Source organism: Piliocolobus tephrosceles, chromosome X (assembly GCF_002776525.5).
Source record: "Piliocolobus tephrosceles isolate RC106 chromosome X, ASM277652v3, whole genome shotgun sequence".
Lineage (NCBI taxonomy): Eukaryota > Metazoa > Chordata > Mammalia > Primates > Cercopithecidae > Piliocolobus > Piliocolobus tephrosceles.
The window spans coordinates 8,306,045-8,378,133 of record NC_045455.1 but is presented as its reverse complement, the minus strand read 5'-3'; the positions used below and the strand labels follow the sequence as shown (position 1 = coordinate 8,378,133).

General features: G+C 36.3%; 1 protein-coding gene across 1 annotated transcript; it reads left to right on the top strand.

The window, feature by feature from the left end:
* Nucleotides 1-27,882: 27,882 nt before the first annotated feature.
* Nucleotides 27,883-65,517, top strand: DAOA (D-amino acid oxidase activator; the record flags this gene model as incomplete). Its single annotated transcript, XM_023217737.1, is given in 8 exon segments — nucleotides 27,883-27,917; nucleotides 28,638-28,657; nucleotides 28,660-28,726; nucleotides 33,326-33,469; nucleotides 44,676-44,725; nucleotides 44,728-44,834; nucleotides 53,716-53,838; nucleotides 65,425-65,517. Coding segments are annotated over 8 exon segments (639 nt in total), but the record flags the coding sequence as incomplete, so codon positions are not given.
* Nucleotides 65,518-72,089: the final 6,572 nt, after the last annotated feature.

Sequence of the window (72,089 nt, the reverse complement as noted above, 5' to 3'; positions counted from 1 at the left end):
AGATACCAAAGAGAATGGTATATTCAGAGAACAGACAACATTTCACACACGAATGGCAGTCTACTGTAGAACAAGAGTAACATTAGGTCCCAAAGCTACACACGGTGGTTGGTCCAGGTTGTCATCCCTCTGTTGAATCGTGAGATGGAGATTTTGACTTTATTCTGTTAATTGCAGAGGGTTATACTTCTTTTTAATTAGATCTAGTAAGAATAAAATCAATATCACCTTGGAATTTGTGAAAAATGCAAATTCTTGAGCCCACCCCAGTCTTAATCAGCATGTCTAGGGCTAAAGCCCTGGATACATTTTGAAATAAGACCTCCAGGTGAATCTAATACACAGTGTGCAGGGGTTTATTTATTCAGAAAGCTAAAACCAAAGCAAAATAAGACCATTAAAGACCTTGTCATAAGCTTACATGTGGATTTCCCATTATTTATTTTGAGTAAGTGTAAAGGCATTTGTTTGCATGAAGTATCCATACTTGCATCATTAAATGTGTCTACTTAAATTAAAATTACTCTTTCCTTAAATGTAGATATTATTCCTAGGAGTTAATAATAATTATAATGTTTATGAGATTTTAGCAGGTTTGTCTGAAAAAAAATCTATGGAAACCGTGCGTATGTGTGTGTGTGTGTCTGTGTGTGTGTGTCTGTGTGTATCTCCACATTTATTATTTAATTATTAGAAATAAGAGAAAGATGCCTTTAACGTCTTTGAAAACAAACATTTATATTCATCCTAGCTGGTGATGTCATCACCAAACAGTAGCAAAGTTTCAAAACATAAAGTGGCCGTAGGAAAGGTGTTAATAGATCTGGTGTCAGGGTTTCTCAACAGAGGGGCTATCCACATTTTTTGTAGGTCAAGATCTAATTTTTGTTTTGTGGATTGAAAAAAATGTTACCATAGTTGCCCTTATTCATTAAATTCTAACAGCATCTCAGGCCTCATTACACTCTGCATAGGCATTTCCATCCAGATCCCTCTGGAAGGGTGGGGTGGAAAGGACCCAGCAAAGGGCACCCATGGAAAGAGCGTGGTGGTGGAGGATCCACTGGGATGCTCACTGGAAAATGTGAGCATAATTTTCTGCCTGATGCTCGCGCGCGCGCGCGCGCACACACACACACACACACACACACATATTCCATGGTTTTTCCTGAACCCCAATAAACCTTTGTTGCATCACTTATAAATGTACAGTTTGGATAGGATGACTGCTGTTTGCAGGGCAGACTTAGCACCTTGCTTATATCATGGCACAAAGTAGAGGCTCAGGAAACCTGAATTCAAATGACGTGAACTAATGTGACATTTGCATCTTGACTCACACAATTCTCTTATGGCAAAACCCCACATCTACGAAAACTACAAAAATTTGCTGGGAGTGGACGCATGCACCTGTAGTCGCCAGCTACTTGGGAAGATCGCTTCAACCCGGGAAGTTAAGGCTGTAGTGAGCCATGATTGTGCCATTGCACTCCAGCCTGGGCAATAGAGAGGGACCTTGACTTAAATATGTATATAGTCTGTTGGTTTTAAATCAGATTATTGAAAACTATGTGCCTAAGAGATGACTACTTTTACTTTGGTGTCTTTGAATGAGTTCATTTTTCATGGTTCAAAACTAAACACAAATTAATTTTAAAAATTTAAAAGAAATAATTGAAACATAGAAGATAGGAAACAAAGATATATTTTAAAAGATACAAGATTTGATCAGTTTTGTTTTAACTTATTTGGAAACATGTCAAATATTAGATGGGGCAGATAAAATGAAAGTTTGTATAGAGAAATAGATATTTTAAGCATAAAAAAAAATCACTGGAGTCTCAAAATCAGATTGTTGTATGCTGGATTTCTCCCAAATGTTAAACATTTATCTAATTTACATCTTATATAAGGTGCTCCTGCAAATGAGAAAAGATCAGAAACTTTCACTCTATTTTATCAGGTTGGTATAATGTTGATTTCAAGATCACCTAAGATACATGCAAGAAAAATAAAACATAAGCTCAATATGTATATGAATGAATCTCTATATAAAACATTTTACTTAAAACAGTAACTTAATAACATATATTTTTAAAAAGCTGTTTAGAAATACTGAAAAGCAATAATAATAGTAATTTAGTAGTAGTAGTAGTAGTAGTAGCAGTAGCAGTAGTCTGTTACAACAGCAAGAACAGATACATTGACCAGTGGAATGAAATTAAAAATCCTCAGAGACAGATGTGTATATATATGGAAACTAAATATGTAATGGAGTAAGGCCAGGTTACTTAGTAGAGGGTACATAGAAACCATAAATCACTATATGTGGAGATAAATGAAAATGGACCCCTAACACTGTATAAACATTTGGAATTCAGCAAGGATTAAAGACTAAAATGTGAATGGTTAACTTATAAATTAAGGTCCTACACTGCTATTAATAATACAAATATTAATTCTTATGGTCATAATAATAAGTTTGGAATTATGTTATCTCCAAAAGCATAAAACATAAGGTAGAAATAATTAATGTTACTATGTCATAGTTAAGAGTTTCTGCTCATTGAATCTTTGTCTACACATTTGGACGGTGGCTGTTCCTTCAGCCAGAATTGGAAAGTAGATGAGTTGGGGATCAGGCTGTGAGATTAAGTCCTAAAAATGTTAAAACCCACCTCCAAGTGCACTGAAAGTTTTGTTGATTTTGTAGATTTTCAGAGAGAGTGGAACTCAAAAATAGAATATAGCTCGGCAGCTGGTAACTAAAATAACATGATAATGTCCATTCTAACATTAAAATTTTGTGATTTTTAAGACAAGCACACATCTGTATAAGACAGATATGAAGGTAAATGAGGGTAGTGGAAGGAGTTAGATGTCAAAAGAGTACAGAGATTTCTGCTTTTACAGAACATATTTGACTTTGTAATGAAAGTGAAGTAAAAGTGATTGAGGACTGAGCCATCACTTTTCCCCTCCCTATCTGGGTGACCTGTGGCAGATTACTTTCTCCACATAATTGCTTCATCATCGATGTTCTGTGCATAGTTCTTTTCTATCTTACATGGATCCTCTAAATAACCTGCCTTCCAATATGTATTCGGTGACAGCTCTGAAAGTTACAAATATATTTCTAATTTTATATAATTAATGGTTCCTTTATGTTTATATTTCAACAGGGAATAATTGAAATATGGAAGATTAAAACTTGACGTCTCTTGAGAAGTTTATTTTAGCAACACCCATCATATTCTTGGTCTTTAGCTTTACTCAGTCTTGTACAAAATAAATAAATCAACCCCGATAAGTTATAGATCTTGATCATAAGCATAACAGGAAATAGATTTGAGAATGAATTGTGTTGCAACAAATCTTCAAGTATATGTTTACAAATCTGTGTGCTCATATTTGAAAATTCGTGTGTGTTGTGTGTTTTTGCAGATGTGAGCATATTAAAATCGCAGGCAACCTCTGTGTATGTACATATTGTAAAGCCGAAAAGGAAAGTGAAATGAAAAATACATCTTAGAAAGTATATTTGTTCATAATTCACAACCACAGGAACAATTAGGCCCTGATTTTGACATGTCAGAGGGTAAAACGATGTCAGATTTTGTGAGTTAGAGCTTTAGAATTAAGCTTTCATGCACTGCAGGCTAAGCAATAAACACCCACAGAGGAGAAGTTTCTAATTTTGGTTTTTATATTAGTATCCCAGGCCTCATCAGCCTGTGGGAAAGAGAGATAATAAAAATAATGTGTACTGTTTAAGATTATACATTTTCCAGTTCTCACATATTTATGTCACCCTAATTTTCCATCAACACTCTTGACTACACTTTTATTATAGAAATTCTGTCATAAATGAAACTTACAGATGCATTTAAAAAATACTGCCTCTTCAGCCCATGACACGTTAACACGAAATTAAGGTAGGGCAAATATCTGGATGGAGATTCAAATGCAATTAACATAATTAACAAGAGAAGGGATTTAACAGCGCTAAGAAGTGGAACTTGCCTGGCTGGTTCTTGACTAGAAGGCTTCAGGTCATCTTGACTAGAATGAGGTAAAGAGAAAATATTAAATTAAACAAAAACTAACTTCTGTGTAGACACTTTCTTCTCTTCTCACTGTGTACACATTTTATCCATTCACTGAGCTGCAAGGCCCATTGCCAAGGTGCCCTCCACAATCCTGGTCTCACTAATGTTTTTGAAGGTGGAAGGAACTATTTTTCTTGTTTTACTTAATTCAACACTTTAGTATTTGCTCTCATTTCTCTAAAAATCATTTCCACGTTCTTTGGTGTATCCTCTCACTATTAATCTAACTAACCTCTTGTGGAAAAATATACCTTGTAAAGTTGTTGTATCTACCACAGAAACTACAGAATATCTGATCCACAGTGAATACTCAGAGAATGAATGTTGTGAAGAAATAAAATATCTGTCACACCAGACCACATTCTGTCTATAATTGTTCCAGAAAGTTTTTGTGAATATCACTTTTCCCATACTAAAGTTATGTAGAAGTATGTATCGGGGGAGAACAAAAATCACAAGTCTTACTGGCATTATTTTTCTCACAGGTAGGAGAAAGTAAAATTGTCCCCAGTATTAAACAAACTGAAAATTAAATAGAACATCGAATACTTAGTAACATTCCATAGGTTCAGTAGACTCTACCTTATTCTTTACGTGCTAGTTTTCCACAGATATATGGAAAATACGGTTTTTAACGTCATTACTTAAAAGTAGTTGGAGTTTGAGCTTGGAGTTCAGCAGGCCACATGGTAAAACCTACCAGATAACGAGTCTTCTCCTGCATTTCTCCTCTCTGTAGTACAATAGCATTGGTATTAACTCAAGCTTGATGATCACCAGCACTTGGTACTAATTCAAGGTATTCAGTATGACTCAAGTCTTTTAAGAAAGGTTCCACCCAAACTAATGGAAGTGGGGATTATCTCAGCTTTTCTGTATTATCAGTCATCTAGAACTGAAGAACTATAAATAATTCTGCGAACACACTGCATAAAAACATCACTGTAGTATAAGAGAATAAAATTTCACTTTCTCTATTGATACAGTGTTGATCATTAAGGTCTCCTAAGGATAATTAAGCAACACTAAAATAATTTTTCGGAGAAAACCAAGGAATGTCCTCATTTTTTTCCAATCACCAGATAATAATGATTTAGTTTGGCCAACAGGAGACAGAATCCTGACTTAAAAGATGCACACTATTAAGATTATATTTCACACACATGCTGTTCATGCCTTCTCTTCCTTCCTCTTTTTGTCTTCCTATTGACTTGAAATCTGATGAAAAAATCTGCTGCTTCTCTGGTCTCTTAGTCACAGGATTATCTCTCTTCCAACCTTTATAACAAGGCCCTGCCATTGGGGACATCTACCAAGAGAAGCCCTCCATAAGACAGTGACCCACACTTAAAGGCTGGCAACATTTGAATGCTAGTGATCTTTTAAAAACTGAATATATGGCTCACGCCTGTAATCCCAGCACTTTGGGAGGCTGAGGCAGGTGGATCAACTGAGGTCAGGAGTTCGAGACCAGCCTGGTCAACATGGCGAAACCCCGTCTCTACTAAAAATATAAAAATTAGTCAGGCGTGGTGAGGTGGGCCTGTAGTCCCAGTTACTCGGGAGGCTAAGGTGGGAGGATAACTTCAGCCTGGGAGGCAGAGGTTGCAGTGAACTGAGATTGTGCCACTGCATTCCAGCCTGGGTGACAGAGGGCGACCCTGTCTCAAATAAATAAATAATAAAATAAAAACTGGACATGAATAATTTTAATACGTTAAAGATGCCAATTAGATTGTCGTATTCTAAACATAAAAATTATACTACTGAGAAAAAATTTAAAAATATTATTTGAAACTTAATTCTTAACTATTTGATCAGAAGAATAATAAAGGAAGGAAGTCACCTTAGCCTTCAGATGTAGGGAGTATTTCTTAGTGGCGACAAATTGGCACTGAATGCATTTTCAAAATAGAAATCCCAAAATATTGACCTATGGCAGTAATATGGAAAACAGAATACAACTTCACAATCTGTTTAGATAAGACACACTCTCTTATATATAGTTTAATCTAGTTTGCATGGCTTCTCATAAATGTGTATTTAAAGAATCAATTTAACCATTTTAATATAACCTTTTATTTTAATTTCTCTTTCTCTTTTCCCTCTACATATTTCTTTAAGGCATGTGCTGTAATATATTCTCATATATTAAACAAATGGCAAGTGAAAATAATAATATGCTAAGATATATTTTATGTTGCAATGCAGAGAAGAGAGAGAAAGCTTTAAAAGTATTCAGAAACCAAACCACTGCTGAATATTTCAGTAATGACACACAATATGTTTTTTCAGACATAGTCCTTAAAGCAAATTGATGACAGAGCACAGGCCCATGGAATTCGGAAAGATACACGAACCGTATCAACATCAATCTTCTCCACACCAGACCATCTCTAAAGTTTCTTTACATTTTAACTTTGTGAGTTTCTTGACATTGTAGCAGCCACTATTAAGCTGGTGATGGTGATATTATTAAAGTTATGGCTATGGAATCACCTCTCAACTAAGTTGAGAAACAAAACTGGGGAGTTAAGTGGCTATGAAACTCAAATGTCTATGTTTATTTATTCCCAATGTCATCTTCAGTCGTTATCAAAAAGAAATGAAACAACTGTATGATGACAACCAAGTAAGTCCACTCCTATATCCATCCAGCTCACACTCTACCTCTGTCTCCACTCATCTTGAAGAATGTTTAGATCTAGAAGTGATAGCTGTGGTCTTCCTTTCCAAGTATTATTATTATTATTTATTTATGTATTTATTTTTGAGACAGAGTCTTGCTCTATCGCCCAGGCTGGAGTGCAGTGGCACAATCTCGGCTCACTGCAAGCTCTGCCTCCCGGGTTCACGCTATTTCTCCTGCCTCAGCCTCCCAAGTATCTAGGACTACAGGTGCCCGCCACCATGCCTGGATAATTTTTTTTTTTTTTTTGTATTTTTAGTAGAGACGGGGTTTCACCATGTTAGTCAGGATGGTCTCGATCTCCTGAACCCGTGATCTGCCCGCCTCGGCCTCCCAAAGTTCCAGGGTTACAGGCGTGAGCCACTGTGCCCTGCCCTAAGTATCAATTTTTTTAGGAAAAAACACAACCAAACAAATAAACAATCCCTTCACAGTTTTATAATCCACAACTCTTATGAAAAAGTGGTATTTAAATATAATACTAACAACATATAGACTAGTCAAGATATATAAAGAAGGCATTTGTTCATTTATTCATTGTTAGCTCATACTTAGTCTGGGTAGACAGTGGAGAACGAAGGAGTTATTTCCTCAAACACTTTGCAGTCTGGTGAGGAGTAGATGAAATGATCATTAATACACAGGATAGTAAGTGATGAGACACAGCCCTGAACTGGGTTCTATAGAAAAACAGAGGCGAGGATTTAAATCACCGCATTGACATTTAATATGAAAGGAAACAAAGCCATCTCTTTTCCAATAATGCTCTAGGTCTTCCATAGAAAATATAAGTTCTCCAATACTGCCTCAAGTACAGTGACAGCAGTATCTATAGGTAGACATTGACCCAAACATTCTTGAGTGACAGTTTATACCCTGCTGAAAAACGAGCATTTGATCTGGTAGATGGTGCACTTGATCTAGTGTAGACATGTAACTGAGGGCAAAAAAAAAAAAAAAAAAAAAACACATCAAGCTAAGATACATGGAAGACTCAGAGAGGGTTAAAAATTATTTTGTGAGTGTTTTCTTAATCACAATCAGTCTGTAGGGGTAGCTAGTAGTAAAAGTGTAAGTGGTTAAAATATGCTTCCTACATTGCTGTTTTTTTGCATTTCTCTCCCAGCTTTTGAGGTCCCCTCTCCTCTGCTCCCCACAAGTTCTTCTCTCTGACAACTCATAGCTGTCTGCTCTGGTATTCCACCCAAGCACATTTTCCTTTTATGCCAAAATAACTTCTCTCCATCAATCATTATAAAGACTTCTATTTCCTTAATGGAAATTATATCTGATGTTTGAAGAAAAGTAATCTGATTTTTAAGCCACTTCATGCTAAAATAAAGGTGACTTTTCTGTGAGGCTTAAAATATTCCACAGGGTGGTTGCATTTTAAAGAGGATGCTTGTGGACATGAATACATTTTTAACTGGAAGAATTTCTTCACAGAGGTCAAGAATGACTGCATTGCAGTGGCAACCCCCTGATGTCTGTACACCGGCCTACATTTGGCTCCAGGGAGGGCACGTGTGTGGCCCTGCCAATGTCCTCCAATCCATGGTGAGATAGCACTAGGCGTTCACGCAAAACTTGTCATGTGTTGTTCAAACTAGGGTCGGAGTTTTTTGAAAATTATAAAGCTTTTAGTCTTTGTAAGAAAGTCAGCATTTCTGAATATACTGGGCCTGGCCACATGAATGTCCCTGCTGAACAAACTCTAGATCGTCTTTTTTAGGGGTGGGGGGTCCTAACACAAATATCAGATTCAGTGAAAGCTAAGAGGACTCAAAGAATTTAGAAACACTCATACACTCCTAGTAATGGTTTATTACAGTGAAAGGCTGCAGATTAAAGTTAGCAGTGGAAAAATGTATATAGGGGAGGGTCCAGGAAACAGCAGACACAGGCTTTAGTTCTCTTCTTCCACAACATGTAAGTGAAAAGAAACAAATACAAGTTATAAACTGTCTTTTAAGATGTTTTTCAGATGCCAACTGCTCCCACAAAGTCACCATAGATCAACTGTGCCAGAGTTGATTGTTCTTTGAAATACGGAAGGAAGCTTTCACAGTTTTAAACGTATGGCCTTTTATTATAATTATGTATATTCTTATTTTTTATCCTATGCTGGAGTGAAAGGTCCTGAAGGCATGAAATCCAACTGACCCATCTTAACTTGCTACCATCTCTGCCCTTATTCATGGCAGGGGATCCATCAATATATGTTAATGAATATAAGAATATACTTATCCTAATTTTTTTTTTTTTTTTGAAACGGACACTCACTGTGTCCCCCAGGCTGGAGTGCAGTGGCACAATCCCAGCTCACTGCAACTTCCGCCTTCCGGTTCAAGTGATTCTCCTGTCTCGGCCTCCCGAGTAGCCGGGACTACAGGTGCATACCACCACTGCCAGCTAATTTTTTGTATTTTTCATAGAGACGGGGTTTCACTGTGTTAGCCGGGATGGTCCCAATCTTCTGACCTCGTCATCCGCCTGCCCTGGCCTCCCAAAGTGCTGGGGTTATGGGCATGAGCGGCCTGGTCCCCTAATTTCTTTACACCAATCTGTTAATAGAAGCTCTATTATTTTAGAAAAGTAAACATACAGTGCAAGCTGTTAAAATCTATCTGTGACAAAAATCAAATGGATGATAGAAAAGAAAAAAAAAGGACTAGAAAAATAAATAAATAAATAAAATAGTAAGGAAAAAGGAAAAATGCTAAAATGAATGATGTAGAAAGATACTTTGATTGAGGAAGTCAAGGTCAATCAGGTAGTTGGATTGCAGCAAAACTTCTTTCGATGCATTTCTTCCTCTTCTACTTACCTTACATAAAGAAAAAAAACTTAAAGCATAAGGAAGTCCAAAATGTAGGCTAAGGTCCTCCCTGTGACTATATAAATGCCCTGGGAAGAAGGAATACAGTATTCGTGTCCTTAATAGTACATGGTCAGCTCTTACCAAAAGAAGGTGAGCAAGTTGGAAGTTGAAGACACACAATTTGAAAAGATTTTACCTGTAAACCAGGCTTAGAGAAAAGATGGTGACAAGTAAAAGTTATACATAGTTTAATAGTATACAAGATTTTATTATTTAAACTTCACCTAAGATAAATAATAAACATGTTTGATTACTTCCATCAGTCTAAGAAAAGAAGATTAACACACCTTCAACTTTTTGTATATGTCTTTCAATACGAATGTTTCATGTCCTTCATGAAATACACTAAAAGTAGAAATCTAAATGATAAAATAAATGGGGAATTAACATTAATTAATTATAGTATGTTCTTCAGAAACAACATTATAATAACATCATTCTAACTAAAGGATAAAGCAATAATATCTTCAATGAAGCCAAAGTGAGTGAAATTTGTTTCAACGTTTTAGAAAATTTTGGTTTAATACCCTGAGATACAGCAATTTAAGGATTAGGTTTTCAGTTTAATATATGCCAATATTTGGCTTTAAAGACTGTCAAAATAATAATTAATAGAAGAAGTTAATCAGTAACTACAATTATAAAATCCCTGTGTTGATTTTTCCAATGCACTTAGCAATTTTTCAACCCTGCTTAACAATTTCATTTGTTACTTGGCTATCAACTTTTAATCTTTTTTGATATTAAACTGTTATTCATTTCCACTGATCTTAAGTTGTTATTTTTTTAACAAGAAGCTTCAAAACTCATTAATGTTTTAATTTTTAAGAATTTTAAGCAAGTTTTAAAATATGGACATTTGAGAGTTTTATAAATGACACATGCTATTTTATAGGTCTTGAATTAATAACCATAATATTAATTTGGGGTGATAGGGGGTGCCTGCACATCTGTGTTGCAATATCTCTCCTGGATAGCATATAAATTATAACATAAATGACTTTGGTGTATTGCAATGTCTGCAACTATATCCTAGAAAGTTCATTTAAATTATGATTATTAAAATTAAGAAAAACGTATCTTTACATAATGGTTACATAGTTTTAGGCAGCTATCTAAATACCCTACATTAACCAACTTAGTCCTCATGAGTTCTCTCTGAGGCCAGTCTTATCATTGTTCCTGATTTACAGGTGGAAGAACCACAATTTGAACTCAGAAAATTGGCCCCTCAGTCTTGCTAGCATCAATAGCACCCACTGTCTCTAGTGCCCCAGATGAAGCAGTAACACCTTCAGGGTCGCATTTTGTAGTTACCTCCCCTGCCCACCAGGTACCTTGTGCTATTAAGCAAGTCATTTGTGCCTGGAAACTACTTTCTTTAGCATTTGTTTCCTTTAGTGTTCAACGAGTTAAGGCTGCTGCATTTATTACCAGTCATATCTTGCAAAAAGCCTAAAGTAAAACATTCATTGAATAATTTCGACAAAAATCAAGTGAGTTCCTACTGTGTGGTAGAGGCTGTGTTAGATGCTATCATTTAACTGAACACAAGAGATACAAATCTCCTCTAAGAAAATTATATTCTACTAGATCTGCTTTTAAAAAAATCCACATGTCTAGCAGACATCTCACACTATGTACTTTGTTTTATGATTTTTCCTACAAATCTTCTGCAAGACCTGCTACATACCCGCCAACATAGTTTCTTGGCAACATAATGCATTTAAGTTCGTAGCCATATGCTTATTATGTTCTATTTTAGTCACATTTATAGTGGCAGACAAAAGATAATGTTTCCCCCAAAGTACTCAGTTTTTGAACTTTCTCTATTAAGAAGGATACCCATATCCATCATAAAGTTTAACACAATTTTGTAAAGTCCTCAATTGAACGTAACAAAATTCTAAACATTGTGATAAACTTATCAAGGTTTGCTTTACTCATGATGACTGCTTGATCTTTGCGGTTGTTCCTTCAATCTTTTGGTCACCCCTTTCGGTCCTGTACTCTTTGGAAGGAAGTCACTCTGTGCTGCCCAGGAATGAGAGTTAGGCTCTGCCTCTTTGAAGGCAGGGCATCCACATAAATTATCTGGATTCTTCTGCATGCAAGAATAAACTCTCCCCCATTGACTTATGTATTCTGTCATTCATTTAAATCAAAATGAATTCAGAAACATTTATTTTGTATTTTGGGTTATAATCTAATAGTACTGGTTAATTTTGTTCTGAAAATTTTCCAGTTTTGACTATTAGGAGCTCTTTCAGTTGGCTACTATGCCCTGTGACATACCCCATGTCACAGGGGTGGCAAAAATGGCAAAATATAATAAAATATATTGTTTTACTCTGTTAAGTTGGTAAATATAGTAATAAATACATTTTATGTTAATAATATTAATATTTACAAAATACTCTGCTTTGCATAATCCTACTACAAATCAGAGATGGGGGCAGATATACTATCTACTTTGCAAGTTGATTAAGGAGTTTCTTTAAGAATGTTAAGTGATTCATCTCTAATCATGCAGAAAGACCACAAATCTCAGTGCATCTTTTAATGAGATACCTTTCCCTAATAACTTTAGAATGAACTCCAGAAACAAGAGAAAATCATGCCTGTATTCTCTTGTTATGAGATTCGATAACTCTTTTCTGAATATTTTCAAAGGTAGCTATTTTCAATATTAAATGCATACAAAATAAATTCCTAGCTTACAAAAAGCTATCAAAACAATTGTTAGACATAATTTTCCATGAAAGTTCTAGAGCTAGACAAAAACTCAAGTGTTGCATAATATTTTTAGTTGTATCAAGATTTCAAATCAATAATGGGACGATTATTAGTGCTATACTATATTTTAAACAGAAAGCAGAGACCACTGAACATTTTGATTTTGCTATTATGGAATACATTCCTTCTACAGAAAGGTCTTCTGCATCCAAAATGAGTTCATTTTACCCATTAGTGGAGAAAAACCCATTTTGCCTTTTTTTTGGGGGGGTTCATTTTCATCTCAGAGACATAATACAAATCTTGGCCTGCAACATTTCCTGCGGCTTAACAACCAGCTGGACCTCAAGCCACCACCTCCTCTCAGGCAACCATTAGTTCCCAGGAAACACTCTGCCTTGATCATTATTGCATAATTAAGACCATTTTGTATTCCTTTAATGTAGCATATCAATTATTGAGGAGAAATATAATACAGGGAAAAAAAGTGATGGCATTACTTTATATTTAAAAAGAAGAAAAACGAAAATGAGTAATCCTAGAAGCTTATTTTAATAACTGTCCTTCAAAAGAAAACCAACATCCAAAGTACATTGCTAAAGAGCTTCTTATTTCGATATTTCTACTTGCAGATAATTTGGCAAAATGGATAAATAACAGATAACACAACAAAGGGGACATTTATCCTCAAGGAAATTTTACAGAATGTTGCCAAACCTTGGTGCATGTAAGCTGCAGTGTCGGGAATAATCTCCAAATTCAAGTTAAGTAGGCAAGCTAGCAGCCGATGGAATATTCACATAAAATCCTGAGCCCTTTTAGTTACAAAAATTCAAAGTAGACCTCTTCCCCTTTGATTTCCTCTTCATTATAATCAGTGGCTTTATTTTGCATAGAAAAGGTGACTAGAAAAAAGGAACCCTATTTACCCACACACATCCTGTGCAACAACCACCTCTGATGATTCACCCCCCGCCCCAACCCAGAGGAAGTCAGAGAGCAGGTAGATAAAATATAGGTGGTTAAATTATGCACATACTATTCTTAAGCAACAAGGGATAGATAGGAAAAAGTGTGGATAGTCTGTTTTGTTGTTGCTGTTCTTGTTTGGGTTTTTGTGGATGTGTTTGTTTGTTTGTTTGTTTGTTTGTTTTGAGAAGGAATTTCACTCTTGTCGCCCAGGCTGGAGTGCAATGGCGCAGTCTCGGCTCACTGCAACCTCCGCCTCCTGGGTTCAAGTGATTCTTCTGCCTCAGCCCCCCAAGTAGCTGGGATTACAGATGCTCACCACCACATCTGGCTAATTTTTGTATTTTTAGTAGAGACGGGGTTTCACCATGTTGACCAGGCTGGTCTTGAACTCCTGACCTCAGGTGATCCACACTCCTCCGCCTCCTGAAGTGCAGGGATTATAGGCGTGAGTCACTGCACCAGCCTTAATAGTCTGTTATGGTAACAGGCTCTGTAACTATCTCCTTTCATAGTTCCCTGGAAATCTTTGTCAGATGGCTTCCCTCCCTCCCTCTACCTGAACAGGGAACAGGTTGGGAAATGGGATATCTCCATATGGGCCAGAAAAAGGGGGATTAGTTGTAGACTGAAATAAGAAAGGAAAAATGAAAAAGAAAGAGAGGAAGACAACCAAAATGATTCTTTTATTTACAAAAGCGGGCATAAGCTTCAAATGAACAATCTCATTAAATTATTCTATGAGTCAATTCTGGCGACATATACAGTATACACTGGTCATGTTTATATTAAAAACTCACACTCATAAATGTAAAATTCTGGTATTTTTGCTTTGAGTACTGAAAAAAAAAAAAGGAATTATGGAACAGTGGTTTAGTGTGTTACCAACAAACCATAGTGCTAATGAAAGTTACATAGACTTTTTGCACTGGAATCATCTCAATATTGGCATAGGTAAGGTTAACATCCTGGGGGCCTTGGGCCATTTCCAATTGTGTACTTAATTTTTCTGGCAGCTTAAAATTATAAAAATATCTAGAATTAGCTGCTTCTTCAACAATGTTTTAAGTTTTATCTAAAACAATCAAAAAATGTTTTAAATGGGACTACATTTCGAGTAGGCATCTGTTAGGTGAAACAGAGTTGCAGCCGCCATTCATGCAGGAAGACGGCTCCTTTCTTTCCTGTGCTGCACTCTGTATCCTGTTGTCTCTCTAGCATCTTCTGGAAGGCCACATTTATTCATTTATGTTAGAGCTTGGCCACTGTGCTTTTGTATTTAAAACTGTTGGTATAGTGTTTAAAGCAGTTTTGTTACAAATCCTTGCAGTAATAGCTGTTAAACAATGGATTCTTAGATGGATATTTACTTGTATTATTGCGGCACAACACATTACCTTGTTGACTATTACCAAAGTGTGTTAAATAAAGAGACTGTAATTTCTTAATATTTTTATTGATAGCTCATCTAAAATTGCTTTGGTGTTAATACATGTGCTATGAAAAGTAGTAGATAGTTATGAATATTTTTATTTGTTACTTTCTAAATGCACGTGTATTCCTCAAAACTTGGATGCTCAATGATTCAGCAAAACTGTCCAAGGATTCAGTAAAACCCAGTTCCAGGAATGGTAGCCACACACCCTGCCTGCTGGATCAGATTCCATCAGGTCCAATCCAGCCAGTCATATATGATGATTCAATTTTACCTTTTCCTATCAGTTTCTTTCAAACATGACTGTGAATTCAGCAGGCAATTTACTTTGCCCTCTTAAACTCCAAAATCACAATCTGAATATCCACAGTCTATCTCTTAAGACAGCAGAATAATCTACAGCAATCACATGTCCCTCACAATATCTGATTGGATATTCTTGGATCATCTTGACAGCACTTGCTACTTGATTGAAACTTAAATGCTTACAATCACAGTCTCTTCATACTTTCACATTTAACCAGAATAGATAATTTGAGATGTATCTTCCCAATGGTCAATGCTATATTTTAATCAAATGACATAAACAAATAGATATAAACAGATCCATATGGAGCTATCTGTATTGATAAGAATATAAATTATAGGCTCCGAAATACATTGCCTGATATTAATGCTTTTCTTTTCTTTTCTTTCTTTTTTTTTTTTTTTTTTGACCCATTATTGGAAGCTTACTATATCCTTCATCAGCATCACAACTTATATTGTGGTGTGCAACCTGGCTTGTCCTGTGAATGTTTTTGATACACTGTGTTGTCCACTACTGGTGATTCCACCATGTTAAAGTCCAACTCCTTCCTTGAATCTCAACCAAACCCAACATCTTCCTTAGCTCATACACAAACCTCATTGCAATTTTATAGTCAACTATGTTTAAGAAATAGAAAAATAGAATTAGAAAGATTCACTGTACTCTTCCTAAAGTGGTCAACCTCTGCATACCCAGACAAGCTCAACGTGTCCAAATCATTTAATTATCAGAATAGATGTGTTGTCAAGACCCAACACTTTTTAAGCACCAATAAGGATTAAGAAAATAGTTTCCTTTGCTGTGCAGCTTTGTGGTTTAACAGAGCCCCATTTATCTATTTTTGTTTTTGTCCTCTGTGCTTTTGAGGTCTTCCCCATAAAACGTTTGCTTAGAACAGTGTCCTGAAGTGTCTCCTCTGTTTTCTTCTAGTGGTTTTATAGTTTCAGGTCTTAGATTTAAGTCTGTAGTCCATCTTGAGTTGAATTTTGTGTATGGTGAGACGTAGGGGTCCAGTTTCATTTTTATGCCTATGGAAATCCAATTTTCCTGCACACATTTTTTAAAAAGGATATCCTTTCCCCAATGTATGTTCTTGGCATTTTTGTCAAAAATCAGCTACCTGTAAATATGGAGGTTTATTTCTAGAATCTCTGTTTTGCTCCATTGGTCTCTATGTGTCTTTTTATACCAACACCATACTATTTTTGTTACTATAGCCTTGTATTCTGAAGTTAGGTAGTGTGATGCCTAAAACTTTGTCCTTTTTGCTCAGGATAGTTTTGGCTATTTGGGCTCTTTTTGGGTTCTATGTAAACTTGAGGTTTTTAAATATTTTTTCTGTGAAAAAATAATGTCGCTACTTTGATAGGGATTACATTGAATGTGTGGATTATTTCAGATGATAAGATCATTTTAATAATATTAAGTCTTTTCATGCATGAGCTTGGGATATCTTTCCGCTTGTTTGTGCCCTCTTCAATTTCTTTTGTCAGTGTGTTTTAGTGTACCTTGTAGGTATATTTTACCTGCTTAGTTACATTTATTCCTAGGGTATTTTTTATAGCTATTTTAAAGAGAATCTCCTCCAAACAACCTGTTGAATGGGAGAAAATATTTGCAAACTATTCAACTGACAGGTGACTAATATCCAGAAAATACAAGGAACTCAAATAGCTCAACTGTAAAAAAAAAAAAAAAAAACTCACATAGCTCAACTGTAAAAAAAAAACAAAAACTCACAAATCCCACAAATAATCCTATTAAGAAGTAGGCAAAGGACATGAGTAGACATTTCTCAAAAAAAATGCATACAAATGGCATAACCACTAAGTATATAAACAAGATGCTCAACATCACTAATTATCAGGGAATTGTGAATCAAAGCCACTATGTGATATCACCTTACCCCAGTGGAATGGCTATGACTAAAAAGACAAAAAAATGACAGATACTGGTGAGGGTACAGAGAAAAGGGAACTCTTATACGCTGTCAGTGGAAATGTCAATTAGTACAGCCATTATGAAAAAATACTATGGAGATTTCTGAACAAAATTAAAAATAGCAGTGCCACATGATCCAGAAATTTGACTACTGGGTATTTATCCAAAGGAAAAGAAATCAGTGTTCCAAAGGGAAACCAGCACTGGCTTGTTTACTGCAGCACTATTCACCATTGCAAAGATATAGAATCAGCCTATGTCTCCGTCAATGAACAAATAGATAAGCAAAATGGAATAGTATTTGGGCACAAAATCATTGAAATTGTGTCATTTGCAGCAACATAAATGGAACTGGAGGTCACTATGTTAAGTGAAACAAGCCAGACACAGAAAGACAAACACCACATGTTCTCACTCATATGTGGGAATTAAAAACGAAATGTTGATCTCATGTAGGTAGACAATAGAATGATAGATGCCAAAGACTAGGGAAGTGTGTATGGCTGAGAGTGGGGAATGAAGAAAAGATGGTTAATGGGTGCAAACATAGAGTTAGTTGGAAGTTATAAGTTATTATTATTATTTTTTCTTTGAGACAGAGTTTCACTCTTGTCACCCAGGCTGGAGGGCAAGGGCACCATCTTGGCTCACTGCAACCTCTGCCTCCCAGGTTCAAGCTATTCTCCTGCCTCAGCCTCCTGAGTAGTTAGGGTTACAGGCACCCACCACCACGCCTGGCTAAATTTTGTAGTTTTACAAATACAAACATTTCACCACGTTGGCCAGGCTGGTCTTGAACTCCTGACCTCAGGTGACCCACCCACCTCGGCCTCCCAAAGTGCTGGGACTACAGGTGTGAGCCACCACGCCTGGCTAGAAAGTACTGTAAGTTCTAATGTTCAATAGCAGAATAGAATGACTAGTTAGCAGCAATGTATTGTATATTTCAAAGCAGCGAGAAGAGGGAACATGAAATGCTCTTAAACGTAAAAATGCTAAATACTGAAGGGAATATCCCAAGATCCTGATGATAATTACACCTTCTATGCCTGTAACAAAATATCACATGTACTCCATAAATATGTAAAATATTCTGTATCAATAAAACAATGGAATGATGCAGATAAAAGAAAGAAAATAGTCTGGGCGCGGTGGCTCATGTCCCAGCACTTTGGGAGGCCAAGACAGGCAGATCACGAGGTCAGGAGATCAAGACCATCCTGGCTAACACAGTGAAACCCTATCTCTACTAAAAAAAAAAATACAAAAGAATTAGCCAGGCGTGGTGGCACATGCCTGTAGTCCCAGCTACTCGGGAGGCTGAGGCAGGAGAATCGGTTGAACATGGGAGGCAAAGGTTGCAGTGAGCTGAGCCTGGGTGACACAGACTCCATCTCAAAAAAAAAAAAAAAAAAACAGAAAGAAAGAAAATAAATCTATTAATTTGATGCTCACAAAGTTGTGTAATCTCAGTTAATCTTTTTTCATTTCAAATATTGTATTAAAATATTTTCATATACAAATATATTATTTACCATTTATCTCCTAAATTTGAGATTTTAAACTCTCCAACTGTGGTCTTTTTTTGTTTTTGTTTTTGTTTTTTTAAGGCAAAGTCTCACTCTTGACCCCCAGGCAGGAGTGCAATGGCGCAATCTCAGCTCACTGCAACCTCCGCCTCCCAGGTTCAAGGGATTCTCCTGCCTCAGCCTCCTGAGTAGCTGGGATTACAGGCGCCTGCCACCACGCCTGGCTAATTTTTATATTTTTAGTAGAGATGGGGATTTCACCGTATTGTCCAGGCTGGTCTCGAACTCCTGACCTCAGGTGATCCACCTGCCTTGGCCTCCCAAAGTGCTGAGATTACAGGCATGAGCCACCGCGCTGGCCTCCAATTGTAGTCTTTAAAGACTTACTTGTAATATGCTTCCCAGCTGAATAACAGGGAGAGTTTAAAACAAATTCCTACCAGTAAATATTTTTCTAATCTATAAAACATCATAGCATTTCTTAACTAAAATATAAACGGATCCTATTTGAGCACAGAAGGGGAGAACATATCATTCAGTATATTGATTAGATATTACAGAGATTTTAGTAAAATTGAAGTTTATTAAAAATATATACAAAATATCAACTTGAAATACATTTAAATGAGATGTACTCTCTCTTAGATATAAACGATGTTTCTTGCACCCCAAACAGCATTTCCTCTGTTTTAATGGTTATTAATTTCATCAGTGGTGCTGGTCAGTTACATTACGACTATAGCTGAGTTATGGCAACTCATAAAATAACCATAATTGAGAGACAATGAGCTTTCCAGATATTCAGTGAGAAGTTTCCTCTTGGCAAAACAGACAAAATTTTCCGGGTTTGGCTGCATTGTTCTTTGTGTTTAGGTATTGACGTTCTGATAACCCTAACTTGGCCTTGCTTAGTAACAAGAAAAAATATCATTTGCCATTTTAATGTAATGAGGTTAGGGGGAAGAAGAGAAAACTACGATTAAAAGCAGACTTCATCAAACTACAATAAAATATAAACTACTAAAAGTCTGACTATCTGATAACCAAAGGCGTAAAATAATCTTTTAACATTTTTACTTTGTTTACATAGATGTGAAAGAGTGTTTTAAAACCATACTACCATGCAGAGCTGTTGCTCATGCACGTGCTGGAGTATGTTCTGGTTCGTCAGTCTCCCATGATATTTGCTTGGTATTTATTCCTGTTCCAGGTGTTGAATGTCTGGAATAGCATTCCTGCTTTGAAATATTTTTCAAAGTGTAAGAAACAAAACAACAAGTAGGGTGCGATTACCCCACTTCTTCCCCAGACTCCCCCTTCCTCACACAGTTCATGCCACATGCCACTCTCCTGGACTATTGGAAGTACCTTGGACCTTGCCTCCCCACCCCACTCTGGGCTCATCCCGTCATCTCCCATGCTGCAACCTGACAGAGAGTTGCAAGTTGCAAATCTGATCTTGTCACCACCACTCTCCACACTAAATCCCTCTAATGCCTCCCCCATTCTTTTTGGATAAATTCCTTCTGCTTGCATAGCCACATGCTTGTCTTCTTCAGCTTCACCTCACACTGTGGTCACCTGCCTTCTACTCACTCGGGAACTTCTCTCCATTGAAGAAGTTCTTCTCCCCTGTTCCAGGGCTTTCCCACTGACGGTTGTATCTCCCCCACACCATGCCCAGGTGGCCACCTCATCCCACAGATGTCTTCCAACTCCATCAACAATTATTTGGAAAGGCTTCCTTGATCCCCCAATTTAAGCCAGTTCTCTTGATGTAGGTGTCTTTCCTTCAGGATAATTATTTACATTTGAATCAAGATATATTAATTAATGTAATTATTTCATATTATCATTTTCTACATAGCATTGTAAGCTCTGTGTGAGCAGGGTTCTTGAAACCTGTAAATAGTTTTGATCATTACCGTAAACTCAAAGCCTAGGACAGTGATTGCATGGGATAAATACTTAGTATGTTGTATCAAATAACAAATGTTTGCCCTTATGTAAGGAGAGTAACCTCTGCTTATAAGTTTTGTAACCTCTTAATTAATTATATGTTTCATTATAAGGGCTGACTCTTGTTACAAACACATTTTAAGTTGTGTCACTGTTGGTTAATTTATTCAGTTAAATATATTAATTCTGAAATTTATTTAAAATCAGAAAAATCATGATAATATTTATAAATAACTAATGACTCATAAAAACAAACAGAGTGGTATCAAGGGAATATCTCTTCCTGCAAAAAAACGAGCAAACAAATAAAATCACATTTATCAGCTTTTCTATAAAGAGGTTTGTTTTTAAATCTAATTTTAAATTATGATAATAATGGATTTTGAAGTGTTAAACAGAAATCCAAATATAGGTGGTATTTTCCATGCTCCTCAACTACAAAATTTAATTTTAGAGATGGCTAACCATCTATGAAGTGTTACTGGATTAGCATGGTAACAATATTATGAAATAGAGTTTTTCTCACTTAAAATCCCAAAAGGAGCCCTGAACAAGTCATTTTAAAAAACAAAAAAAAATTACTGTATAATATTTTCACAAGAGTTAAATTAGATATTAAGTATAAATGAAAATCTTCAAACATGTAATATATTAAAGTAACTTTTGTTATTTAAGGATTGCCGATAACATGCCAAAATTTTTCTGACTTTAGATTTTAGAAGAATTAAGTAAAAGAGATCAGCCAGGAGTTCTGTGTAACTTCGTGTAAAGTTAAATTTCATCTGTGGTTTCCACATCCAAAATAGAAATTTGAAAGATCCAACAGACCTGAAGACACACACCTTTAAATGGAAAAATGGTTGCTATTTGTTTAATATTTGGTAAGATTTCAAAGTATTGTTTTTTCTTACATCTAAGTATGAAAGATTCCATCCAAACTTTGAAATGTCCTTTGCCCTTATATATGAAAATGTGCACGCATGTGCATTCATGAAGGGGAGAGAAATGATCGATGCTCTAATGAAAGCTGGCACCAAACCCGGAGTAGGCAGCTGCTGTGAGCTTTGTCATTACAGTTTTGACGTGACATATGATTTGGGAAATGCTGGGAGCATTCGAAGCCTGCCCTGTCTAGGCCCCATCATGCTCAGCTCCAGACATTACCCCTACCAAAAAAGCATCACGCAATGCCACATAAAATTATTCAGATGTGTCCAACCTCTTCCATCACGTGGTTACTCCATACAACCTCAATAGATTCTCCGGCACCTGATCAATTTTGAGGCACTATTTGTCAATCTGAAGTGGTCAAGAACATGATGGCTACAACCCCTTGCTGTTCAGTTACTTGTCTTGTATTCAGATAATTTTTCAAAAGAATGAACTATTTTAAAAGGTTATGTTTTATACAAAGTCACTTGAAAGTGGGATAAGATTTTCTATCTCAAACCATTCCTCTGCAATTATAAGTAGCAAAACCTGAAGAGACACAGGTCTTTATACTGACTTTAGACTCATTCTGTTTAGATAACTGTATCACAGAAGTATTAGATCAACAAAGGTTCAAATCATTTCTTCACGAAGTTTCACCCTCCCATCAAAATCCAATGCTCAGCTCTCAAAGTCAGCAGGAGATTTCAATGTAAGCAGAGCAATGATTTTTGTGCCTACAGATTTTCTTTCCTAAGAGAAGAAAAAAATGGTAACTGCTAATCAATAGAAAATCCACCACCAGTGGAACACACGTGTGCTTGCTAAAGCAGCATTTTCAGAACCCACATTGAATCTTGAGCACAGAAGCAAAGTGCCTGTGCCTAGAGGCTCCTCCAGACCTTGTGCATTCCTAGAATCTTATGGAGCTATAATCTCTTTTCCATAAATCCCAATTCCAGAAGGTCTTTATTCCTGAAATTATGTTACAATCTCTTTAAAACCAGACTTGGAGAGATGGTATGTGGAAATGTTTCAGTGAATCCTTGGCTATCTTTACATTTGTTATGAATGTTCCCTATCTTTGATATTTAACACATAAATGGAATTTATTTCCACACATTTGGCTGGCTTAATTCTGGGCAGAATTATTACAAGTGAGAGCTTAAGGGAACTATTGCGTTAAAAATGTTATTGGTAACATTTTTGTGTAGACTCTCATGAAGAGGATGTGTAGTCTATTTGTGGATGAAGAAGGTGGTGAATATATGCATGAATCAATAAGGAGAGAGATACAAAAATGGTTAGATGCTCACTGAGGCACTGTTCATCTTGGGAGGAAGTAGCAACAAATTAAATTACTAGCCACTTATGAGTGATTAATTTACACACTGAAATATTGCATACCCATTTAAAGAAATGAATGAAACTGTGTACGACGATATGAAACAAATACATATAGGCCCAGAGACAGACCTACTCGTATATTGCATAAGCATAGACAAGCATTTAACACAATACACATCACTACTTAATTTCAGAGAATAAGATAATATTAGAATCTATTAGTAATATTTGAATTTGTTTTTAAGACTATATCATAACCATTTAAAAATAATGAAGGAAAAACGAGGAACACGCTATGTCAAGGACAGTTTGTATATTATACAAGCATGGACCTGGGGAACAGGGTGTCTAAAAAGTTAAGGTAGCAGGTGGGAGGTAGAGCCCTAGACACAAGAAAACAAACTTCTTCCACTGAAGTTTCACTTGATCTGGTCTTGCTGCATTTATAATGTACAATTGCACAACGTAGTTAAAATGTTCCCTTACAATGAGAAGATACAACCTTTATAATAAATAAAAAATCAAGTCTACTACCATGTATTAGCTGACTGGCAAAAAAACACTGCCAAAAGTAAAAATAAAAATAATGGATAATAATAGTAATAATAATGTGGGTTTTTCTTCACTCAAACTAGCTTCCAATCATTGGAAAATAATCTGTTTGTCTTTGGTGTTGGTATCTGAATAAGTATCTTTTTTATAATATTTCTTACATTTTTCTTTACCATTTAATGTTTTTATTCTTTTCTTCAGGGAAAATGCCTGTGGACTTTAAAAGTCAAGAACTTCAGATAAATATCTATTTTTTAAATCTCGGTTTTCATCATATCTTTTCACTGGTTTTTTGACTGCTGGCATTTATATTTGCTTTTTGCCTGGAATAATTGCTTCTTATTTAAAATCCTCTGATTTCTAAATTGAAATATTGGATTACTGCTCACAATGACGGTTTGGAATTTTCTTCAAGATGCACATTTTTCTTTCTTTAACCTTTAAAGAAACGAGTTGAAGCACGTCATGGTATGTATTTCTACAGCAACCACTTTGCTTCTGCAATTTCAGACACTTTACACTGTCTTTCAAGAATAAATATCATTTGAGAAAGAGTGGCGGGGGTAGCACATCTCTCCAGCCTCAAACTATTCCTTCCTCAGGGCAGAATTTCCCCATCTCGCTCTCTTGTCATTCTCACCTTCTTCTTGTCTGAACTCATCAACATTTCAGCCAAATTACTGTGCTGCTAAGTCACTGGGAAGATCGGGACCCCACACCAAGATGATCACCTTAGAAATGCACAAAACCCTAGAATGGGTAAAGAGAGATCACATATTTCAGATAGAAAAGTGGGATGTTTTTGTAGATAGGTAGCCTAAATGTCTGCTCTGATCAGGAAAACTGTCTTAAGCAGAAGTTATAATTTGCCTTAATAATGAATCAAAAAGTGAACGTCAAAGTATCTGCCTTTAGTCAGTTTAAATGTAGCAAATGAAATATGACTTAAAACAGGGTCAATCTTGAATACAAAATATCAACTTTCTGAACACATACAAATGTTTCCATAAATATATAAAATGTATTTGTATTTCATAGACAACTAAGGTACAATTTAAACTACATTTGTTTTTGCAAACACCTAAATTTCATTATCTGCCATTCATTAAGAAAAGGAGTTGAAAGAAAAAAAAACTTTAAACACTAATGTATAATTGCAATTTTGTTTTAGGCAACTGTGGAAATGGCATTTTTTTTGCATATTTGTATAACACAATATATGTGTAGCCCACAGCCAAGGGGATTGCATAAATTTTCCCCTGGCATAGCTACTATTTCCAATCACACCCAAGAGGATATTTTATCTGCTTTGTGTATATATATAAATATATATATATGCACGCACACATCTTCAACATTTGTTAACATTAACATTTATTTTGTTTCCTGTTATGCATGTGTATATGTGCTTTTATTTAATAATGTTAGTTAACGTTTCCTTTTTCTGTAAATAATGATAGTATAATTTGAAAAGTCTGGCTCAATTCCCAGACTTAGGTCAAGCTAATATACTAATATATTTAGACCACTTTACTGTTTTATTGGACTTTGATGTTGAGCTATATTTTTTGAAAGAGTATTTTTATGTTGCAAGTTCCAAAAAAGATCCTAAAAAAGACAAAGCCTTGTTTTCTTTTTATCTTTAACTGTAATAAGAAGTTGGATCTAATTTTGAAACTCCCACAATTTGCAGCACATATATTTTGGATTATGTGGGAGGCTACAATTATATTGGGCATGAGAAATTGTTCCTATCTTATTTTCTGGCATAAAATCTTGTTTTTCTTTACTGTTTTTGTATGTCTCAGAACTTCAGAAAAAGGAAGAGCATGCATCCACAATTAAAGAAAAAGTAATTATAAATTTATAACATCACAAGTGAACCCAACTTACTTCTCCTAATATTTTTGGTTTGGATATATTGCTAAATAGCATCATCGTTCTCTTAGACATGAGGTTGAAAATTTCTGGGTTACTGTTGACTTCTATCTTATTCCTACTTTTTAAAGTCCTTTTGTTTATTTTTATTCTTTCTATTATCACAGATTCTACTCATTTTTGTTCCTCTGTAACTATTACCTAAATACATTTGAGTTTCCTAATTGTCTTTTATAATTTACTTTCTTTCCTCTCCAATCTGTCATTAATTTTGAAGCCAAAACATTCTTGATCATAATATTTACTTCATTTTAATGATTTCTCATTGTCTAGTGTGTTGAGTTTGAGGAAGAATGCCGGTGTCCTCTCTGTTACAGCTATATCTTAAAATTACTTCAGGGATTTTTAAATACAACAATCTCTGGACCATAACCTCGAGACTGATTCATTATGCAAGAGTGGACATGGGTCTTTGAATTTCTAACAAATGTCGTTGTGTTTTAATTGTGCTAATGAAACCCTGCACTGGCAACCTAATAAAGTAGCCTACAAATAACTGGTACTCAATAAATATTTGTGGAACAAATGAATTATTGATTCTTTGTATGAATAGCTCATTCTCAAGTAAACACCTGAACATCAACCTCTCCCACCCCACACCCCTTTTGAATTGTTCTTCATAATACTTCTGTGTGAAAGCATCTTCTGTGTGTGTATTTTTACTGTCTGCATCACCACGTGGAATGTGAGATCCCTGAGAGTGGAAACTAGTTTGTTTTGTTCACCAGTGTCTCAGTGCCTGCAATAGCACCTGGTAAATCATAAGGTCTTCTGAAATAATTTCTGAATGGATATATGAGTGCTAGGAAAAGCCTGAACATGGTAGATAAATGAGAAGTCACCACCAGAACACCAAGTTCCTGACATACAGTTTCAAGGTCCAGCAACATAGTTTCTAAGAACTAGCTGTTCTCTAGATCAACTATACAGATTAGCAAGTCTTTTAACTAAGTGTTGAGCAGAGTACTGCTCTGAGATTTAGCACCTCAGTTTTTCAGGGCCCTAAAGACCGTGGATTGCTTCTAGAGACGGACTGTCAATTAGAAAGACTTTCTGCAGTTATAGAAATGGTCTGTGCTGTCCAACATGGTAGCCAAGTGTGTGTGGTTATTGAGTACTTGGAATATGGCTAGTGGCACTGAGGAACTAAAGTTTTAATTTAAATTCATTTAAATAGCCTTAGGTTGCTAGGGCTTACCGTATTGGACAGTGCAGTTCTACAGTTATTCTTGTCTCCTCATACTCAAAATTATCTTATGATGCTATCATAACCTAAAGATTAGCCAGGGACCCTATCATGGCTATGGTAGTCATGTCCTGTGAAAAATTCCATTAATGGCATCCACGTTTTGTGATGTGTAGAGCAAAATCTCAGTCTCCCTGACTAAGACCCGTTCCATGTGGATACCTGGCTTTCTTCCTTGTCTTGCTCCCTCAGTGGAGAGTCCGTCTGCTGACAGTGCTCTCCTTAGGTGCCTGTCTCTGGCTGTCCTGGGCCATCTGCACAGAGTCGTGCATGAGCTCCACTGTGGGAAGTCTCTAGAGATGAGCTGAGCTTACCCCACACCAACTGAAGGAGTCTATCTTAGTCCTGAAGATCCCAAGTTATCCTCATATCCCCATGAATGTGAATGGAAGCTGGGCCTGCTCAGAGAATCATCAGGGCTCTTCCTTGTGTTCTGGAGCCGACTGCCAAGGAATGCCTAGGAACACACTCAGTGCTGCCCTCAGGCCAGACCAGACTTGAACCCTGCAGAGAAATCCCGTAGGTATGTCTGCAATTGCTCATTTGGGTGCTGTAAACTTAACGTTGTGAAAAATATAAAGACTTACGTTATCCGGTCTCTCCCGGGAAAATATATAGGTTTAATCATTCCTGAATTTTCCTTAGTTCATACAGATTTATATCCTAAAAATTGGCATTGGGTAGGTATGTCAAGTTATCATTTTAAAAACACAGAAGCTTGAACAAGATATATCACTCCAGTCTAGAATGTCTATATGCAGAGTATCCACAAAAGAACCCAACTTCAAAATTCTTTCATGTCTATATGCCTTCAACATTCTTTGTCCTCAACGTTCTTTCATGTCTAGAATGTCTATATGCAGAGGATCCACAAAAGACCCAAACTTCTTTCATTTAAAGAACCAAACTTCTTTAAATAAAAATGACTAGCAGTAATGTAATATTTTACCATTTACGAAGAGTTTAACGATGACAATATTCATCTTGAGTTAATTTCTCATGAATAACATTTTCATTTCTTAAAATTTGCTGAATGGAAAGCCTGAAAGTAGAGTGAAGCAAGTAATGTGTGTGTGAGTAGTCATTGGGTACATGCATAACAGTGAGCAAGTTTATCAGCTCCTGCATGGGGCAGTGTTCTGATTGTTTTTTGCTGCATAAGAACTACACCCCAAATTAGTGGCTTCAAGTAAAAACTACTATTGTATATGATGATTCTGTTGCTCCAGGATTTGGAAAGGGCACGGCAGGAGGTCTCATCTCTGCTTCACAATGCCTATAATTTAGCTGGGAGGACCCAAAAGGCTGGAAAAGCTGATGGGTGCTGATTCTCTCCAGCCTTTCCAGCACTTTGGGAGCTTGGGGTTTCTTACAGCATGGTGGCCTCAGTGCAATCCGACATTTGCATGGCTGCACAGCGCCCCCACAGTGAATGTTCCTAGAAACAGGAAGTGGAACATGTCAGAGTCGGAAGCCTGAGCCCAGTACATGGTTCAGCCTTACTTCTGCCATATTCTGTCAGTCAAAGGAGAACCTAGCCAAGGATCACTCACGTTAATGAGGAGGAGACCTAGACCCTCACCTCTCCCTGGGAGGAGGATCAAAGAGTTTGAATCTTTAATTCCCAGCAGGCAGACAGCTTTCCATTGTTATAAACCACCTCCCCTCACTCCATCTGCCTGTGCTAATTGTTTGCTCACAGGAATTTGTTTTGCACTGTGTAGAACCGGGATAACTTTGTGCTTATTTTGCAGTTAAAAGGGAGAGGCGCTAGTTTGGAAAATTTTAAAAAGCAAAGGTTTGAGAGCCAGTAAGACCTGGAGTGAACTCTCCTGTCAGTTATTTGCCAACTGTATGACAGCCATTTATAAAAAGAAATGCAAACCTCAATATCCTCATCTATAAAAATAAAAAAGGAAGACTTATCTGGCTGAAGAATTGAGATTAAAAATATGACAAGTGCTAAACCCCACACATATTATGTGCTCCGTTGATGTTGCTTATCCTTTCTCCCTTTTGCAGGGTGTAAAGGAATCTGAACACGACTGATTTTTTTTAATTTTTAGATCCAGATATACATTGGGTAAAACATCATAGGTTTTCAAAGGAATAGTCTTCTGAGCAAATCTGAAAACCCTCTAAACTCCATTGCTATGTTAACTCTTTATCTTTATATGAATTTAAATTCCAGGGCAGTGTCCGTTCTCTTGCCTGTCCCAGCTTTCGGAGGCCGCCTGCATGCCTTGGTTCGTGGCCCGTCCTCTGTCTTTAGAGCCAGCAATGTTGCTTCTCTGACCACTCTTCTTCCAGCATGCCCCTCTCTCAGCACAGCGGGGAGTCCTTCACTGATTATAAAGATGCCTGTGATTGCACTGGACACACCAGGGTAACCCAGGTGACTCTCCACCTCCAGGTCCTTAACGTTAGTCACGTCTATGAAGCCCTTTTGTTACATACGATCATATATCCACAGGTTTTCAGGATTAAGAACTGGACATCTTTGTGGGGTGGAGCAAAGAAATTTCTGCCTACCACAGCCCTTGACAGCATAATTAAAATATTGATTTTCATAAGGTTTTCCTAAACTGAGTTTTATTTTGCCTCAAAGGTGCAGATGGTCAGTCTTTGAGTGCCAAGTTTAGATGCTCATCTTATTTTTAATTTCTGACCAAGACTGATGATTACTTGAATATGTTGGCTACCCAAGTAATTTTATTTACTTTTACTAAAGAGGATAATTGTATTTCAATTAACAGATTCTCTGTAACGACAATAAAAAATTACAAATGTTAGCTGAGAGTGACAGATATGAAATAAATTTTAAAAGTCTAATCAATGCCTGGTGGAATAATTTGAGAAACAAAAGAATTAGAAACAATTTTCATTGAAAGGCATGCAGTATGTTAATTTCTTCCACTTAGCCTTCAACAAAGCTAAGGATGTTGGAATGAAAACAAGCTTATTGTCTTCTAATGATGACCATGCCTTGGAACACTCTTCCCTTCAGAGATTTGTCCCTGGTTTGTGGAATCACAATAAAATATTATGAAAATAATTCTGGGTAAACAGGGAGAAGCCAGACATGAAAAGAAGCGAGATCTTGTCCATATATCTATTTGTATGCAAGTCTTGTTAGTTGCAAATAGACATGAACAAGAAATGGGGGAATAGCAGAATAATTTTTCCAAGTGTGTTTTTTTAATCAAATCAATCCATCCTTACTTTAAAAATTAATGTAAAATTAAGAAGGCAGCAGACATCAGTATGTTTCAGCATATATATATAAGCAGAAGTAGGCAAGGCATCTACATTTTCTGCAAGTAGGAGAGTTATCATCTCATTAGATAGTTAAGCACTATACCATAAGATTCAATAATATTAGTGCTAGGCAGAACACTAAATTCAAAGTAGCTGGAGGACAGAATTTTCCTTACGTTCTCTTATCATCATCCACGCTTTCTTAACTGCTTGGGTGTGTACTGTTAGTTCCTGGCTGCATTTTCTTCTCTTCAACGTACAAATTTTTCCTGTACTAAAATTAATTCTGCTCTGTCGTATTTTATTTGGGCCTTATTTTCTAATAGTGACAATGAGTGTAAAAGAAATTCACATTATCCAATCCTATTTTATTTCTTTCAAGTAGTCACCAAATCCACAAAAATGTAAGGCCCAAAAATAAGGTACCAATGGTGAAAATTTTAAACATTTCTGACACATAGATGAGGGGGATATATATATATTTATGAAGTAATGAGCTTATTACAGGGGACCGAGTTTGATACTTTCTCTGCCTTCACATCGTTGTGAGAGTTTACAGATTTTACAAACTCAAAGTTATAAATTACTTTCCAATTATGGTTTCCCTACTCTGAAATAATTAAAGTAGATTCAAATGGTCTTTTTGGTAGCATTCCTTCTTTCTGTCATAGCACTAATAAAAGCCCTAAATTTGTCAAGGAAAAGAAAGTGGAGTATCAAGTTGAATTTTTTGATGTGCAGGGGAACCAACTGAAGAATATTTTTCTAGCAATTGTCTAATTTACTTTCATCATATTTCTAAACATTCCAAAGCAATATTTAATCTTCTGACAGTTGCGTTTTCTCAGTCTCTATTGAATGCAAAGATAATCACTCTATGTCTTTTTCTATTCCATATTGAGGGTTATTTTTAGTTTTTTATTTCTTGGATGATTTCTTAATGGCTTTTACAATAAATTCCAGCTACTGGATTTTTACTTGGTTAATCTTCCTAACCAAAATTTGATCTACTTTTTTTGTCCCCAGGCTGGACATGTTTCTTAACTGGATTAATCATCTTACTCATTGGAATTTTTTTTTTTTTTCAAGAAGACACTAGAGTTATAGTCTTGTTGTATCTCTAATCAGAATAAATTATCAAGATTAAAATAATTGCTTAAGGATTAACAAACAGAGTTTCTAATATACAGCAGGTATCTTTGTTATAGGTTAAGCAGTCTGTCCTCATTGAAAATGCTATTATTTTCCAGTTTTGGGGAAATTGGAATTTCTCTGTGTAGCCATGCTGGCAACTTGTCTTGGTTTCTTTTATTTTTTTTTACCCCCATGACTAATAATTTTAAAGTGCCTTTGACACCATGCCTTTTTTATCATTCTCATTTTTAAGTCAACTCACAAAATACCAAACAACACATTCACTAATATTATCTACTATTTAGTACATATTTATAAATTATAGAAGTTGGACTGGTAAAAGCAAAATTATTTTAGAAATCCTACATATATAAAATAAAACAGCTCACCCATGTACACTCAACCAAAGTATTCTATTTTTATTCATTTATTTATTTTAAATTATTTTGAGACAGAGTCTTGCTCTGTCGCCCAGGCTGGAGTGCAATGGCGCCATCTGGGCTCACTGCAACCTCTGCCTCCTGGGTTCAAGAGATTCTCCTGCCTCAGCCTCCCAAGCAGCTGAGACTACAGGCCCGCACCACCACACCTAGCTATTTTCTTTTCTTTCTTTTTTCTTTTTTTTTTTTTCCTCCAATACAGAGTCTCGCTCTGTCGCCCAGGCTGGAGTGCGGTGGCCTGATCTTGGCTCACTGCAAGCTCCACCTCCCGGGTTCAAGCGATTCTCCTGCCTCAGCCTCCCAAGGAGCTGGGACTACAGGTGCCCGCCACTATGCCCGGCTAACTTTTTGTATTTTTAGTAGGGACGGGATTTCACCGTGTTAGCCAGGATGGTCTCGATCTCCTGACCTCGTGATCCGCCAGCCTTGGTCTCCCAAAGTGCTGGGATTACAGGCGTGAGCCACCGCGCCTGGCCAATTTTTTCTGTATTCTCAGTAGAGACGGGTTTCGCTATGTTGGTCAGGCTGGTCTCCAACTCCTGACCTCCGGTGATCTGCCCGCCTCGGCCTCTCAGAGTGCTGGGATTAGTTGTGAGCCACTGTACCTGGCTATTCAATTTTTAAAATACTGTTTGAATACTGAGTTAAAGCTATTACACAGAGAATAAGAATGTGTGGCCAATGCACTTTATACTGATCCAGGTGAAGGATATAGGACTGGAATAAATGGTACGAAATTGGGACTAAGAACCAGTTACAGGACAGATAACATATTAGCACAGATTTGATATGAGATTTACGTAGATGATACCAAGAGGGCTTCTAGGAAATTTTCATCCTCTCATACAAAAATTAAATTGATGGGTTCAGAATTTCAAATAAGTTTTTGCTACTTACTTGAAAATAAGAAAGGGAGTGCTATTTGTCTAGAAAGTAGGTTATATTACATGATAAGGCATTTAAAAAACATTTCGTGGTAAGCTCATACAGATATATCATGAACATAAATCAAAGATTTTACTTGATTAACAAGAGAAACAATAATATGTTACAACCGATTCAAAGGCAAATTTAAAATCATATATAGGTAAAACTGGTCGATTCACACAACAATAATCCGTAGCATTCTCACTGGATGCAATTACTTTGCATTTTTCTGAAAGAAAGTCAATTGCATTTATGTCATATTTTAAAAATTTTACAAAGTTGTAAAATAGCTCAAAGATGATGAAAGGCAGAGAAATCTTGGAAGACTCTGCTAGTCACGTGATTTAGTAATATTTACAGCTCATTTCAGTCTTTCACAACTTTTTCCTGCATTCACTATCACACTCCATTCTCTTTCCACGCCAAAATAAGAGGAATCATTTAACCCTATCTAAGATCTCATAAAATACTAATATAACTTAAGATCCCCTCAAAAAACTACCTTGTGGTCAGCATGGTAGGAAAGGCCCCTTGATAAGGAAGAGGAAACTTCACAACACTCCCTCAGGAAAGGGAGGGATGGACCATTTCATCATGAGGTGTGGAGCTTTGGAAAGGCTCTGCACCTGTTAAGTATGGTATAGGCAATCCATTTCATGAGGAATCAAGAACGAGGCACCACAATTAATTTTTTCTTGCCATCTTGATATTTTTGTTTTACTGTAGTTAAATGGCTCAACATGTAGTCCAATCCAGAGAGAGAAGCCACCCTTCAATCGGGCTTAATCTCAAAAAACAGATGTATATATTTCAATTAACAGATGACATTTGAGTCTCTGAGGGAATTTTGTTTTAACCAAAAACCTCTGAAAAATTAAATAAAATGGACAATTCCTACAATCGCTCCACAATCACTAAACCAACATGTATGTTAAAAGACGTGATAGAGTTAATGTGTATTATACATCTACTTAAATACTGTTGCAGCAAAGGAGACAGAGAGAAAAAGGAAGAGAGAAGGTAACAAGGAAAGAAGGATGGAAGAGAGGGCATGAGGACAGCTATTTGGAAACGGCACAGAGGCATTTACAGAGATCATTATATCCTTGGGTCCTTTACCTTCCTCACCCCTACGCAGAGTATATATCTTCTTCGTTTTAAATTTTTAACTAGAAGAAAGCTAAATGCTAATCTTGGAACTTATGAAACCAACTTCTCTAGGCTTTTTAATATTAGATTATATTTCATGTGGAACTTTCCTCTAGCTCAGAAATCATGTGTCTATTACATAGTAACCATTTTAAAACTTTTTTTAAAAAAATTGTATCCACTGGCTTCTTCATATTTTCTCTTGCAGTAGTTTTTCTTGAATTTTGTTTTTTGTAAAAACTACTAGGAAAGTTTGTTGAATTTTCAGATTTCCAGGCTTCCCATCATCAGTAAATCTGGATCACCCTCAAAATACCCATCTTTGTCAAGCATCTTTGGTGATAATGCTGTGTGCCTCTTTAGAACTACGAGGCTATTGAGAGGGAAATATGTGAAAAATAAGCCTGCCCATACACAACAATAACATGGGAAAGGAACAATGTAAATGTCACACTGCCTGCGTGTGTGTGTGTGTGTGTTTGTGTGTGTGTGTGTTTGTGTGTGTGTAGGTGTGTGTGTGTGTGTGTGTGTAGGTGTTTTAAATATAAAACACTTAAAACTGTTTCCTGGATTATTTTCAACTGTTAGACCTAGTAGTGAAGCTATACTAAGCTACAATATCTGATGCTATCTATCTGTCTTTTGCTTCTTATGATAATTATTTAATTATCTATTCACTTGGGTAACAGGACTTTTTCCCCTAAATAATGCTGTTATTTTCTTTATGTTAGGCTTTACGAGTATACGCAAAATTGCATTTTTTTTACTTTTTTAGAATAAAAAAGTTAAGTTTAAAATCAATAGAAAAATGTTATTTTTTTAATTGTTCTGAAAATAATTTTTAACCAGATAATTTAATGTCGACTTTCATGTTTTATCTGAGGCTATTTAAATTTGTCATTTACCATATTCTTAAAGTCCTTTAGTTTGCCATGCAAGAAAAGTATAGCCAGGCAGCTAGAAAATGGAAAAGTCACTCACTGAAATTATATTTATAGACACAGCAACAGAACTATTACAGAGTAATTCCACAGTGATTTTTAGTCATACTGATGAGCTATAATCTGTCTATAAAGTAGTAGAGGCTATAGTTTATTGGTGTGAAGCAAAGTTAAATTTAGATGTGGTCTGTAAGAAGTTATTTCTACTCATTTTCAATCTAGAGTTCCAATCAAAGCTGCCTAATCTTTGTACTACAGGAAAGCCACTTAAATAAGTTCTACCATCTCTAAAAGGAAGCGAAATTATTCAACTTCCCTATCAAACTTTCCTTTGGAACAAGGAATTAGGCAAGAATACATTATAGGTATGATTGCGTGAAGTTTCATGCTAGAAGCTTACCTGGCCAGAGAGTTAGACTGTACAACTCTGTAACAGATGGTCTAATTTAAACTATGTATATATTTTATTTTTCCACATCGAGTATTTCTATGACATCCCATTTATCAGGTTATAAAATTTTCCATGACAACTTTTATTATTATAAATAATGAAATTGTTTATTTATACTGAATGAATCTTTGATACATTGAGAATAATGCCAGTGGGCCTACGATGTTTCCCAAGTCCTTTAATAAATATCTAAACCATATAATTGCAGGCATCACATAGGAAGACAGAAATTGTTTCGATTTGCTAAACATCTTTCAAAAGTTTTTACTCAAAACACTGCTTATTACTAGAAAGTATGTCTGTGTGTGTGTGTGTGCGTGTGTGTGTATTTTAAGAACATGGTCATTTGTAATACATAGATGTTCTGTGTGTGTGTGTGTGCGTGTGTGTGTATTTTAAGAACGTGGTCATTTGTAATACATAGATGTTCTGTGTGTGTGTGTGTGCGTGTGCGTGTATTTTAAGAACATGGTCATTTGTAATACATAGATGTTGTCTTACTAACGGCACTATTCTGCTTCTTCAAGACTATCTCAAGGCAAAGGGCAATAAATTAATCAATAAATGACAATGTTGTATCAACTTGAATTTTAAAATAAAATCAGATATTGCTACAAATTCATAATCAATTATTTCACAGTGAAATTAATCAGTTTAAGGGTTTGAGGATTGACTGACTAAAGCCAGCAATCATGTGTATCTAAAACAAAATCTGACGTGCATAACTTTACAATTATATGAAACAAATCAGCTGCAAGAAAACACTCCAGGGTGGAAAAAGTTAAAATTGCAATTACTCTTTTCAAGTTGGAATTGGGAATTGGGGAAGAGAGGAAGTTGGAGAAAAGCCAGAGTCAAAATTTTGGTGAGAACTGAAAAATAGTCGAAGGAGTGTTTTCACAAGTGTCCTTAAGGCTTTGAAAATGTCATTCCTCTTCTGGAAATCTCATGACTTTTAAAAAGTAAAAGATAAACTTTATGATCACTCTGAAATTAAGCAGAAGATTGTATTTCCCTCTTTGAACACTCAGCTCATTTTTTTCTAGACATTCCAAGGTGATTCTAAATGGCACTTTGCACTGTCATTTTAAAAGAATTTCTCAGATATTTGCTGGGCACTTTATGGAAGGAGACACTGAGGTAACGATGTTAAGCTGCATACTCATAGAGAGATAAGAAAGCAGAAGTTAAGTCAGCCTTAGAAACCAGATCTCCAGACTCCTGGGCCTTCATTCTTAAGCCACACTCTCATTTAATATATCCACTGTGGCTTTTACCGTGACAAAAAAAGTAATTGGATCCATGAATGCAGAGCTGTGGAGGGCACTATTAGCATTACACATTATCTTTCATCTCGGAATCTCACAAAGCTTTATTAAACTGTTCAAAAAGGAAGTGTTATTGTTCCCAGGTACCTCTCTCCCCCCAAAAGATAGCTCAAGTGGATTTATCAGGTGGCTAAATGCGCGTACTAAGGAGGTTAAATTTAATTCAGGAGAGGATCTTTCCCTTAGGAACACAGAAGCTTTTGTAGTGTTGGTGCTAAAATGGTTCTCTTGTCAGAGGAGTTATGTCTTATGAGATCCTCTAAGCACATTTACGAAAGGAGAGGAACTTGACCACAGAAACTGTGTTTGATACATTTGAGCAGCAAAGTAAATTTTCATTCCATGGCATGCAGTAATGGGGGAAGGTAAAAATATCTCAGATTGATCAACTCCACTAAATTATATTAATCAAAGGCTGTATTTATGAAGGCAAATTAAAGAAAAAATTAGAAATAATCTGGGTTATTTAGGGTGAAGAATATTACATTATGAATCTTTAAGGCAAATTGAAATCCAATCATTTCTTATTTAAAAAGTTTAATATGTAAATACTCTCAATTATATTTAAGACAGAAAGTAAGATGTTGGTAGTGTCTTTACTGGAATATCTATTTACAGAACTTAGGAGGAAAACTGTGTGTGTAATGGCTTCAATTATTCACTTTTATTTTGTGTGTTTTGCATAAAGAAAAACTAAGAACTGCACACTAAATTTTTATGAATACACACACACACACACACACACACACACACATATATATATACACCCACCTTTTTAAATGGGTGATGATGATAGGGGAGAGGACTATTAAAATAACTCTAAATAATACTTATTGTAGTGTCTCATTCTCATACTAATTTATTAAAATTTTAAGTCAATAATTCTCCACATTAATATATATTTTTTCAGGCTCTTTCAGAGACATTTGTACTCACGATTTGGAAAAACCAACAAGAGAAGAAAAAAGAAATTCTTATCTGAAACTTGAACTTATCAAAACTCACTTGTCTAGAAATTAGTCTGGGAATATCCAGGCACTGGAATTTCTCACTTTTTTTTTTCCTTCTCCCTCTCAACTTCAGTACTGAGACGAGAAAGTCATTTCCAAATGTCTATGTTTTGAATTTTTAAATAGACCAAATTTAGAGTCATATAAAGATATAATAATTAGCTTTCTTAATCATTTTCACCCAGAGGTACTCTTATAAAGAATAAAAACAACAGCAGCAGCAAAGCCTTTTCCTCATTCACTTGTACCAAAAAACATGAGACTGTAAAAAAAAAAAAAAAAAAAAAAAAATTACATATGAGGTACTACAAAATGGGAGGTCCACAGGCCTAATTCTCCCTCTGGATGATTTATGATGTGGGTGTAAAACATGAAGTGGGTATTTTAAAAAATAATAAAAAGAATCCTTCCTTTATCTCATTCTAAATCTGATGAATGGCTGTAAATAGGGCATGAAATTTGGGGCCAGCCACAGTTCCAATTATTCCTAATTTCCTTATACCCAAGGCATATGATTGAGTTAGAGTACCTGGTGAGTACTCCAGCTCAAAATGTTTGAGTCTCAGCATGATTCCAGTCCCTGCCTTAGTTTCTCCAGGTTCCCACTGATTGGTGTCAAGCACAGTTCCTTCACCCCCTATACAGCCCCCGTACTCCCAACTCACCACCCGCCAGGGGCTCCTGTCAGCACCCAGGAGCGTTTTCACAGCCCTCTACTGCTTACAGTTACCTCTGTAAACTGTTCTGAGGACTCCTCAGCAACATTCTGATGAAATTTGTTAGTAGCCACAGGCTAGTGGAAGAACAACATCACTCTTTTACTTTCTCCTGTCTGCCTCCTGTAGTTCTCCCTATAACCTGGTGGCTTACATCTTTCAGTCAGGCTCATTTTGTATAAAGCAGGCCCTTATGTCAGAAGCTGAGACCTCCAACAGATGGAACTGAAAACCATCCTGCTACCAGACCTTGGATCCGGAAGGTCAGTCTTGGTGCTTGTTTTTCCCAGAGTCACTGAGGCTCTTCAAGGCTGTGACACCTTACCTTTGGTGCAGTCTATCAAATAGAATTTCTACTCTCCTAAATTGTATTTCCTCCAGTGCAGATTAATTAGTGATTTACTACTGGGTTACATACCTAAAATATATTGGTTATAAAAATAATCCTACGCAAATGCCAGTCACATAAAAGTGAACCGAATGTAAAAATTAGAAACTCCCCAGGCATAGTAGCTCATGCTTGTAATCCCACACTTTGGAAGGCCAAAGTAGGAGGATTGCTTGAGCCCAGGAGTTCAAGACCAACCAGGGAAACCTAGATCCCATCTCTACAAAGAATTTAAAAATGAGCCAGGCATGTTGGCGCATGCCTGTAGTCCCAGCTACTTGGAAAGCTGAGGAGGAAGGATCCTTTGAACCCGGAAGGGATTCTTCAGTGAACCAAGATCACAGCACTGCACTCCAGCCTGAGTGACAGAGACAGTCCCAAGTTCCTGTCTCAAACAAGCAAACAACCTATAAACTAAAACATTTAAAAAATTTACTTATGACAGAAAAGCATGATTTATGAGATAGGTATCTATCAGGTATCTATCAGAGCATTAATTCCTAAAAATAGGCACATAGTTTTTTAAATAATAGAATATCATGAGAGTCATTTCCAAAAGGCATGATTCTGTGTCTTGAACATTAATTCTTTTGCTTGTAAAATTTCATTAAAAATTTATTTAACTTGTTATGTTTAAGACTTTGCCTCAAGCCAAAATAGAATCTATCATTTAAAATATTTTTCAAAAGATCTCTACTGTGTAGTATTATTTAACAGTCTGTAATGATAGTTAATACTATGAAATACATTTGGTTTCTTGGTTATTTCACTACCACCATCTACCATTATTCAAATACTGATTTAGGAAATGACAACCTCCAAAAGACGAAAATCATCCGTTTTTATTTAGAAGAAAAAGAAATGAAATTTTAATGACAGGCAATTTTAATCTTACCCATTTTAATGGGTTGTCTTCCAACCCATTAAAAATGTATCTTTCTGCATTTGTTTATTTAGGTAATCATTAATTTTTCCTTAGTGTTTTCTATTTTTAACTGCGTGAAACTTTCACAAATTTTGTCAGATTTATCTGGAAGTATTTTGTATTTTTTTTTTTTTTGCTATTATAAGTACCATTTTTTAAATTTCAATTTCATATTGTTCTTTGATCTTATATCACATGATTTTAATATTATATATTAAATTTGAATTTTGAAACCTCACTAAAATCATACATTAGCTCTTACACCTTTCTGTATGTTTCATAGTTATTTATATAGTTTATGATATTGTCTACAGATAAAACCAGCTTATTTCTTCCTATCCAATTTGGATGCCTTTTATTTATTCCTGCTTTACTACTATGAAATAAAATGTCAATATCAAGTTAACTAGAAACATTGAAAGCAGATAATCTTGCCTTTTACCTGAACTTAGGTAATCTGGAGCAATTATTGGGCTCAATGTATTTGCTTATTTTTCTGTCCATGGTTGCCTCATGTTTTTTGCCTATCTGTTTCTTGATGGTTTGTTTTTTTCTTATGGCAGGGTTAGACTAGTCCTTTTTGCTCATATAAGTCTGAAATAGTCCACACTGTCCTTTAAAATGTTTAATGTTGATGTCAGGATTTCTTCTATTCTGACTAAACATTATCTGGCTGAGGAAAGTTATCTACTTGCATAGCTTTGATTATAATTTGAATAGAAATGACTCCCACACTTATCTCTCTAACTCAAATCTCTCATTTGAATTCCAAAGGCATTTTTAACCACCAAATCTACAGCTCCACATACAAATTTCACAGACAGATCAAACTTGGCGTGTCAAAAAATGAACCCATGCTCAACCCACCACTTACTTGGTCCGTTGAATTTTGTGTCTCAACAAATGGCATCATCATCTGGAAGAAACCTGCAAGTCAGCCACGACTCTGCTTCCATCCCTAAACTCAGACTTAATCATGAAGTCCTGTTGAGTCTACCACCATAAATATATTTTAAAACCTTTACATGGTTTCTTTCCACTACCCCTCATCTCACTTCCTTTCAAAAATCCCCTGTTTGGGGTTCAACTATATCCCCAAGAAAGATATATTGCAGTCCTAATCCATAATACCTACGAATGTGACCTTATTTAGAAATAGGATATTTGCAGATGTAATCAGTTAAAATGAGATCATCAGAGTGGGCTCTATTCCATTATGACTGGGGTCCTTGTTGGAAGAGGTGAAGAGCACAGAGGCAGACACACACGGAGAAGAGAAGGTGAGGACATACAGGAAGACCACCATGATGATGGAGTGATATGACCAACAAGCAAGGAGCTCCATGGACTGCCAGCGACACCGGAAGCTAAGAGAAGGACACTGAACAGACTTTCCCCTAAAACCTTTAGAGAGAGCATGTCCTGCTGAAACCTCCATCCCAAACTGGGAGAGAATAGATTTCTGTTATTTTAAGCCACTCCATTCACATACTCTGTTGTAGCAGCCTAGGAAACAAATCCACTCCCATTTCCATCACCTTATTTCAACAAGAGCCACGTAAGCTCCTGTGTACCACCAGGTATTGTCCTTAGCCCCTTTATACGCTACTCCAGGCAGGAGTCAGAGTGGTCTCGTAAAAAAGCAACTTGGAATGTGTCATTGCCCTTCTTCAAACTTTTAGTGACTCCTTATTATTTTAAGGATGCTGTCCAGGATCTAAAACATGGTCTAAATGGACCTCAGTAATCTGCTCTCCACCCTTTTCTTTATATGCGCGCACTCACTGGAGTGTTTTCTCACTTCATCAAAGTATTCTAGTCTCCCTTGCTCCTTAGTTGTCCCGCACCCTGTTCCCTCTCCTTGGAATACTTTGTTCCCCAAACCCTCCTGCTTCATTGGGTTAACATCTGTATATTCTTCAGACGCCACTGCCTCAGAGAAACCTCTCCAGAATATCTGATAACAAAATTGCATGTCTATTTCCGGGCAGCTCTCTCACCCCGTTGACCTATATAGTATCATATGTGCACCATACAATGTGCTTATTTGCTTGATTTGTATAATGAGTAAGACGTAGTACAAAATACTCTTTGGATGCAGTATTCATGAATGCTGTCAGTTTCCAGATCTCAGTATCTACTATTTTCTTTCCTCTTTTTTCTTTTTTTTTAGAGAAGGAGTTTCGCTCTTGTCGCCCTGGCTGGAGTGCAATGGTGCGATCCCGGCTCACTGTAACCACTGCCTCTCAGGTTCAAGCAATTCTCCTGCCTCAGTCTCCCAAGTAGCTAGGATTACAGGCCACAACCAAGCCTGGATAATTTTGGTATTTTTAGTAAAGACAAGGTTTCACCATGTTGGCCCAGTTGGTCTCGAACTCCCGACTTCCAGGGATCTGCCCACTTCGGCCTCCCATAGTGCTGGGACTACAGGCATGAGTCACGGTACCTGGCCTCAGTATCGACTATTTTCATACAGCTTCTAATTCTTCATTCTCTCCCCTCTCCATTACAGGTCTACATTTCCAAACAATTCCATGGGTAACCTTAATCATCCAAACCGTAAAACCTCAGAGTATTGGATTACGATGGTCAGGAATCAGGGTAAGAGGAGAATGGAGGAAAAGGAGAGAGAACAGAGAACCCACGAAAGCCAGAAGAGGGTAGGAAATAACACAATTTTGCCAACGGATTTTGAAAATACCCGGAGTCTCACATATATGCAATTATTGCTCAATTATTTTGCACATGAACCAGATCTGTAAATGGGCTGGCTTCTGCCCTTCGTCCATTCCTCACGGTGCACTCCTCTCCTTCCTCAGACGTTTGCTATAGTTCTATACTAAGGCCATGTTCTTTATTTAAAAACGTGATCTAATTCATATAATAATATTCTGACGATGGAGCAGGAAATGATGTGATTTATCCTGTATCTTTATCAGAGCATCTGAGTTCTATGTTCTGTAAGAGACGGGACTGGCAAAAACTTTTAACATTCACTGTCTTTGGAATTTACATTTTAGAAATCATTTCTTCTCCCTGTTACCTTTTCCCTTTGTTCCTATGAAATATACCTAGATGTATTAAGGCAGAAACTCTAAAACTATTACAGGAGAAAGAAAAAAAAAAAAAAAACACAGTTTGTAAGAAAATAATCAAATGCTAGAGGAAATAAAGTAAATAATAATTACTTGAAGTAAAAACTAGAAAATTAATTAACCAGTTTTGAAAATATACTATATACTATTTTAAAATAAAAATCTTACGTAAAATAGTGAATTCCAAATACCTTCTTTTGTTTGGGCTAAACATAAAATATTTACAGTAAATTGATCATCAAAGTCCTGTTTCTATAATTGCCTGATATTATTTCAACATTTCTGATACAGCAAATGGAGTGACCGATGTCAACAGGCAACATTTAAAAAGCCATTTCTTTGAGATTTAGAATACTTTTGCCTCCCTGGGGACATGCTTTGAATCTGGCAGGAACATTAGCTGATCATGCTACTTCAATCTGACAGCTTCAGATTTTTAACAGGGGAAAAAGGCAGAACTAATGGATGTGAATAAGCTTAAAAGCATGGGAACTTATCAATCACTGTAAACAGCTGTATTTTGGGGAGCTAACAGAGGTAATTCTACAAACATAAAAAGTCAATAGATACATTTCTGGCAACTAATAATTTCAATCTGGTCTTCTTCATTTGTCCCTCCTCCAACCCCCAACCTGCCTACCTTCTTTTTTTTTTTTAAGTATAATATTCTTGTCAGCATTGATTAACATGAAAACATTCTCCTCACATGCACCATTCTGCTTTCCAGAAGGAAATAACACAGTATCTAATTTTATGAAAAGATAACTCAAAAGATGAATGAAACAAATCAAATTATTAACGTGATTATAATCGTTTTCATCTCATTCTGATTTTTATAATAGCGGACGTGTACACACAATGCTATTTATAATTGGCACATTATTGGGTAATGACTATAACTATTTATCTTTTTGTTCAACCTCAGGCACATAACATCTTACGTATATATTTCAAAGAGCTTGAAAACACAATTATCTGTTTTGCTTTACAATTATTTCAAAATGTTCCACTATTGTATTCCTCCACAGAAGCCTCTAACCCATTATTTTCCAGAACAGATTCGCTTTTGAAGAGATTACTAGTGTGACAATGTTTCAAGAAGCACAGTAAAACCCTGTTTCCTCCACTGGAAGAGTGAAAAGCATATTTAATTTTATTCTCCAGCCTTCTAAGGGATTAGGTGAGGATCAGGCCAAGTCATTAGACATTAGAATCCTATGAAGAAAATGTCCTCAATATGGAGTCTCCAAGGATACAGACTTGTTCCAAATACTGTGATGCTAATTTCTCACACTGAGAAGGTACTTTTCAATCAATATGGCTTGACCGTTTGGGGTAGAACTTGAAATGCATCAAGATTAATTTCTTTCTGTGCACAAGGCACTACATCATTTGCTAAGGATAATAGGACACACAACACAGCCATGCTCTGATGAACTGACTATTCACTGGGAGAGACAAACAGTGTGAACACACCTATTACATTACAGTGTGGTGGAGCCCGGATACTGTGGGTAGTACTCGCAAGACGGTGTGATTAACTCTGTTACTTTGTGTGTCCAGGAAATTTGTTGGTTGGAGGTAATATCTGAGCTGGGATTTTTAAATGCGTTATTTTCCTGGTAGAGAGAGTAACATTTGCATGTAAGGTGGATGTCAAGTTTAATGTCAGGTTTAATAGCACGAGGTCTGAAGCCAGCTGCCTGAATTTGAATTCTGCCTCCAAAATTATTTAGCTGTGTGACTCTGCAAAAGATACTTAACCCCAGTATTTCAGTTTCCTCATCTGAAAATTTAGGTTTAATAATTAAATTTACTTATTTCAAAGCATTCTGTGTTCACGTCAGGTTTGAATCAGCTCTGCTGGGCTTTTCTGTTAGATCATATTCTAGCAATTGTTCTGCAGACAGAGTATTTTATCTGTATTTTTAAATTTTTTTCCCCTCAAAGACACATCAGATAGCTTTCCCCAATAAGTAAAGTCATATAAACCCATTTTTTTAAAAACTTTCTCAATAAGCTGGACTTGTTTAATGTAAGCCTTACAGAATCCGTGGATAAACATCCTCAATTCTCAGGCAATTCCCACAATTCTTTACGCTTTTTCACAGTCTTTCTTTGAAACTATATCTAAATATATAGTTGTGGCAGATAGACCCTAAGGTGACCCACATAATCTTGACTTCTTGGTGGTCACACCTTTGTATAACCCCTTTCCCTTGAATGTGGGCAGAAGCTGGGACTTCTAACCAATGGAACATAGGAAAGGTGATGAGGCGTGACACCGGTGATGAGGTTACATTCTACAAGACTTGGCCAACTGAGACCAGATCTCCTTACAGGCTTGAAGCAGTCATCAGCCATGTTGGAAAAGTACTCATGGCAAGGAACTATGAGAGGCCTCTAAGGACTTCAGGCAGCATCTAGAATGAATGTGGACGTACTACTACAACCAGCAAAAAGACCAGTCATGCAACCACAAGGAATTAACTTCTACCAAAGCTGAATGGATTTGGAAGCAGACTCTTCCCAGCCAGTCCTTCTGATGAAAATGTAGTCTGGCCAACATCTTCACTGGATTCTGATGGACTCTATGCCTAAGACATGGTAATTACATTTTTACGAAGATTTGTTACACAGTGATAGAAAATAATACCACAGGTAATCAAAATCCTCTCCTCTTGTTTGGTAATATTTCATCACTAAATTATTATTGAAAGTTACACATACTGCTTTGGGAGCTATCATAATCAGTAAAACAATGGAAATTCAGAAGTCCTGTGAAGTTTTTTGAATAGTTAGTGAATTTGTGAGGGAAAATATTCAAGTATATTAATTTATCTCAAATAGTAATGACGTCTCCCTTTGCCATTGTTATTTATGGATTTATGTATCTGATACATGTAACATTACATTTTCCATCAATACTATTGATTGACCCTTCCCTACTTTTATAATTTCTAACTATAGTTTTAGGGAGAATACTAATAATTGAAGTATTACTTTTATTTTTTCTATAAATTCCTCTGGAAATATGTATTTCTTATATCCTTTCTAAGGTTATTAACAAAAAGAAAAAAATTTCTGAATTATAATTCACTTTCCTTCAAAAAATAGTAACTCAGTGTCTAGTAAGGTACAGCAAAAAGTTAAAAGGACTCATAAGTTTATTTTAAAATACGTACTCAGAAGCAAAACTGACTTTCTATTAAAAATAAAACAAGTTTTCTTATTATTGTTTTGTTTCCTTGTTTTTAGGTGATAGGATTGCATTTGCAACTATCTGGTCAGTAAGTGATAAAATGCCATTTCCATGCACCCACCTGGCCTGTGTGACTGGGAGAACCTCTCTTTTTATTAAATGTGCTTCAAGTTTTAACAACTGACTTTTGTTAGTGATATGATTAATCTGCCTGTGACTGTCAAACAACACAGATGATTTGCATATCTCACCTCAGCAAAGATAGATGCCTCATCTTGGGATGAATTTCAGTTAATTCTTCTAGAAAAAACAAATAGAAAGTAAAGAATGAAATGTCCTGTAGATATGAAATGAAGTCTTCTGCCTTAATGGAACTGCATCATTATAGATAGCTTACTTAGTACTGAGAATGTAATGTTACAAATGAGGCCATTTATTTTTACTCTGATGTATCTGAGACTCAAGTTAAATAAGTTACTTGGATTTCATTTAACCTGATAGGAATACATTCACATGCTGATAGCTCAAAATCAGCACGTTAGAGATCATGGTCAAATATCGAGTCTTCAGAAGTGACTTCCTGTGATCAAGTTCCAGTTCTATCTCTTACTTTCTCATTGTGTAATCTTGGCCAACTGTCTTAATTGCTCTTAGCTTTATAGAGTCTAAGGTGGTGTTTAAATGAAACAAAATATTCACAGTGCTTAACACAAAGCCCTCCACATATAAACCCTTGGAACATACTCATTATCATTAGTTTACAGAGAACTCTCTCCTATGTAAATTAAAGCAGATTCACTAGAATGTCTTTCTTCCTCGTATTTGTTTTTCAAATAATTAACCAAGAAAATACATTTTACAAGTTTGGACCATCAGGTTTTTGGTTTTTTTGTTTTGTTTTGTTTTGTTTTGAGTTTTTGTTTGCTTGTTTTTTCTGTTGTTAAGCAGCTTAGAAAAAGCAAGTATTCAATATGTAGGTATATTCTTAGGAAATCTTTAGGTTGATCTATGATTCCATATAAGGTTTAAGTCAACAAATTCACTTTTAACTTACAATTATCCCCCATGAAAGGAAAATATGAAATATGAATACAAGGATAATAGGCTAAATATCCAGGAATGAAATGGAGTACTGAACTCCAGATTCTCTGTCAGCGCTAGAGGAATCGGAGAGCAGTTTCATGAGCTTTTGCAGAAGAGATGTTCACATACCATACTTGGTTATCTTTGCATGAGATTTTGCAGTAATAGAGCAAATTTCTGAGATGGTTCTTTATAATTCCTTAAGATAATTTCTATTCATTCTCTTAGGAGTTTTTGTTTCCTAAAACTGGAACATTAATGGCCGATACTGGGTTTCTGAATAAACAATAATTTTTATCAGAAATATAATTATATATGTAAAAAATAAATTGGTAATTTTTTTGTGTGCATTAGCAATGGTGGAATCATAATATTGGACACACAAATATATCAGTACTTAAGAGCTATTCAATATTTCTTAAGTTTAAAATTATGCTGTCAGAGTCTATCTACCAGCTGTATGCAGTACCGATATGCATATGCACAGTTTGTACAGTTAGAATGTGTATATTATACTCAGAGATGTATATTATACTTAAACATACATATATATGTACTAGTAAACAAATATGTAAATCCTTATAATCCAAGATACAAAAAGAACATAACATACAAGCAGAGTCTTATCTATGTTGGAAGTGTTACTGGAGTACAGATTAATTCACACACAAAAATAATGCTACCTTTTAGATAAATCATAAAGTTGCCATTAAATCAAAATGTAATATTATTTGTCATATAAAATGGTTGTAAGGAGAGGTCATTCTTCCTATAATAAATATGAGATAAGCTAATAACAGAAATAATAAATGTGAGTTCAGTCTAATGTGACAGCTTCTGGATTTTTGGTAAACTTTAAGTATTGACATTGTGTAGTCTTTTAGGGAACAAAATAATATCCTTAGAACTTTAAATCTTGTGATACTGCTTCTTAATTGCTTCTGTAAGTTTAAAATATTTGGGGAAAGGAACTATAACCATATCTGTTCTTTTTATTTCTGAAGTTAATTTTATTAGCTAATACTCCACTCTTAAAATTAAATAAAAATATACAGAATTAATTTATACCAAAACTTTTGTATTTAGACTGAACATATTTAGAGTAAGAGAATGTGAATCACTTTATAATTCTGTATGACTACTCAAAAAGAAAAGGACACCCAAAATACAAGAATAGGCTGGGCATCGTGGCTTGTGCCTATAATCTCAGCATTTTGGGAGGCAGAGGAGGGTGGATCACTTGAGGTCAGGAGTTCAAGACCAGCCTGGTCAACACGGTGAAACCCTGTCTCTACTAAAAATACAAAAAATTAGCCTGGTGTGGTGTCACATGCCTGTAATCTGAGCTACTGGGGAGGCTGAGGCAGGAGAATCACTTGAACCCAGCAGGTGGAGGGTTTCAGTGAGCCAAGACCATGCCACTGTACTTCGGCCTGGGCAACAAAGCTAGAAGCTAGATCCTCTCTCTCTCTCTCTCTCCCCCTATATGTGTGTATATATATACACACACACACACACACATATATACACACATATATACATATATATGAATATGAATGTATATATATGAATAATTTAATGAGTGAATTACTTTCAAGGTGAGAGTTAACAAAGGTAATTGAAGAAAACTAATGTTGCTACATGTCATGCTTTTGCATGTAGATCCAGTTTCCATATAATCAGCATTATTAGGCAATAGATGACATATCAGAGTGCTTTTCAAGATTTGCTGAAAAAGAAATTGTAACTATAAAGATTTCATCCTCAAGAGATGTATTCCTTATGTTTCTTATATTCTTCATGTAAAATTTTCAAACAAGTCCTCAGGCTCAAATATATGACACTTTTTATTTTTAGTAATGTATAAATTTAGCAGTAAGAGTATATTAACATCATTATTCTTTATATACATGGATATAATATAATCTAAATGACAAGACCAAGCACATTTTGAAGATAAGCTAATATACTCAAAAATGTTATTCATAAAACTATTACATCTATCTATTTTAGATTTCACTCCAGGAATACAATTCCCTGTTGTCTGTTATTTCTAGGTATACACTAATTTTTATTGTAAGTCATTTATATACATAGATAAATTGTATAAATGGGCATAAAGATAAATGATTATATATAATCTTTCTTTTTTTCTCCACCTCTTCTTAATGTATATGTCAGTTTTCTCTTTATGTATATATTTTATAAATGCTAGCTCCCACCTTATTTTAGGATAGTATAATGTGTTAGTCACAGATGTAAGGAGAAGGGGTAAAGAAAAACTCTCAATATGTAACAAACCTGCACGTTGTGCACATGTACCCTAGAACTTAAAGTATAATGAAAAAAAAAAAAAAAAAAAGACTATCCAAGGATTGTTATGTAGGAAATTACAGTCATTTTCTGCTGCTGGATTTTGGTGTAACTACTAAACTTTTCTAAATCAAACTTTATTTAGTTATTTTAATCAAGATAGTAAAATTATTTATCTCATGAATCAGTAAATGAGTTAAAATCTGAAAAATATTTTGGCGCAGCCTAGTCAATAGAAAAACTCAATAAATGCTAGAGGCTGTGGCAGGATTGCTATATGCTATATATTAGGAGTTAAGAGGCACGGTGCTTAATAGATTGGATATGCTACTTTGCATTGTGCTTAGAAGGTTGACTTGTCCTGTGCAAAAATTTATATAAATATAAACCAGGTGTCTCACACTTATTCAGCCTTCAGGGGTGGGTCATGCTTCCCTTTAATGCCTAAATACCAATAGCCCATGTCCCTTTGTGTATTATGGCAGAAAATCTAGACTTTTATGGGGTTTCTCTCCCTGGGTATTTCTGAGAATCCCTATAAAATGCTAATATGTCCCACAGCTTTTTCATAGTTGCTGCTTGACCTTCAGTGAGCCAACTGATTCCAGAAGCCTGTAGCACTTTTCCACACTCAAACTTTGTGGGTTTTTTGTTCTGACTTTTGTTGAGCACATGCTGTCCCTTCCCATGGCACAGCACCACTGCTAGGCTGCATCTAGCCTTGGCCCTTACCTCCCCAAATTCAGCTAAAATCAGACTTCCACTATGCATGCCTTTAATAAAAGCTTGCAGGGCACAGAATAGAAATTCATGCAGAAAGCTTTGTATTTATGAAGTTTTCAGTGAATAATGCTGCTTTATACATAACAAGGAAACCCAAAGGCTTGCAACAACAGCCATTCCCTGCTCGTGAAACAGCTGGGAAACTTTTGGAGCACTCTGGGTATGTTGGGATGGGCTGGATGTGGCTCTAGGCTATGGCTTAGGTCTAGATTAGCTGCATGCATCTTCTTATTTGGGGACCTGTGGTGGCATGAAGAATGTTGCTCTGACAAATGGCAGAGGCACAGGAGGCCAATCCAAATCACACACGTTTACTTAGAGCCTCTGCTCATATTATGTCTGCAAAATGTCTGTTGACTGACGCAAGTCAATGGCCAAGACCAGAGCCAATGGCCAAGGAAAACGTGCAATTGACATAAATTCCTGGAGGCTCTGCAAGGTCACATGACAAAGAGGAGAAGTGTCAGTCATCCTGTTACAGGAGGAAGTAAAGACGAGCGTAGTAAGCTGGTCATCAGGTAGGACTGCTCAAAAACTTCATAAGCTAAGCACTCTCCAAAGGAGTTTCAGTAATGGTCATTTCCCCACTGCCTGCAGTTTTATTGCATTTTGTAAGAGCCAGATTCCTGGAGAAGTGCCTTTGACAGGTTTCTTACTAGAAAAAGATATGTAATGCCCAGAGAAGGGGAGAAGGGTAAATGGTTTCCTAAAAGAAATAGTCTGCCAAGATAGAATTCTACTAACAACAAGGAAAATATTTCATAATATTTAACAAATTATAAGACATGTTTTATTCCCAATTTTCTCAAACTGCCATGTTCCTGGAGGAAAAAAAAAATGATCCTTCCCTCCCTCCCTCCCCCCTTCCCTCCCCCCCCCCCCCCCCCCCCCCCCCCCCCCCCCTCCCCTCCCTTCCCTTCCCTTCCCTTCCCTTCCCTTCCCTTCCCTTCCCTTCCCTTCCCTTCCCGTTCTATGTAACCAAATAACCCATTTTGGTTTTTTCCCTCTGAACCAAAGTCACAATGAATTCCTAATCATGTATTCAAGCTGCCTCTATGGAAAAAGGTAGTATTTCCACAGGTGTGAACTGGCAGTCTTTGTTTACTTCCAGTCCTCAATATCCAAATATTGGGAGATCTAGTCTCAGCCAAGGCTCTCCAATGCAGATACTAGAGCTGCAAAAGTGTTTGCCTAATCTAAGAAACCTCAGAGGTAATTAGACAGATAGAATCTAGGAATGGTAGATGAGAACCTAATGATACATGTATGATAACTGCAGAAATTTTCCACTGGTAACTGGAAAGACTTTTGTTGCTTTTCTGGATTTCTTAAGAAATTAGTCCATCCTTAGTCCAGTTACTCCAGTGGACAGGCTACCTGCACAGAAACTTAATGGAGCCACGGGTGAAAGAATGAAGAAAGACTGCATTAGAATGGACAATTCTGCAAAGATCAGGAGACGCTGGTGAAAGATGAGATGGATGGTACTTCAAGTAAAACCTAAAGACGAGTTTATGTCATAAAAACATGTTTGCAAGTCCCCGGTTATGATCTTGGCAGCTTGGGTTTGTCGGATATGCCAATTTACATTACCCGAGGGTTTATCGCTCTTTCCACTCTCAGTGATACCTCAGCTACCTGAGATAGTCAAGACGGGAGAGTTTGACAGTAACACACTGAGTCTTAAGTCAAATTTTCGGTAAAACACAATGAAATATATACTAAACGATGCTCAACCCAGGCCAGGAAATTTAACAAATACACAAAATTGTAATAAAGTAAAGATGTTTTATTTACATTTTGCTAAATAGTTAGGAGTAGAAAGATTTGTGTTTATGCATATAGACACTGGGGACAAAGTCAGGGGTGAAAACGGCAATCATTAAGATTTTTAAAAATCAAGGTCTAAGAAATAAAAGTAACATAAAAATGAAACACTTGGTACAAATGTGATGATTATTAAAATTATTTTTAGTAAAGATTAAATTGTGTTAAGAAGAAAAGTACATTGCTCATGCAGTTATATTTTTTCTCACTCATAGCAAAAAAAAATGAAAGGAGAAGAGTGAGTCCTGATGTCATTCAGTATCAGTCAACTCAGTAAACGCCAAGCTAATTTTGCCAGAATCTGACACACTTACAGGGAAATAAGAAAATCATAGTTTTTGGACCCAAAGCACAGGAAGTGTCACAAGACTTGTTCTTAAACCCTCCTGCATGTGTGTGGTTCAGATCTACCTGAGACTCAGCTCTGGAGGAAGGTAGCCGGGTACCAAAACAGAGATATAGACCAATGGAACAGAACGGAGTCCTCAGAAATAATGCCACACATCTACAACCATCTGATCTTTGACAAACCTGACAAAAACAAGAAATGGGGAAAGGATTCCCTATTTAATAAATGGTGCTGGGAAAATTGGCTAGCCATAAGTAGAAAGCTGAAACTGGATCCTTTCCTTACTCCTTATACGAAGATTAATTCAAGATGGATTAGAGACTTAAATGTTAGACCTAATACCATAAAAACCCTAGAAGAAAATTTAGGTAGTACCATTCAGGACATAGGCATGGGCAAGGACTTCATGTCTAAAACACCAAAAGCAACGGCAGCAAAAGCCAAAATTGACAAATGGGATCAACTTAAACTAAAGAGCTTCTGCACAGCAAAAGAAACTACCATCAGAGTGAACAGGCAACCTACAGAATGGGAGAAAATTTTTGCAATCTACTCATCTGACAAAGGGCTAATTTCCAGAATCTACAAAGAACTCAAACAAATATACAAGAAAAAACAAACAACCCCATCAAAAAGTGGGGAAAGGATATGAACAGACATTTCTCAAAAGAAGACATTCATACAGCCAACAGACACATGAAAAAATGCTCATCATCACTCGCCATCAGAGAAATGCAAATCAAAACCATAATGAGATACCATCTCACACCAGTTAGAATGGCAATCATTAAAAAAATCAGGAAACAACAGATGCTGGAGAGGATGTGGAGAAATAGGAACACTTTTACACTGTTGGTGGGATTGTAAACTAGTTCAACCATTATGGAAAACAGTATGGCAATTCCTCAAGGATCTAGAACTAGATGTACCATATGACCCAGCCATCCCACTACTGGGTATATACCCAAAGGATTATAAATTATGCTACTACAAAGACACATGCACACGTATGTTTATTGCGGCACTATTCACAACAGCAAAGACTTGGAATCAACCCAAATGTCCATCAGTGACAGACTGGATTAAGAAAATGTGGCACATATACACCATGGAATACTATGCAGCCATAAAAAACGATGAGTTTGCGTCCTTTGTAGGGACATGGATGCAGCTGGAAACCATCATTCTTAGCAAACTATCACAAGAAGAGAAAACCAAACACCGCATGTTCTCACTCATAGGTGGGAACTGAACAATGAGCTCACTTGGACTCGGGAAGAGGAACATCATACACTGGGGCCTATCATGGGGAGGGGGGAGGGGGGAGGGATTGCATTGGGGAGTTATACCTGATATAAATGATGAATTGATGGGTGCTGACGAGTTGATGGGTGCAGCACACCAACATGGCACATGTATACATATGTAACAAACCTGCACGTTATGCACATGTACCCTAGAACTTAAAGTATAATAAAAAAAAAAAGAAAGAAAGAAAGAAAGAAAAGGCAGAGGCTCTGTAGGAGGCAGTGGTCTCTGAAGGATTCTGCATATGACACTCAGAAGGAGAAACAGTAAAGGAAATCACATATCATTGATTTCACAAAGGCGGCACAGGTCAACGTCAGAGAAAGGTACAGTTGAATTGAGGGAAAATCATGGTCTGAGCAAGCAAGAAAAAGTGAGAATGGGCAGTGAGGGAAAATCCAAGAGTTCCTGCGTAGGGAAAAAAAATCCATTTTGTTCTACTGTCTCCAAAGACATCTTCTTCAAAACTAATATTCACTTGTATAATAGGCCAGATGTTCTCCTTTGACTATATTAGTGGGACACTCTAATGGCTGATGAGAGAAATAGGTACACGGCTGAGTCCAAGTTGAAGAAACACGTGGTTTCTTGGGAAACTTCCGTGGAAGGGGCTGCTCGGTGGAGCCAAGCCAATAACAAGGTAACTTGGTGAAAATCAACAGTTAGTTGTGCCTGATCTCGTGAAAAAATAAAATTACATAAAACAACAAAAAGGCATAAAACAAATTTTAAGACACAGAAGTGAAGAGGTTGTTTTCCCGTTAATTTTCAAGGGGATAAGTAAAGTGTATTTCTAGATAACAGAATCCAGACTTTTCCAGTCACCTGCAGAGAATGTGCTACATTCCTCTCCTTACAGAGGCAGTGCCAGCCCAGCTGTGTGCGATCTGACGCTTGCACAGCGATGGACATGTAATTTAGATCAGACAGGACCGATGAGAGCTTTCACTTGTGTGCAAGAGCGGTCTTCTCCAAACTGTGGCACTGTACTTTAAATTACTATTCTCCCTTGTTTGTCAAAATATCCATGTTTGACAAATGTGTTCTTTGGTCATTTTCACTTCTTGTTCCACACTCTTACTTTTATGGTTATGTACTCTCTCTCTCTTTTCAAGTTTTTGATTAGGTTGGTGCAAAAGTAATTAGTTGGTACAATAACTTTTACACCAACCTAATAGTTTCTTAAGTGGACTTGTCAAGATGTTTTCTGTATCTCTTTCCCCATTTCTATACGATTTCACATTAAAGTTGGTCTCGAATGACCCTCCTCTTTGTAATCATGTTGGTTTTTTCTCTCCTACTCTAGCTAATATTCCTAAGAAAGAATATCAGTTTTCACAGTTGATCACCCGTTGACTGTGGGTGAAGGGCCCCTGCATTGTCCATTGTGATATCCCATGGCAAATTTTAAACGTGACAATTTTATTCAAAACCAGGAGAATAATCTTTGTTTTATTTGTATGAAAATACGATAAATGTAGGTGATGCTGTACTTCAGAAACTTCATGTTTTTTTTTTTATTTGTTTTTTCCATAGATGGGATGTGATAGCACATCTCTCTGCATGGTGATTCATTTCTTACCTTTAAATTCCATATGACAGAAAATATTCTTGTTATAGATCAGCTAGGGCCAGGGACGTTCTCAAGTGTGACATTTAGTGCCCACAGTGTGTGGGCACACTTAACAGTTCTTTCCCAAAATTTCATACAGTTTCTTATAATCGTATTAAACATGCTTTCTCATATAAATGTCTAAATTAAAATGAATCTACAATCAAACTCAATTACAAAGAAGAGAATTAGTAAGTAGGATCACTATTTGAAATTAGAAATGTAGTGGATATATATATAATATATGCATATATGTAAATTTTTTTAAATCACCCATGCTGCTTTCTTCTCTAGTCACCAAACCTCAATTTTTCTCTGGAGGAAAATATAACAATATTAATATATATACATTACACTATTTATTTGGCTGTGTACATACATGTGTGTATAAATATATATGTTCATATCCATATATCCTAGTACATAATATTTAAAAATGATTCTAGTCATTCGAAGTAAGAATTTGTTAGCCCTAGAAAGCACTAAAGATATACAAAATTGCTTTTGAACTGCAAAAAGTGGTAATTCATACTTAAATGTCTTGAATATTTGAAGACAAAAATTGTCATATAAGGATCCTGCCTGTGCTCTAAAAAATGTCTATAAAGGAGTTTGGTACCTCTTGTGTAATACTGTATGCACTGCATTTTGTTACACTTATTATACAAATTGAAATGAATAATAATTTGCAGTTTTACATCCCATGAATATTTTCTGTATTCTCCAGCAGTAGTTAATATGCTAACCAACTTTACTGAAAGGCATACAGATGTGGAAGAAATCTATCTGGGGACTTTAATTATCACCTTGTCAAATTCAAATTATTATCTTGTGAGTTCATTTCCATAAAGTATCCCCTTTGCTGTTCCATGATTTAACATGTGTCTACTTTTAAAAAAATCTTATTTGTAACTATCTGGAGGCTTTAATTCTTTCAAAGAAGATAGTTCCCTTTCAGACTGCGATGTTTACCATAAAGTATTTGGTCAAACACATTTTTGTAAACACTTCATTTTGGCAGAAGAAAGGTCTGTGCAATGTATCAAGTAGACTATCAATAATGACCCATAAAATCAGACTGAAAACTACCTTTTTAATAAATACTGTCAACCTAAAGGGGATACTAAAGTGAAGACATATGATCAACTCTAAGCTCTAATTTGAAAGATCATCTGTGCTGCATGGTAGTTTATTTCACAAGTTAGAAGATTAGACTGGCTCCAAGAGTAAGAAAGTGGTGGGCCTGCTAATTTGTGCTGATATACACATATCCCGTATATGTATGGGAAATGGGAGTAGAGGCAAAATAAATAACAAAATTGATGTATCTCTTCTCAGGTCAAAGTCAATACATTTTTGCTTGGGGTTAACTGGGGGAAAGGAAAAGTAAAGGCTAATAGAATAGAAACAAGTTCATTCCCTTATTCATTTATAAAGGGATAGAACTCAATAAAGTGATTTAATCATAGTTTATAAAGACATTAAAATACTTCTTTTGAATTGAAATTAAATGTTAGTACATGTTTGAAATCACTGGACAGCTTTTATATGAAGTTGAATAACAATGCTTTGTTTTGACTTACAGGCAATTTTAAAAGCTTTCATTTAGAAGAGTTACTGTTATCAAGGGATACTCTCAATAATTACTAAAATGTGTTAAAGTATATCTTCAAATATTTTAATAAGCATTGCAGCTAATAACCTCTATTATCACCTGTCATGTGTCCCAACCAAAATTTACTGATGAAGGAATGAACACATGGTATGTTTGGCTAACGAGGTGGTGGCAGTGACTTAGCAGCTGAACACATGCTCAAACTCTCAACAGATCCTCATCCAGAATGTATCTCACCTCTAGGGGTCCATCACAAGGCCGATTTCCTTAGGTAAGTCAATGTATTAAGACTAGAGTTTAATATTATTTATTAGAGAGTAAATGTCAGGCAAATACTGTTGTACAAAGGAAAATAAAATGTCCCTTTGAACAGGGTCCCTTAGAACAAGTAGAAGAAAAGACCAAACAGACTTAAGTCAGGAAAAGACAAATCACTCAACAATCACATTACTATAAAGCAGACATAACCAATCTGATTATCTTCCTACAACAGAACATTGCTGCTAACACTTCCATTTCACCAGTGCTCTTTAGTGGCCCTGATTAAATATACAATTCAGAAACATATCTTGATATTACCTATGTTTAAGGTGATAACTCAAAGTAATGGAGAAAATATTTTTTTTAATCGTCATTTTTTTAAAACATGTTAATCGATTAAAAAGCAAACCCAGTATTCTAGAGCACTCTTACGTTAAAATTATAATATTTCTCTTTTCATGGTCTTTACTGGACAGAAAAAATCAATGTCTATTATTTATTACCTGCCTATTCATGATTTTTACATTTTATAAGCTTGTTGACCTTATATTTTCTCTCCTACATTCTTGAGAGTTTGCCTAATTCTCTCAAATGTTGGTAGATTAGTTGCTATGCATATTTTCCCCCCGCATTAATGGACTTATGAAGCCGACAAGAGGAGCCACAGTTAATGTTGTCACCATGATTGTAAAAGCCACTATTCTGACTAAAAAGTCAACCAACTCCCCTACAATATTGCATATCAGCTCTTATTTCAAACTAAAACAAAACAAAACAAAAAAAAACTGTGTTTTTCCAATTTAAAAGTAAATCAACCCCAGACCACTCTGCAACCAAATCTGTTATATTTTCCAAAAGGAATCTTTATATAAATGTTAAAGAAAACTTTCTTTTTCTTACACTTTTGTGTGTCGTGTTCTGTGTACCTTGCAAATGAAATTCCCTTTTAAAAATCCTACTAACCTTCTTGATCCCCCTCCTCATTAATTCTATATCTTTTCCTCTCTCTCAAATTTTCTAGACCCTTATTTAGTTCCTTCACGTTTCTTCTTACATTACTGGTGGGACAGCCATTATTCCATTGTTTTGCAACACATCAAATACAGTGAATGGACCACAGGTGGAACATCAAACAGAAAGAAGCAAAACAAAGTGAGGTCTGCAATCCAAAGCTGTCTGCTGCTGAGACAGAGTTCGAATGGGTCACACCACAATTCTTTTGCGTATAAATAATTTTTCATACTTCCTGAAATCAAAAATAACTGAAAATATTTTATGGGCATAGAAGAAACTTGAAATTATTTTTATATGAAAAAAAGCTGTATATGCATTTTTAAGAGCAAAAAGGCAATTTTTAGAAAGCAGAGGGCAGGTTGAATTCACTTTTTTATACTTCAAAGGTCTAACAATGTTTTATCAGTAGTAGCAGGAGCTCAACCAATAATTGTGTTTTTAAAATAATTTTTAATTCATAATTGCCACATGGTAATTGCTTGTAGTGTGTTAAATATACAGGGAAAAAATGTCAGTAACTATTAAATTGGAATAGATCAGGAACCTAGGACAACTTTGGAAATCTCTTCTAGTGGGAGGAGATGAAATGAGGATCAAAGTTTTACATTGTGGAAATTTCCAGGAGCCAAGCAGGACCAAACGGGGTGAAGGTGAAAAGTATGATTTCCTCAATTTAATTTAGTTTTGATAGGCATTCGAGATATGTATCTTCAGCTACATCAGAAACTAATAATTAGAACAAATGGGTGTGTATACAGCTGAGATAAATAAAACAGCTGTGGCTGCATCTGAACGTGCAAAAATAATAGAGCTGTCACCTGTGACTATTTTAAATTAAAGCTTTGCTAAATGCAGCCCTTTGTAATTCCCAGCCAAGTGGTACTTTGAGGGCACATGTTGAAGGACAACAGTGAAGTGCTGAATCCACATTCAGAGCAGTCTTAACTTGCAGTTTGCCCCCCATTTCCACTGCTCTTGTGGTGTACAGAGAACCATTGATTTCTGCCAAATGACAAGCAATCATGCATAAAAATCTAGTAGCAGTGGCACCCGTGGAGTAATTCCTGCTAATTCTTTCCCCAGGCTTCTTTCTGTAAGGAAACCATTGATTTTGTCTCGTTTTGGTAGGTTTTCCAAACTGATCTCTTAAAAATGAAAAAAAAAAAAAAAAAAAAGTTTATATTCTAGACTACCGCGGAGAAGGGGCCCAAATTAAAGTGCATGAAAGTAGGTGGAACTAATCAAACTTCAAGTTTTCCAGGCAAAAGTATTGCCTTGGGTTTTGTTTTGTTTAAGGGGATTTAGGGCCAATGGAGGATAGAAAAAAATACAAATTTTTTTATATCTAAGTTATGGACTAAGAATGATACTAAATTAAGTGAATGATGAAAATAAGACTAAATATAACTAATCCTAATTTTATATGAGTTTAAATTAACTGTATGGTGATAAAACCTCTAGGTAAATATAACCCATTGTAGTTTTACATTTGCTTTAAAGAAACAAGTTAAAAGCAAATATTCTGGGGCAATTCAGTATTTGTGCAATTCTGCAGTAGCCTGATAAAGGACACTTACAAAAAAAAAAAAAAACTAGGCTCTGGTGCAAAAGCAAAACTAAAATATTAACTGAGAAAAATAGTATCTTCATCCATATGTGCCATGGGATATGAATACATATTTTGATTTTTAAAATTGAAAAGGAGATTTGAGTCTTGTAGTTTGTCACGATTTCTTGACATTTTTTCCTTGCACCCATGTTAGAAGTGCCACGAGAGTGCTTTAGGCAGTAAACGTGGTTGGGTTCCCTCAGGAAAGGAAGAGCACAGGATAGACCAATGTCAGATAGAAACTGGCTAGTGAAGGGTAGAGAGAACAGGCCATTAAAATGCTATAGAATTCACAATATTTCTCTCTCATCTATAATTCAGATATTTGCTTTGACAATTGACATAACTTATTGAGTGATTACTATATACCAGGCATTATAAGAAATTTCTTGTTTATTAAATTCTCACAAAAATCTTAAACGGGTATGATTATTTTCCTCATTGTACAAAGAAATCAAGCCACAGAGACATCACATAACTTAATCATTATAACACAGCTGTTAAGTGGCAGAACTTGGGATTAAAAGCCCCAGGTAAAACTAACTCATGCTACCACATGTTAACATTAAAACAGCAATTTTCAAAGTGTGGTACCTGGACCAGAAACTTCAGCATCACCTGGGAAAGTGTTAGAAATGGAAATTCTGGGACCCACTCCCAAATCTATGGAGTTAGAAACTCTGAGGGAGAATCTGGGAAACTCTATAGGGGATTATGTTTAAGACTTCACCCTAGACTGCATTGGCATCATAGTGCAAGAAAACTGTTTAATTTAAAAGTATTCACTTGACCAGGTAAATGGCTCCACATTAAACCACATGCCAAGCAGATTGGGACTGTGTACCCATTAGTGTGATTCTTATTCCGGTGAATTAATCGTCATTCCTTTGTAGGGACATAGAGCATTAGAAAGAAAAGAAGGTAGCCCTTCAGAGACCACCAATAACAAATACCAAAAAATTCAGAAATATATATTTGGAAATACAATTTATTTTCTGAGCTTCCATTATACTAGATTAGTCATATACTTCAGAATATTTATGGGTCCTCTCTGTCTCTCTCCTTTTATCCACCTTTACTTTTCTCGCAACTTCTGGAACATAGTCCATCAGTGAACGATGGATGCCATGATTTGCTGTAGCTGAAATGTGATCAAGCCTTGAAAGGATCAACTGAGCAAAAGCAGGAAACCCTGAAGTTGGCAAAAGTCCCCATAAGCAGACAGACCTGGGTTTCAATCCAGAATTCACCTTAGCATCATGAACCTCAATGAGTTGGAGTCGATGGACTTAGGTAACAGTGTATAGAACACTAGAACTGCTAAGCAAATTTTAATTCTTGACACCAAATTTACACATTGTCATAATATTAACTCTAAAAACACCAAAGATCAGGAAACACACGTGAGGCTCCTTATACACAGTGTTGTAAATCCTGCTAGGTACTTAATTCAGTACATACATTATTAGTTATTAAATGATGCACAAATATTCGGCAAGATCAATGTTTCCAAGTTTTCCCAGTTGTCCACTGGGATGAGATTTAAGTCCAATTCTATTTAATTTCAAATATTCTGCTGCTCTGCCGTTAAGAGATACGATCATCATTTCGCCTCTCCTTGGACCTTTTAGTGAGTAACCATTCATGGGCTGTCAAGTTGGCTGGTTTAACCTGTGAAATTGTTTCAACCGCTAAGATTAGGAAGAGAGATGCGTTTGAAATAATACCCAAGTTCTAATGATGGCTGTAGCTAAGAGTTCATCTTCTAATTAACCTCTCTAATTTGGTTAATATGAGAAATTAGACTTCTGGAGATTAGTTTTTAAAACAGTGCTTAAAATACATAAATGATCTTTCAAAGGCAAGGTTCAAAATGGAAAAATAAATTATAACCTTCAGGATTGATTTTTAGATAATTTATACCGATCACTGCTGAAAAAGGCAAGAGTCAATATGACATTAAATGTATGTACATGAATGGATAGGACACAACTTTGAATGTGATCAACTTAAAAGCATGGTAAACAAGGCGTATAATTATTTTGATATCTTTAGAACAATAACAAAGCAATTGTCTACAACATATGAGTTCCTTTGGTATTTTTCTTGAGGGACTATGACTATATCAGTTTTTTAATAGATTTTCTCTTCTTTTCAATGGAGACATCGTATTAGTCGGGGTTCTCTAGAGGGACAGAACTAATAGGATGTATATATAAAGTAACTCACATGATCACAGGACCCCACAATAGGGCATCTGTAAGTTGAGGAGCAAGGAAGCCAGGCTGAGTCCCAAAACTGAAGAACCTTGAGTCTGATATTCAAGGGCAGGAAGCATCCGGCATGGGAGAAAGATGCAGGCTGGAGGGCTAAGCCAGTCTAGTCTTTTCATTGATGAAAGAAAGACTTCAACGGAATTAATTTAAAGGAGTTTAATTGAGAAATGAATGATTCGCGAATCAGGCAGCCCCGAGAATCACAGCAGATTCACAGAGACTCCAGGGGTGCCTCGTGGTCAGAATAAATGTATAGACAAAAAAGATAAAGTGACCTACAGGAATCAGAAGTGAGGTACATTAAACACTGAGACTGGTTCCAGCTCGGCGTTTGCCTTGTTTGAAGGCAGTTTGAAGAAAAGCACTCTATGAGTGGTTGAATCCTGCTGGGATTGGCAACATGCAATCACTGTTACAGTGCATATTATTAAGTTAGGTTTTAAATTTTGTCTGACTATTAAGCTAGGTTACAGTTCATCAACAAGGACTCAAATACAGAAGTACGGAGTCTTTCTCAGGCCATATTTAGTTTGCTTTACCATTGTGATTTTCTGCCTGCTTTATATCCTGGCTGAGCCGGTAGCTGATTTAGGTGGTGTCCACCCAGATAAAGGGTGTGTCTGCCTTTCCAGCCCACTGACTCAAATCTCCTTTGACAACACCTTCAAAGACACAACAGCATCAATACTTTGCATCCTTCAATCCAATCAAGTGGCCACTCAGTATCATCCATCACAGGCATATTTTGTAAAAAATTATATTTAAATAATACTAATGTATTAAAAATAGTAATATAGAACTCTCCTGTAAAACAGTAAACAGCACAGACCACTATTGAGAAGAAGTGAGTTAAGGGTCTAAGCTTAAGTCTGGCTCTACCACTCACAAATTGGATTTCCTTATAACTTCTCAGTTCCCACATCTGAAAAATGGTGAAGAACAATTTAGCTCATGGCTTAACTTAAAGCAGGTGTTCCCAAACATTACCATTCATAAAACTCACCAGAGGCAAGTTTAAAATGTTAATGCCAGATTATACCCTAATACCAATCAAAACAGAATCTCTGTGGATGGGATCCAAACATCAGTATTTATTAAATCTCCTGTTTCTCAAACTTGAGTACATGGTAGAATATCCTGAGAATTTACTAAAGCCTGTATCCCACAACAATATTTTAAGAAGACTAATTAGAACAGTGTTTCTAAAGCTTTAAGGTGCATGAGAATCACTCAGGAATTCTGGAAACAGCAGATTCTGATTCAGCAGGTCTGGGTGGGCCTGAGAGGTGTATTTCTAACCAGCACCCAGGGGATGCTGATGCTGCCGGTTCATAGATCACACAGCTAAGCATCCAGGGCTTAGACCTCCAGCACAGCTGTCCAGCTGGTGGCAGGTGCCTAGAAATACAGACCCGCTCATCCTTAATTGATCTCCTTCCGTCACACTCTCCGTGTGTGCTGTGCCAGCATTACCACCTTCTATCTGTTTCATCATAAGAAATTTGGAAAACCCTGGTTTAGATGTTTAAGTGTACGAAATACCTAAGAGGATTTCTAGCATATAGTGGCTGTTCAATAAAGTTCATTGACATACATTGACAAGTGTTTGTCTTCAAACTAGAACTGTAATAATCCCCTAATTCTTTTCAACCCTGGACCTGGTACAGCCCCAGCTTGCCTTCCCCTACTCCAATCACTTTCACACTTAGTGTGTAGTTTTTTTGTTTGTTTGTTTGGTTTTTATTTTGGAGAAACAACACAGGGCAGGAGGAGGTAAGAAACTTTGTTTTTCTTTACTCTTCTTATAAAAGGTGTGATGCTGGGAGCTCTGAGGATTTAGAGGCTATCTGGTAATATCCCCAACTTATTTTATTTATTAAAACCTCTCTTAACAAGAGATTTTCTATAATCAGTAAAAACTCCCAAATAAAGCCTCAGAGTTCCAACTGCAATAGTAGTTCCTAGTGAGAAGTGTAAATTCTGACATTTCCCAGAGGATTTCAGAATTGGAAAGTGATAACTCTAATAATCATGAGATTGCTGATGATAGCTTTACCGTGAACCAGCTCTGTGTCTTGAGATAAATTGTATAATTTGTTGAGTTCTCAGTTATCCCATTTGCAAAGTGAAAGTAATAATATCTTCCCTGAATATTTCATAAGAAGAGAATAGAGAAAAAAATGGCCATACAGAGTCTGAAAACTAACAATAAATTGCCATTTTTATAATGTATACTATTTAAATTTAAATCAGCATGACGTTTAAATTGATTTCTTCTTGTTACTAAGTATAGCTCTAGGATTATTCTGCATTAAAACGAATTCCAAAATAAATAAAGGTTGTATTTTAGGATATTTCTCACCCACAATTCTAAGCAGTATCTTTAAATTTAAGTTTTTGTGATTAACTGTTGCTCATCCTAAATAATAACCATTATTGAGTGATTCAACAGAATGCTCCTTTCTTAACATAAACTATCCTTGAAAATTCCTGAGCATTTGAGTGTCTTGCATTCAAACTGCAATTCCTGTTTAAAACAGAGTTAGACATACTGAGTTCTTTACTGAAAGGACAAAAAGAATACAATTCTCAGAAAATTCCTAATTTTAATGTAGATGGTAAAAGTTAATTTTATAATAATTAACCTGATCCATTAAATTCTTACTCTTTTGAGAAGTAGCACAGATGCAATTTCTTTATTTCCTTGTATTGAAATCTTTTTACATTACTACATCTTTCCAAGTTGAAATACTTTGGCCAAAGGATCTCACCCAAGATAAAGCATTTCTTTTAATGTTGCAATGACTGCATTCTAGCATTTTTCTCTTTTTTATACCACACTTTACTCTTCTTATCTCTGAAGTGCCCATTCAACAGCTGTGGACACACTATGGTCTCAACAATATGCCATTTTGTGGAGTTTCTGGTGGCTTATAATTTTGATTAACTGAAGCACATCTCTCTCAATTTTTTTTTTAAAGAGCGAATGTTTTTCCCAGTAAAAATCCCACTGTCTATTTCTATGAGCGTTATTATTTTAGATACTTCACATAAGTGGAATCATGCAATATGTGTCCTTCTGTAACTGGCTTATTTTATTTAGCATAACGTTCTCCAGGTTTATCATTCTGTTGCAGAGGTGAGGGGAGGGAGAAATGGCAGGTTGCTGTTCAACAGTAATGGTACAGAGTTTTATTGTGGAAGATGAATAAACTCTTGAAGTCTGCTGTGCAACGTTGCACCTATAGTTAACAACACAACAGTGCGCATGTAAAAATGTGCTAACAGGATAGATTTCACATTAAGTGATCTTACCACAATAATATTAACAATAATCATCTTTCTGTTGAAACTTTTCTCTTTCATAATGGCTCTCTGAAAGTAGACTTCACTGGAAAATAAACACAACTGACAATTCTCAGAAGACCTGCCTCTAGAGACTCAGTTAACACAGCTGGGAAATATTTGAATGATGTATTATCAGATGCACATCATCAAATATAGTGTAGAAACCGCTTCTCGAGCAAAGCATATCAGAGATAAGTGATGGCTCAAATTCCCAGGAATATGGAAGAGACAGGAGAATACATCCAATATATTTCCCAAACTCACTTCTTTTCCTAAGAAATCATCTCCTTTGGGATGGGTGATTACAGTGCTTCCTCAGCTCTCAGATGTGGTACTTCTTACTTCCATCTGAACCTATGCATACATTTATTATATAAATTGAGAAAACCTGAGATATAACACAGTAATTTCCTGCATCAAAACCCACAACCTCCCACTGTGGATGCCCCCATAAAGAGAGCCCTGGATGCACCCCTGGCTCTGTTAATTAGCTGCCTCTGCAGCTGGCAATGCCAGGAAATAAGGACAGTCAAGCATCGGGTACCAGCAACTTCCAGGCGGCCGTGCCGGGCCTTGTTCCCTAGAAGCTGTTCTGGTACCCTCACTGTTCTGAAGTTTGAATTGTGCCTGGTTCATGTTCTTGGTTTTCTAGTCTCTCCGCCCATCTGCAGATCCCGGAAGATAAATGAACTCCCAACATCCTTTCAATAAAATCCCTTCTCACTAGTCGGCGATACTTCTTTATGTTTGTAACTAAGAATCCACTTTCATAGAACTAAAGTCATTTCTTAACAAATTACACCAGGGAAGGGGGCAGGGGGCCATCGGCTTTCATCTTGGTGTCCTTAAGCAGGAGTAAAATTCAAATCAAAGTATTACATTTCAAAAATGTGAGAAACAAAATTTCTGCACCCCAGCAAGGTCCCACATAGGTGGCAGTTCTGTCTGATTCCTCTTCCCATGCTGTTTCAGACAGAATACCTGGCACATAGTAATAGATCATTAAATGTGAGCAAGGATGATTTGCAAACCATCTATAATTTTGCAGAGTTATACCTGATACAGTAGCTTCCAGTGAAGGCTGTAAATCCTGACACTCTAATTATACACCTTTTTATTTTTTCCCAACCTAATCTCCCACAATTACAATTCTTGCGTGTTGGATAAAGATTTGAATTTACATTTCAGATATCAATGTTTTTTTTTTTTTTTTCCTTAATACTGGATGTGTTGATTGAAGAGCTAAAGTTGCTCTACTTGGCTCTATTTTCTATTGACAATTGGTACCTGGCAGAAATAGCAGAGCATGGTCGTTCCATCCCTACGGAAATAAATGTTTGTAATTACAACAAAGCAAGAATGCTGTTCATAAAGCTAAATAGTAACTAAAACAATAAAAATGCTTGCCTTCCAGCTAGTCAAGGGATGGATAACACAAGAAGTTATTGTAAAGCGCTTTTGAAATACAAAGTTGAAGGGAATGCTTAAATAATTTCACTTGCATTACTTAGATTCCAGGGGGAAATTTTTGTTTCAATAATCTCAGGAACTTCCTGCAGCTTTTTGTAACCACGTCACATTAACATAGGTAGCAAGTGGTTAATTCCTAACCCCATAATGACATTTCTTTTTCTAGAATTCCAAATTTCCATTTCCAATAATACAACTATTAGCAAGTGATGTTTCAGTGTGCAAACTTTCCTTTATTTTCAGGTTCCTAGTATATTGGGCTTCTCTTAAAAGCTAACCTGGAAGGTGGCAATTTTCAAAGAGATCTGCACAGAAAGGTCCAATCCTTTTCAAGTTTCTCTCTTTTAGTAGTTTCCCAGTGGTCAGAGAGATAAGTACTCTGTCAGAAGCAAAGTTGTGGGAGCACGAGGCTGGAGCAAAGGGCACCCAGGTATTTTATCTCATGCTCCGAGCTCCGCTTATGTGGGAGGAGAGGATGCTGACCCACTAAGCTGGTGGTATTTGACTTCCTGCATCACCAGTTCTTCTTTCTCATATAAGTTGTTAGAAAATAAAGACATAGTGCAATGTTTAATGCATATTAAAGATTTATCCATTTATGTTACAGTGCAAAGTTTTCTTTTCTGTCACTTTATGGTTCATTTATTTAGCTTAATGTCCTCATTTGCAGAAAAAATGCAGAAATGTGTATTTAACCACAGAAAAGATTAAAGTCAAAACTTAAATTAAAAATGTAATTTTTTGATAATCTGTTTTATTGTTAAAAGTACCCTCAGTGTTCCTGTATGTGTAGGGATAATTATGCATGGTACAACGCTGTGTGTAGACACCCTGTAGTCTCAATTACATATTTTAACTACTTAATGAAAGGCAATAGGATTTTTGCAGTTAGTAATTATAACTATAAGCTGGAATCGAAACTCTCTATTCACCTCAGACTGCTTGGTAAGTCAGAAGATAAAATGGTTGTGGCTATCATGTCTTTAAAAGAATTTTTCATGATCACAGAATAATTGTAGCGTGACAAAAATTTCCTACAGTTGTTTCAGGAAAGGCATGAAAAGCTGTTTTTTCTTCCTTTGTCCATTTCCTTAGTACTGCAGCAAGATATTATTTGAGAGTTTGGAATTGTCAATAGAATAAATTATTTTATTATTTGATATGAAATTAAAAGCCCTTCTTTTGCAGTTATCCACTGGCTTTTAATATTTTTAAAGTGGCATACTAATAGATAGGTTGGATGTTTTTTCATAGAAAATAAAACAATAAAGATACTGTTTAAAGTAAGTTTAAGCTTAAATTCAAGATTAAGGTTCTTGGAAATTAAGGAGAAATGAGTGAACAGTAAATTTTTATATCTTTTTTCTTCATAGTTAATGATATTACCAATTCATAGTACATCATCCTTATATTTGAGAAAGCAAAAATAAGTACTTTAAAATAGGGTTTACACAGCAATTCTTTTTATTAATAAGATATAGTTGCTCACAAAATCTCATAGAAATCTATGGTTTGAAGCACACTTCAAGTATACATGGTCCAGTCCCATAACCCATGCCTGAAACTCTTTGAAGCTAATCACAGAATAAAATGGTGCTTCGCAAAACTTCCACAAACAGAAAAGAAAATCAAAAATAGTAGAAGTTTGGAGAAACAAATCTTTTACTATCCAATTAGCTGTTTAATTAGTACAGCCTTTAAACTCTTTTTTGATTTACAATTATCTTTTTTATCATAAGACAGAAGTCTCTGAACTCATCCAAATGACTCTACCATTTTGATAACTGAATAAAGGATGGCTCTGTCCAAACATTTGACTTGATAGATCTGTGTAAATAATACAGAATAATCATGATGCTAATTTTTTATGCTAACACTTTATCGCTTCTCTGTTGTTTGGTAAGTTTATACTTGAACTTCATATTTCTTACTTAGAAAAAAATGTTTATTTTTAATTTTTCTAGGAATCTAGGTATCTTTTTTATATTTCTAATCAATTCAGAACATATGCACATGTATTTATTCTGTCACTCTAATCAGTTCCCACTCTTGAACTTACAGCCATGAACAACCTTTTGTTGTGTGTGCCTTATTTTCTCAGTTATTAATCTGTTGGATTCTGTTAGCAAGATTTTCCCACCAACCACGTTTATTACACATTTTCTGTGAGCCCTTGTATACACAACAAAAATTCAAATGATTATATTATGATCCAGGAGATTAAAAGAAAAATAAAACCAAAAAGCAGAGAAATAAATTAAAATAAGAGACCAGGTGGTGTAGTAGAAAAACTCTAAACTAGATGTTGGAGCATGACCCCTCTTCAGGAATCAAGTCCCTAGAGCCAAAAGGAGGAGAGCAGGGTCCCCCAGTCATCTAGGAAAAATATAGTCTGGAGTGACCTGTGCTCCTCAAGAGGATGTGAAATGACATCTCCTTGTCCCACGCACCTTTTGAATATTCTTTTTTGTTTGTTTTTGTTTTGAGACAGAGTCTCGCTCTGTCACCCAGGCTGGAGTGCAGTGGCGTAATCTTGGCTTACTGCAACCTCTGCCTCCCGGGTTCAAGCAATTCTCCTGCCTCAGCCTCCCTAGTAGCTGGGATTACAGGTGCCTGCCACAACTCCTAGCTATTTTAGCCAACTCCTAGCCACAACTCCTAGTCTTGAACTCCTGACCTCAGATGATCCACCTGCCTCGGCCTCCCAAAGTGCTGGGATTACAGGTGTGAGCCACTGCGCCCGGGACCTTTTGAATATTCTTAAGGGTAATATTATAGAGCTGGATTTACCATGGACTGGTTAATTTTGGGCAAATCCCTTAAATGAGACAGAAGAATCTCTCTCCAATTCTGATGTCAGAATGCTAATGTCTGTCAACCCTACCTCTTAGGATTATTATGAGAAATATATAAGATGACTTTGGTGAAATTTTCTTGTGAGCTATTCATGCACTCTATGTGCAAAGAATCATTAATAATAAGTATCCAATAAGAGAGCTTTAGGTCTAACCTTCCATTAATTTAATGGAAATATGGGATATTAAAACATAAGTGAAAGATGACTTATTTCCTTCAAGTTTCAGATGAATGTGAATGCATTCCAGATTGAATGGTTTATTTCACAAAGAGAATAAACCTCATGTCAAGCTTTGCGTGCAATCAAATTTCAATGAATCATACTTCTCTACAGTGGATGAATACATTTTTAAAGCTTAGTGAGATGCAACTTACAATAACTACAACTCTTTATTATGGAAACAGCTAAAACCCAATAATAAGCATTTATATATTTAGTAAGAACATCATAGTAACTTAAAAATAAAATCAGGGAAAAGACAGATCCAGCATGGTAAATGTAGAAACAGGAATAGAATTACCTGTCCATGAAACAAACATGGAGGATAAATAAAAGATTTCAGCCAAAGTAGACAGGACAATAGGAGCCCTGTCCAGTTTCCAGCCAAGGAAATGACCTGGTCTGATAGGATGTGATATACCTCAGTGAGACGCCCTTGCCTTTAATTTCTTCATTTCCTGCCCTCTCCCCATCCCCAAGTTACAGAGTGTGTTCCGTCACTTAAAGTGGCTGGAGCTAGCTTATTTTTATTTGGCTTTCATTATTTGCAAAGCATTCTTTTTTATAGTAAGGCTAGAGGGCATTCAGTAAAATTAATGTATTTCCAAAAGTATCATTTAATCAACTTTTAATATTGGACTATTTATAAACTTCTTTATTAAAGTAAAATAACAATGCTCTTAATGTTTATGTAGCCTAAGATGAGCAAAGATAAAATCAGAAATCAACTTTCTTACCTCCCCCCAACCGACTGCCTCCTTAAAACCACCCCCACTTTGAGGGGCAAACTCCTGTTACTTACTGAAATACAGAGCAATTCTCACAATGTATCCATTCACTCCCAGGTAACAAAACATCCTCTAATCACCTTTCCTCTCCAGAATTGTCTCCTTTACTGGTTGCAATTCTGTGTACTCCATAAGAATCAAGATGCCAACCTGTGATCCAAGTTCTCGTCACAAGTTTGGGTCCACTTTAATGAGCAGGCCCCTTGTAGTGAACTTTCTTCCTATTTCCAGGCCTGAGGCTTCCATCACTTCATCATACACCCATGAAACACTATGACTCACGGAGGACTGAAGTGAGAGATGTTACAGAGAAAGGTAGAGCTCGGCACTAATAAAGTTATTGGCATGCCCCCTTGTAAACTGTTGTGTGATTCCTTTGAAAGTAATAGGAGGTTGGGTGCTGAATTCTTCAGGGCATCCTTGGGGGTTCTTTAAGATTCCTGCCCATGAATGGTTATCCGTCATGTGCAGTTTTCCCAGGTAGAATGAATCCCTCAGCCTCAGCTGTTCTCCTGAGGCTGGTCTCTCCACCTGGGATCTGGGATGATGCACTTCCAGCTGCTTCCTGCAGAGATAGCCTCATTGGCCAGGGCCTTCTTTGACAAGATCTAAGATAATCCCAGGCTAAGCTTTGTCTCACAATGCCCACCACAGAGTGATAAGAAAGATGCAATCTGGCCTGCTATCCGGGGAATACAATTATTTTCAGGCTGTAGCCTTCTTTGGTTTTGTTCTGGGCCTCTTCACAAGCCTCTCATCCTTTAACGATTTTCTGGAATAAATCTGACACTTCTTTGTCCCTGTAGGTCCAGTGATGCACATCGAGTTGTCTGTCAGGGACGGGGAAGAAGATGAGCACTCAGCATCCATCCAATCTCTCCAACAGGAGACCACAGCTCTTCCTTCATACCCTTCAGGGGGGTGCTGAACCTAAGGCCAGGAAACCATTTTGGACACCACTTTGCAAGTCCTGCAAAGCAAGTCTACGTCTCCCTTTGGAATGTGGAGTGGTTGGCACCTGATGTATATCCCCACAGTTACTCAAAAAGAGCCCTGTTGTAGACACTTAATCTAGTTATAAAGAGTATAAGCAAATCTGTGGGATTCACTTTATTTTTTTTATTTATTTATTTATTTATTTATTTTGAGATGGATTCTTGCTTTCTTGTCCAGGGTGAAGTGCATTGGCGTGATCTCGGCTCACTGCAACCTCCATCTCCCAGTTTCAAGTGATTCTGCTGCCTCAGCCTCCCCAGTACCTGGTATTACAGGTGCCCGCCACCACACCCACCTAATTTCTGTATTTTTAGTAGAGACGGAGTTTCGTCATGTTGCCCCAGGCTGGTCTCAAACTCCTGATCTCAGGCGATCCACCCGCCTCGGCCTCCCAAAGTGCTGTGAATACAGGTGTGAGCTGCCGTGCCTGGCCTTCACTTTAAACTTTTAATGTTTTACTCTTGCATACTCATTATCTAAAGTTATCCAATTTTCTGATAAGATGAGCAAAAACCACAATAGAAACAAAGAAAACCACCATTTAAAAAACGACATGGTCAAGCTGATCTTATCACAGTGGCATTTATATTTAGTTGGTGTTATGAATTGAATTGTACCTACTTACTTCCTTTCTCCCTCCACCAAAAAAAAAAAAAAAAAAAAAAACCACGTTGAAGTCCTAACCCTAGGAATATGACTTTATTTGAAAATGGGGTATTTGCAGATGCAATCAAGTTGTAATGACATCATACTTAATTAGGGTGAGTTCATATAGCTGATGTCCTTATTAGAAGAAAAAGCAGACACTGGATGAAGACCCTGGACA